The sequence below is a fragment of the Taudactylus pleione genome, unplaced genomic scaffold (assembly GCF_031769625.1).
Source record: "Taudactylus pleione unplaced genomic scaffold, aTauple2 ptg000607l, whole genome shotgun sequence".
NCBI classification, from domain to species: Eukaryota; Metazoa; Chordata; class Amphibia; order Anura; family Myobatrachidae; genus Taudactylus; species Taudactylus pleione.
The window spans coordinates 1,280,054-1,345,950 of NW_028285009.1; the positions used below are offsets into that span (position 1 = coordinate 1,280,054).

General features: G+C 45.3%; 1 protein-coding gene across 1 annotated transcript; it reads right to left on the reverse strand.

Annotated features, from left to right (window-relative positions):
* Positions 1-9,456: 9,456 nt before the first annotated feature.
* P4HTM (prolyl 4-hydroxylase, transmembrane) lies at positions 9,457-50,527 on the reverse strand. The gene is made up of 9 exons (XM_088453982.1): positions 50,128-50,527; positions 41,246-41,327; positions 25,390-25,580; positions 24,774-24,870; positions 22,468-22,630; positions 20,536-20,721; positions 14,533-14,623; positions 13,120-13,243; positions 9,457-10,429 (listed from the first exon to the last, which is right to left on the reverse strand). Exons 1-9 carry the CDS (start codon positions 50,461-50,463, stop codon positions 10,212-10,214), a joined length of 1,488 nt encoding a protein of 495 aa, XP_088310108.1. The 5' UTR covers positions 50,464-50,527; the 3' UTR covers positions 9,457-10,211.
* Between the last annotated feature and the right edge of the window lie 15,370 nt (positions 50,528-65,897).

The window sequence follows — 65,897 nt, forward strand, 5'->3', positions numbered from 1 at the left end:
TACCTTATTCTCCCCACACTAGCACACCCTCATATCTATCCTATCCTATTCTCCCCTATACTGCCCACACTAGCGGATCTCCACACCTACTTTATTCCCCCCCTATACTGTCCACACTATGCGGACCTCACACCTAACCTATTCTCCCCTATACTACCCACAGTAGCGCACCCTCACACCTACCCTATTCTCACCTATACTGCCCACACTAGCATATCACACCTACCCTATTCTCCCCTATACTGCCCACATTAGCATATCACACCTACCCTATTCTCCCCTATACTGTCCACACTAGTGAACCCCCCACACCTACCCTATTCTTCCCTAACTACCCACACTAGCGCACCCTCACACCTACCCTATTATCCCCTATACTACCCACAGTAGCGCTCCCTCACACCTACCCTATTCTCCCCTATACTGTCCACAGTAGCTCACCCTCACACCTACCCTATTCTCCCCTTTGACTGCCCACACCAGCGGACCTCCACACCTACTTTATTCTCCACACTATGCGGACCTTACACCTAACCTATTCTCCCCTATACTGCCCACACCCACCCTATTTTCCCCTATACTGCCCACACTAGCACACGCTCACACCGACCCTATACTACCCACACTAGCGCACTCATACCTATCCTATTCTCCCCTATACTGTCCACAGTAGCACACCCTCACAACTACCCTATTCTCCCCTATACTGTCCACAGTAGCGCACCCTCACACCTACCCTATTTTCCCCTATACTGCCCACAGTAGCGCACCCTCACACGCCTACCCTACTGTCCCCTATAGTGCCCACACTAGCACAACCTCATACCTATCCTATTCTCCCCTATACTGCCCACACTAGCGGACCTCCACACTTACTTTATTCTCCCCTATACTGTCCACAGTAGCACACCCTAACACCTAACCTATTCTCCCCTATACTACCCACAGTAGCGTACCCTCATACCTACCCTATTCTCCCCTATACTGTCCACAGAAGCGCACCCTCACACCTACCCTATTCTCCCCTATACTGTCCACAGTAGCGCACCCTCACACCTACCCTATTATCCCCTATACTGTCCACACTAGCACAACCTCATACCTATCCTATTCTTCCCTATACTGCCCACAGTAGCGGACCTCCACACCTACTTTATTCTCCCCTACTGTCCACACTAGCTCAACCTCACACCTACCCTATTCTCCCCTATACTGTCCACACCAGCTCATCCTCACACCTAACCTATTCTCCCCTATACTGCCCACACCAGCTCACCCTCACACCTAACCTATTCTCCCCTATACTAGCCACACTAGAACACCCTCACACCTAACCTATTCTCCCCGATACTGCCCACACCAGCGCACCCTCACACCAACCTATTCTTCCCTATACCACCCACACTAGTGCACCCTCACACCTACCCTATTCTTCCCTATACTGCCCACACCAGCACACCCTACCTACCCTATACTAACCACACTAGCGCACCCTCACGCCTACCCTATACTGCCCACACCAGCACACCCACACACATACCCTATTCTTCCCTATACAACCCACTACCACACCCTCACACCTACCTTATACTACCCACAGTAGCGCACCCACACCTACCCCATTCTCCCCTATACTGCGCAAACTAGCACACCCTCACACCTACTTTATTCTCCTCTATACAGGTTGAGTCTCCCACATCCAAATATTCCGAAATACGGAATAATTTTGGCATGACTGAGATAATGAATCCTTTGATTTTTGATGGTTCAGTGTACACAAACTTTGTCTAAGGCACAAATTATTAAAAATATTGTATAAAACTACCTTCAGGCTGTGTGTATAAAAAACACAAATGAATTTTATGTATGTACACAAACTTTGCTTGAGCCACAACATTTTTGAAAATATTGTATAAAATAACCTGCAGGCTGTATGTATAAGGTGTATATAACACAAATGCATTCTGTGTGTATATTGGGGTCCCATTCCCAAGATCTCATTATGATATGCAATTATTCCAAAATACGGAATATTCTGTTATCCAAAATACCCCTGGTCCCAAGCATTTTGGATATGGGAGACTCCTGTACTGCCTACACTAGTGCACCATCACACCTACATTATTCTGCCCACACCAGCACACCTAACCCCATCTCCCCTATACTGCCCACACCAGCGCACCATCACACCTAACCCCATCTCCCCTATACTGCCCACACCAGCGCACCATCACACCTACATTATTCTGCCCACACCAGCACACCTAACCCCATCTCCCCTATACTGCCCACACCAGCGCACCATCACACCTACATTATTCTACCCACACCAATGCACCATCACACCAAACCCCATCTCCCCTATACTGCCCACACCAGCGCACCGTCACACCTAACCCCATCTCCCCTATACTGCCCACACCAGCGCACCGTCACACCTAACCCCATCTCCCCTATACTGCCCACACCAGCGCACCGTCACACCTAACCCCATCTCCCCTATACTGCCCACACCAGCGCACCGTCACACCTAACCTCATCTCCCCTATACTGCCCACACCAGCGCACCGTCACACCTAACCCCATCTCCCCTATACTGCCCACACCAGCGCACCGTCACACCTAACCCCATCTCCCCTATACTGCCCACACCAGCGCACCGTCACACCTAACCCCATCTCCCCTATACTGCCCACACCAGCGCACCGTCACACCTAACCCCATCTCCCCTATACTGCCCACACCAGCGCACCGTCACACCTAACCCCATCTCCCCTATACTGCCTACACCAGCGCACCGTCACACCTAACCCCATCTCCCCTATACTGCCCACACCAGCGCACCGTCACACCTAACCCCATCTCCCCTATACTGCCCACACCAGCGCACCGTCACACCTAACCCCATCTCCCCTATACTGCCCACACCAGCGCACCGTCACACCTAACCCCATCTCCCCTATACTGCCCACACCAGCGCACCGTCACACCTAACCCCATCTCCCCTATACTGCCCACACCAGCGCACCGTCACACCTAACCCCATCTCCCCTATACTGCCCACACCAGCGCACCGTCACACCTAACCCCATCTCCCCTATACTGCCCACACCAGCGCACCGTCACACCTAACCCCATCTCCCCTATACTGCCCACACCAGCGCACCGTCACACCTAACCCCATCTCCCCTATACTGCCCACACCAGCGCACCGTCACACCTAACCCCATCTCCCCTATACTGCCCACACCAGCGCACCGTCACACCTAACCCCATCTCCCTTATACTGCCCACACCAGCGCACCGTCACACCTAACCCCATCTCCCTTATACTGCCCACACCAGCGCACCGTCACACCTAACCCCATCTCCCTTATACTGCCCACACCAGCGCACCATCACACCTAACCCCATCTCCCTTATACTGCCCACACCAGCGCACCATCACACCTAACCCCATCTCCCTTATACTGCCACACCAGCGCACCATCACACCTAACCCCATCTCCCTTATACTGCCCACACCAGCGCACCATCACACTTAACCCCATCTCCCTTATACTGCCCACACCAGCGCACCATCACAACTCTCCCAATCTCTCCCCTGAGCCACACTTGCTCCTTTTCTATCAGCTGCACCCTCCTCCAATTAGAGTGTAAGCTCTCACACAAGCAAGACCCTTATTACCCTGTGGGTCTCAGGATCAGACAGGCATGAGTGATGAGTGTCAGTTCAGGATTGTGATTTAGCTTTCGCCACTGCCTATGAATGAAGACACGGAACATACTGTAGATATGTAAACAATTGTTTATTTTTCTGTAATTTAACAGTGGAACAAATGACATGTACTAAATAAAAGACTATGTAAAGTGAAACAAGTGCACATAAATGACATAAGATTCACCTTTCAATATAATATTGTAGCACAAACAACCTGATCTGATATGTGTAAACAATATACATGAAATGCAAGTGAACACATGCAAAGTATTCATGGAGTTTGGCCTTCAAGCATCATAGCTAGATAACAATGCAGTTACAGGATCCATACAGATTGGGTTTCATGTCTCAGCACACAGGACCAGAAAGGGCGGTGTAAAACAATGTACCTGTGACCACCGAACAGGGTAGGCAGCCAATCTGTGGGCTGAACTAATGTAGCCCACCAATTTACTATGCACCAGTGACATCGCTAAGGTATGAGGCACCCTGCACCTTATGCCTCAGTGATGCAACTGTCTCCCAGTGAATTGATAGTCTGTATTATTATGAATATTTGTTCCGGACTCTCCTGAATAAAAGAGGACATATGACCACCGATCCCGAGCGTCATTCAGTCAGGTCTGGTCCAAGGCGAGCAACTTATTTATACTGATGGTTACATACACAGTTCATATGTAAGGACAATTCATAGAACTGATGCCAGTACAATGAAATTGGTCCTTAGAATAATATATAAATTGCTATGGTCGGATCAGTCCAAGCTTCATACAGCGAAGAGTACAGCACTGTAGTATATGGCAATAATTCTATTCCCATAAGCAGCTGCCACCTTCCGACAACTTAATTTATTGGCTTGTACATGGCCTCATGCAACAATTACCAATACACTTCTTCTCTTTATTGTTTATGCTTCTCAGTACGGTCTTTATATCATCAAGGAGGACTGTATAGTGATCAGAAGGTGGTTACATCGCTTGGGAAATAACATGGAGTCTACATAAAAGTATCACAGTAGGCTGCAGTCCTATTGTGCAATGTTCTTTTCTACCATGTTGCGCTCAGAATTGTGTCATTAGACACTGTAACCCTGCACAGTCTGTATGCACACAAGACATCAGAGATATGTAACCAGGCATCAGCCACCAGTGGTAGAACTATAAGTCCCAGCAAGCCCTGCCAGCCTCCAATAGAGTGCTGGTGAGCCACAGGTTGCCTAAACCTTGCTGCACCTATTCGGTGACATTACCTGGATTAATAATTGAAATTTATGAAGATGTAGAATTTTGGTTCAATTAAAACAATCTTTTTTTAACCCTCCTGATACCCAGCTCTGACCAGCAGCATTGGGCCTATGGTTCAAGTTTAAATAATTTAATTTACTAATAACTACTTAAATATTGGCTTAGAGTATTATATTTTTGTTAAAATGTAGTGTTTGGAGTTAAGGTACATGTATAACGTACAACTCAAACATAATAAATAATGTATTCATTTGTATTACACAGCAGCACTGAGCCAAGAAGGTCGAGATCCTCAGACCTAAAACACTTTACAAAATATAAATAAACAGATAAATAATGAAGCAGCACAATAATAATAATGATTGATAGATAAAACACATTTCACAAGCTTGAAACATTAGTTACACAATGTAACACAATTCGTCACCCAAATGATAAACATTCAGATGCGTTCATGCACTTATGTCACGGGCGCATGCAGATACAGCTTCTCTATTAAAAAGAGGATGACCATTAAAAAGGGCCCCAGTTACCTTCCCACAGTCCCTGGCGGGCCCCAGTAGGACAGCAATCGGGGACCCCCCATATTCCCCCCCCTCTGGATCCGCCACTGCCCACAATGGAAGCAGCCATATTGTGGTTGACCCAGTATAACCATGAGCCTGCATCCTATCCAGTGGCGGCTCCAGCATGGTCCAAAATTCAAATAGGGGAGCCACACCAGCTGCCTGTGAGTCCCGGATGCCGATGTTCGGCAGCATTTTGGGTGGCAGTTGGTGTGGCTCCCCTATTTGAATTTTGGACTGAGCCGCAACTGATCCTATCCATTCTCCATTAAAAAGTAACGTCACAAAGGGTCTCACACCTCAGTGATGTTCCGTGTGAATGGTTAGGCTGCAAATTGGTGTAGAACACAATATGGCTGCCTCCGCGTTGTTTAGGTGAGACACACACTTTAAAACGTAGCGATAGAGCTCATTTACTAACACAGTATGTTGGCGAAAAATGTGCATTGATTCACCTCAAATCAGACAATTGCTATCATTGGCTAACAAGCACCTGACAGAGAGAGAAGCTAATTGGTTGTTACAGTTCAGTGCACCAACCTACTCCATTAGTAAATAAGGCTTATGAACTCCCTGCAATGTAACAGAAACGTCTCTTGGATTTAGCAGCCTGCAGAGAAGATACACAGTTCCTACTAGAATTATCTAAAGCAGGATTAGGCCACCTGTCGCTTGCTGGCAACGGATCCTGGAGGCTGTAATTAAATTGGATTTTTTTTGTACTTTATTTTCTTGCAAATAGTTTGACCGTGGTCCCTCCCTGGGACTTAGGGGGAGATGTATCAAACTTTGGAGACAGATAAAGTACCAACCAATTAATCTGGTCCTGTCATGTTACAGACTGTTTGAAAAATTTACAGTTATGAGCTGATTGGTTGGTACTTTCTCTCGCCAAGCTTTGATACATCTGCGCCCTTATGTTGGGTACACACTACACAATGTGTACCCAGCACGACATCCCCAGCGACGGGACCCTGCCTGCGGCAAGTGCATACACACTTGCCATTGCCGGGTCCAACAGGGGCAGGTACGTGGCATGTATTCTGCAGCATGGCGTCGTTAGCGACATCCCCCGTTGGCCCTGCAGGAGGGGAGAGGGGCGATGTCACTTGCAACCCACGATAGCGAGCATATCACAGATACACACTAGACGATGTACCAGATATGTTGCTCCGATCCGCAGGGTCGGGTGACATCTAGTGTGTACCCAGCTTTAGACTCTATATTACAGGAGCTGAAATGAGGAAAATTGTTAAAGAGCCTCAGCCCCAGGGTATTAAAGAATGGTAACGAGGACGGTGCTCACCAGTAGGATCTGCCAGCTGCCGATTCATAGCACGCACAGGTTGCCTAAACCTAAGCCAACGCTATTGGTTATACAGCCATAAGTTCTAATACTCGTTATGGTTGTCCAGCGACAGAAATATTTTCGACTCCACAGCATAAAGTGCTTTACCTCTTCCTGTAAGTGGACAGTATCATTCCTGTGCATATTATAACGTGCAAGAGAATATATTATTTTCCTCAACACAGGTAAGCAAGACAATGCTCAATAAACAGCTAACCAATGACACCTATAGGGTAAGAACCACGACAAATAGTGATTATTTCACAAAGTGGCAACATATTGCATAATATTAGATTGAAGACTCTCATTTTGGTAGCCTCGTCCCTGTTCTAGCTAGGACAAAGACAGCGAGTAGTGAACAGGTCGACAGCATTATGTCAACAGGAGAACGCCGACGCAGTTGTACTGCGTTTTTTAGCCAAGTCGGCATTATAACAATAAACATGATAGCAAAGCATCATGCTTAAAGTAATTATGGTGATTTGGATAAAATGCTTTAAAATCACATTAGAACTGCGTCCACTTTTTGACTTGACAGATTGATGTGGACATATTGTATGTATCCCCACAGACAGGATCCTATGAGACAGCACCTATCTCCCGCACAGAGGGGAGGGCCTGCTGTCCTCGTCATGTCACCAATACCCACAGCATCTGATTGGGGCCTAATTCAGAAATGACCGCTAATGCGTTTGCAGCTGCGATTTCAAACCGTACGCAGCTTACCAAAACATAAAGACTCACAAATCCAATAAATACTATAAATAAGTTACTGACGCTCACAAGGGATAGAATTACCCCAGATATGGAAAATCAGGCCATAAAGTGACATTAAAAATACACCATGTGCTTCTGTAATGGATGATAGCGTCTTCTTTGGCATAATACGCAAATGTAATAAGTCTGCCCTAGATATCGAGGTCAGGCCAGCGGATTTTTCCATTGCAGGATTGTGGGGACAAGAGATATGTACACAAGGCTGGAAATGTGCTCGTCTGATCTATAAAATGCACATAACTGGGTACCTCTGCCCATACACTACAGTCAGTCTGCTTCCTACAAATCCCATCACCTGCTGTAACACGAATGCTTCAAATGGAGGATTGTGACTACACAAACACACCCGAAGATTTATTTAGGTGATAAGCTTATTGTCTAAATGAAACTACATGTTTAAGGTTAAAAATCAACCATGGATTCTGAGGCAAAAAACCTGAACTTGATGCACATTACTTTTTTTTTTTACTGCCCAATTCAATTTAATATATTCATAGGGTGACTTTAAGGACCTTAGAAGATAAAATGACCCCATTTCTAAAGGCGCTAGGAAATTGCATGTAAAGTGCGTTTGTTTCCATGCTTTTTACCCATCTTACCGGTCCAGGTGTGTGAATGGGCCCTAAAGCAGAACTTATGTGCACTTTCATAGATCAGGTAAATTCACTATAAGCTTCTAAACAACTATATAAATTAGACTCCTGAAAAGTTTAGCAGTAAAGCTGCACACACACACACACAACGATTTTGAAAATGAACGACTTTAGTAAACGATTTTCGTTTATTTTTTCAAGGGAACAATGAACGAAAATACTTTACTAAAATCGTTCATTTACAAAATGTAATGAACGATTTTTTTGAACTACAAACGATTTCTGTAACGTTCCCTTAATGAAAATCGTTAAGTTGTTCAGTCAGAATGGACGATGAACTACAAACGGGGACGCGCATGAACAATAATCGGTCATCGTTTAGGCTAAAAAATACAACGATTTATTAAACGATTGAACGATAACGACGTCGTTATAGTTAAATCGTTCAAAAAATCGTGTGTGTAGTGTACGCACCTTAACTGATGCATGTCTCCCAACATTTTTGGAACTGGAACTAGCTCATCATGGATGAGGGCCTGCCAGGCACCCCTCTGAAGTACTAGGTCACACCAAACTCCTACCTTACCCCGTATACACACCTGCTACTTGGTGCGTGCAGCATCCGCTTACCACTGCTCTGCTGACAATAGCTCCCAACACTCACAGCAGTTGGGACAAACTACTTAGCTGTCCCCCTTACGTTTCAAGAATTGGGACAGTTGGTAGGTATGGCTGACAAGTGCACTTATTACCACCAAGGCTGGGTTATTCCCACTCACCAGTAAAGCAAGCTATTTAGTAATTCAGATAATTATTCCTGCAGGCTCAAAGCAAAACTATTGCCGGAAAAGCTCTATGAAATAAAACGCTGTCTTATAGCTTGTGTGACAAATGCAGGAGAAATACCACAGACTTCTATGAAGCTTCAGCTAATTTCCTGCTGGCATGAACACTCCATGCAGCGTTTTACAAGCCGCCAGACCAATAAATCTGCTTGTGTGACACCATCTAGGCAAATCCAATTGATCACAATAGAAATAAAAAACTATATAAATGCTGGAGTGAAAAAAATGCACCACAAAAACCTTGTGTACGTCTGTCTTTATATAGAACTCTCTCTATATATATATATATTATATATAAATATACATATATATGTGTATGTATGTATATATCTATATATATTTATATTTATGAACCTCAATAAACATATAGGTGTGTAATTTTCCAGTATCTAACTATAATGGTACATATATTAAATCTATACTGTATATCGTCTTGCTCAGGAAACTTGCCTACTCGTTTGATTTGCAAATTTATCACGTTGCCATTGCATGTGAAGTATAAATATATAAATATGAAGGTAATCGTGGACAAAGCTTATTATAAATTAGATTCTCTGAGGATTATAAATAGATTATGGATATTTCCATACTTCCACAATCTGGGCCAGTATGTGCCTTAACCTGATGGAAGTTTCCTAACTACTTTCATAGTAGATTTGCTCTGATGTCATAAATAAATAAGGATAAATAATAAAGTGTCCTGTCTGTTGTTTATAAGCCTGAAGAATTGAGTGGCCGGATTTGGGGGTCTGGATAAATATCACTTTCCTGCCCCACTCGGTGAGAGCGGCAATGGAGGAGGGCACACTGCAGTAATACCCGTCAGATACGTTCCTCTGAGCACAAAGCCAGCGGATTGCCCTCTGTGCCGGGAGACTCTCACTGCTCTGCCTTACACCATACGTCGGGTCTCAGAGCCTGGCTCCTATATGCCATGTACACCAGATGTGCGGGCTACCTTCTTACCGACTGCTTAACGTGATGCCAACACATGAATGATCGCCCTATGAAATCCTCACAGCTCAGAAGCCTGGAAGAGGAGTACGAAACAGAGGGCATCTAAGTGACTGGACGAGCGATGGTGGCACTCTGCACCCCGAGCTGGGCTAATCTCCCGTTATAAATCCACATGCATGTCCTTGTAAGACTTGTCTACTGTCCACTCCTTCTGCATTTCACCTTCATCTTTGGCATACCGAGCCATTTCCTGCAGGAACCAGAGCTGACGTGTCTTGTTGGGATCCACATTAATCCAGTTGTTCGCAATCCATTTAGTGCCCTTGGTCACCAGGCAGCCTCCATGTAACGCAAACTCGTCCAGATCGCCAACCCAGCCTGAGGGAGCAGAGGGGAGGGAAACAATCATCATGGGAATAGGACTGGATTTGGGAGGGAAACAATCATCATGGGAATAGGACTGGATTTGGGAGGGAAACAATCATCATGGGAATAGGACTGGATTTGGGAGGGAAACAATCATCATGGGAATAGGATTGGATTTGGGAGGGAAACAATCATGGGCATAGGATTGGATTTGGGAGGGAAACAATCATGGGAATAGGATTGGATTTGGGAGGGGAACAATCATCATGGGAATAGGACTGGATTTGGGAGGGAAACAATCATGGGAATAGGACTGGATTTGGGAGGGGAACAATCATGGGAATAGGACTGGATTTGGGAGGGGAACAATCATGGGAATAGGACTGGATTTGGGAGGGGAACAATCATGGGAATAGGACTGGATTTGGGAGGGAAACAATCATCATGGGAATAGGACTGGATTTGGGAGGGGAACAATCATCATGAGAATAGGACTGGATTTGTGTATCTGCTGAAAGGAAACTAGAGAAGATAAACTATGAAAAGGACAAACCACTTGCCAGAATTTAAGGACCCTGGGCCGGATTCAGTAGGGATCGCAACTGCGAATGCAATAGTGATTACGCACGCAGTCTCGCTGTGAAGATTTGCTAATCTTCTGCGATCGTTATGCCGTCACAGCACAACATAAGGACGCCCACTTCATCTTACACACATCCGTAATACTTAGCAAGACTGCGAAACCATCGGTAAGCGAGTACAATCGCCGCCTCACGCACACTTGCACAAGCTCTGACCTTACTCAGAAATTGCTAACTTAGTTGCACGCAGTGAGTACACAAGCTGTGTATGGCATCGCAGTGGTGATAATTCATGAACGCCCATGCACCAGCGTTCAAACGCACTGGCACGCCTACGTTTCACCGATCACCCCCCCCAGTCACCACCTCCCAAACGGCATTTCCTGTCAATCACTCTTCGATTGGGTCTGCGTAGTCACTGCAATCGCAATCCCGATCGGATGTTCGCGCACACGCCCTGCGATGCATAAGCATACACAGAATGCAACTATCGGCCGACTGCGTGCGTGGTCGTGGTTGCGATCCTTGCTGTATCAGGCCCTCTGTCCTAAGTAGCATATGGACTAAAAGCTAAAATTGCAAAACGTAGCATGCCAGTGAGCTGGTAGTGACATCATCCACACAGAGCAGCACCACAATGCCAGTGAGCTGGTAGTGACATCACCCACACAGAGCAGCACCATAATACCAGTCAGCTGGTAGTGACATCACCCACACAGAGCAGCACCACAATGCCAGTGAGCTGGTAGTGACATCACCCACACAGAGCAGCAACACAATGCCAGTGAGCTGGTAGTGACATCACCCACACAGAGCAGCACCACAATGCCAGTGAGCTGGTAGTGACATCACCCACACAGAGCAGCAACACAATAGCATGTTAACAGGTGAAGAGACCCTGTTAGCTCATAGGTCCTGTGTTAACACCTTAATTTAACGGGCGTAAAAAGGGTCTTGGGCGAAAAAGGGACTGGAATTGAATAGCCCCGGGCATTAAAGCCTGAGGCTAGAACCAAATTTTTACCCTTGTTAAATTAACGGGGCTAATTGAATCCCTCCATTATCAGGCAGTGTATATTATTTACTTTCAAGTGCATTAGATTTTAAAGGAGTTATACAGCACTATGAAACCCCTGCAAGATAGGCACAACCACTACTAGCCCGCGGTTGGCTTCCACTGATCCAAACCATTTCCACACTGCAGGCAGGGCCGGATTAAGGCCCACATGGGCCTGGGGCTGAAAATGATCAAGGGAATATTGTGAGAAGCAGAGAGGTGCGGTCAGTGTTGCATGGGTGTGGCCAGTGTCACGTGGGTGTGGTCAGTGCCGTCTAGGCATGTACACTCCTACACTATCAGCCTCAATACCTCCCTAAGTAGATAAAAGGAGAAGGATTGCTTAATTTGAGGACAACAGAAATACAATATCATAAATTTATGACCGACCGTGTGGCTGGTCATTATCCTGCTGTCATTATGATGGGCCTATTTTTATATGGAGGACATCTGCCCCGTTGTTAATTTGTCCCTGACTGCAGGGGCGGATCACTGCCAGCACAGAGAGCTGGAGATGAGAGCATAGCCAGTGACGTTCAGAGTGCTGTTCATTCAGTATAAGCAGCTCTTATTTGTAGAGAGGCTGCAGCCGATCAATTTAGGAGCCGTATTCACTAAACATCTCCCGTCCTTCCTGCGTGCACACCCAGGGCGAGTTAGGTCCAACAGTTCTCCCCTCACTTGGCGATCTGAGCTACGGGGCCATCGGTTACATTACAGGAACGTCAGGGGTCTGGGAGTGGAGCCCACCCATAGTAAACGATACATAGGGTTAGGGGGTCGTATCGGACTAGCAGAAGTTGTAAAAACTCCCATAGGAGAATAGGATGCTGCATTTTATAGACTGGGTGAATGAATGTAAGGCCTAGTACTACATGACAACTGGAGCCATAAGAAAACAAATATTGTATTCAATGTACGTCTACCGTTGTCACTTAAGAGACCGTATACCTAAGCAAACAGAGCAGATACCAATATCGTCCAGCTTGGCTAGACTCGAGACCCAAGCAACCGTAAAACCTTGGGCTCCTGTGACTGATGAATGTAACATAACTCCTGTATACCTTTGCCATCGGACAGGTAATTGTACCAGAAGACAGCCGTTCCCTGCCGCGGTTTAATTCTCAAGTTCCCCTTGTCACAATGCTTCCGGGTGTCTCTCAGATCAATGTCATTCTGGATTAAGGACTGAAACAAGAAGCACAAAACAAGAAAGGAAAATGATAGCTTCATTATTACTACATAATATAATATATAAAACAGGACAAATACTGTAAAGCGATAACTTCTATTTGGGTGATCACCACATGTGATTACTACTAAGGTGCGCAGAGGTTATAAAGACAACAAGATCTGTGTTCATCCGACAGAACCTGGAGAGAAAGCGCTCTGTGATCGCTTGTGCATGCCTGTTCCTTACAGCTTATTCTGTATATTAAGCTGGCCACACACACGTACAGATCTTCTCTGGTAGATTGGTAAATTGGCAGACATTGCACCTTGTTTGGTCCCTAAATCCGTCTGAATACTGGGATCTAATTTGGCAGATTGGGAAAGCAGCTCAGCCAATGACTGTAATTGCTGAATATCTGTGGTCACAGAGGACCTGGAAGTGTACAACAGGCATTTTTACAATCTGGTTGCACAGATCAGTATCTGCAGAGTCAGACCTCTGGAATTTGGTCACAACCTTGCTTTGACCATACTGCTCACATATTGGGTTGTTTGCAAACTGGCTAAATAGCTGGATTGCACCACAGTATATTAAATAGCTATATTGCACCACATTATATTAAGTAGCTGGATTGTACCACAATATATTAAATAGCTGGATTGCACCACAGTATATTAAGTAGCTGGATTGCACCACAGTATATTAAGTAGCTGGATTGTACCACAGTATATTAAGTAGCTGGATTGTACCACAATATATTAAATAGCTATATTGCACCACATTATATTAAATAGCTGGATTGCACTACAGTATATTAAATAGCTATATTGCACCACATTATATTAAATAGCTGGATTGCACCACAGTATATTAAATAGCTGGATTGCACCACAGTATATTAAGTAGCTGGATTGCACTACAGTATATTAAATAGCTGGATCGCACCACAGTATATTAAATAGCTATATTGCACCACAGTATATTAAGTAGCTGGATTGCACTACAGTATATTAAATAGCTATATTGCACCACAGTATATTAAGTAGCTGGATTGCACTACAGTATATTAAATAGCTGGATTGCACCACAGTATATTAAATAGCTATATTGCACCACAGTATATTAAGTAGCTGGATTGCACTACAGTATATTAAATAGCTATATTGCACCACAGTATATTAAGTAGCTGGATTGCACTACAGTATATTAAATAGCTGTAAGCGCCACAGGATATTAAATGTTTAACAACATGAAGTCTGCCAACATGTTTTGCGGACTGAAAGTAGTAATGTATAGGACTCACCATCTCTTCATACGTCCGGTTATCAGCAATTGGAAATGTGGTTTCTCCGCCCTCCGTAACATTGTTCAGGTAAAACAGGACAGTGACGTACCTGGAAATCATATCAGTCGCATGGACACTATTGGTAAACCACATCCCATAGGCACACAATGATAGCAACTTCGCATGCTAGATAGCAGGCTTTAAATAAAAGCTTAACAATATTGACATTCATTGTGAATTTTGACATTCAGACGATATCGACATAGTGACTACATACCGATGACAATATCTCCGCAGGTTTAGAAAGCAACAACGACTTTCGGAGATTCAACTATATCTTATAGGAAACCATCCACAAACAAACAACAAAACACAACTTAGTATTTCACACAACCCTACGGATATCCTATATCTGCAATGTCATGTCATTGTCACTGTATAGATTGTGACATTATGGCTGGTCGTGTTCCTGTCCACATTCTCACTGTCCGTTACTGCAGACAGTTTGTGGCTACAGTAAAACGATCTGAATACGACCAGCCTGGTGTTTACCTTTTATATCTGTGCCGGGAACAATGAGAAATTGTCAGGGATAAGGTGTAAAACCTGGACTGTTTACCAAGAGATAAAGACACAGAGAGCACTGAGCTCATTTTGTCAAAGATAAATAAAAAAAAATGGACATGTTAAATAGACAGAAACTGTACAAGAAATTCTTTGTACCATGGGTAGTGTGAGGCTCTATCATGTCAGTAGCATGGAAACAGGGCCCCTGGGGCCAAACCAAAATTTGAAGCTCAGCTGGTTTTGGTGTTAATAATAAAAAAAAAAACTCACACAAAAACCGGAAAGCAAGAGGGTAGATGTAGCAGGTACCCAACGTGGTGCTAGCATGGCAAGTTCTATGCACGGACTGCTTACTGAATAATATACGTTTTCAGTCTATATATATATATATATATAATCTAGCACGCCAGTTGTAATTGAATGGCCAATGCACAGACAGCTCACAAACCTTAATGGCAGGTTTAGAGCGACTCTGTCCTGGATATATACTATTCCGGTTTGGATTTGCAGCAGTATACCAAGCGTACATCTGCTATACGATGATTCATATATACATGAACATGTAAAGGTTTATATGGTTTTAGTTCGTAGATTGCTTTTTATTGCATTCCATATATCTACATAACTGCAACGTAATAAGGTCATTGTATCCTTAACCGTGTATATATATATATATATATATATATATATATATATATACACCCCAACTGTACTGCCTAAACGGCAGAACACAAGACGGCACTGCAGTATGCTGAACAAGGAAGATTTTAGTTTTTCAACGTTTCTGGGCTATCAAGCCCCGTCGTCAGGAAAACATGTTTACCAGCATCAAAGCAGCCCCAGACCATCACATTACCTCCAGCATGCTTGACAGATGGCGTCAGGCACTCTTCCAGCATCTTTCACTTGTTCTGCGTCTCACAAATGTTCTTCTGCGTGATCCAAACACCTCAAACTTCAATTCGTCTGTCCATAACACTTTTTTTCCAATCTTCCTCTGTCCAACGTCTGTGTTCTTTTGCCCATATTAATCTTTTCCATTTATTGGCCAGTCTCAGATGTGGCTCTTTCTTTGCCACTCTGCCAAGAAGGCCAACATCCCGGAGTCGCCTTTTCACTGTAGACGTTGACACTGGCGTTTTGCGAGTACCATTTAATGAAGCTGCCAGTTGAGGACTTGTGAGGCATCTATTTCTCAAACTAGAGACTCTCTAATGTACTTGTCTTCTTGCACAGTTGTGCACCGGGCCGGCCTCCCACTTCTCATTCTACTCTGGTTAGAGCCTGTTTGTGCTGTTCTCTGAAGGGAGTAGTACACACCGTTGTAGGAAATGTTCAGTTTCTTGCCAATTTCTCGCATGGAATAGCCTTCATTTATAAGAACAAGAAGAGACTGTAGAGTTTCACATGAAAGTTCTCTTTTTCTGGCCATTTGCAGAGTATAATCGAACCCACAAATGTGATGCTCCAGATACTCTACTAGCTCAAAGGAAGGCCAGTTTTATAGCTTCTCTAATGAGCAAACCCGTTTTCAGCTGTGCTAACATAATTGCACAAGGGTTTTCTAATCATCCATTAGTCTTCTAACGCGCTTAGCAAACACAATGTACCGTTAGAACACTGGAGTGATGGTTGCTGGAAATGGGCCTCTATACACCTATGTAGATATTCATTTAAAAACCAGACGTTTGCAGCTAGTATAGTCATTTACCACATTAACAATTTATAGCAGTGGTCGGGGAACTGGGGTAAATTACCCCACATGGGGTAAAAATGTAATTCCCTGAGGGTAATGGATGCAGAGCTGGAGGTGCAATTCCTGGGGGTAATGGATGCAGGGCTAGAGGTGCACATGTACCGGGTGCGCCGCTGCACCCGGCGCCAGTGACCTCCAGCCCGGTGCCACAGGGAGGCTCTAAGCTGGACGCCCGCTGAGATGTTCTTACCAGCGGGCGCCCGGCTCCTTCCCTGCAGCACCGCGTTAGCCGGAGGCTGGAGTTTTCTTCTTAACTACAGCTTCCGCCTCTCTCCATGTGCACTATGGGAGAGATGTCATGACGTCTCTCCCATAGTTCCGAGGAGCAGCCAGGCGGACAGGACGGGGGCGGATGTAGTAGCGGGGATTAAGGTAAGTAGTTTCTTTTTGTACAAGCGGCACTACAGGGGCATCATATGGGAGCACTACTACAGGGGCATTATATGGGGGCACTACTACAGGGGCACTACTACAGGGGCATTATATGGGGACACTACTACAGGGGCATTATATGGGGGCACTACTACAGGGGCATTATATGGGGGCACTACTACAGGGGCATTATATGGGGGCACTACTATTTGATTTCCTTTCTTTCAAATCAAGGGGGTAACGTCAGCTTATCTAAATATATTTTGGGGTAAAAGGTAAAAAAGTTCCCTGACCCCTGATGTATAGTGTATTTCTGAGTAATTTAATGTTATCTTCATTGAAAAAGACAGTGCTTTTCTTTCAAAAATAAGGAAATTTCTAAGTGACCCCAAACTTTTGAATGGTAGTGTATACTTTCTTACAGTTGCTTCAGTTGCGACAAAAAGCCCCTCTCTGCACGCCAGATCCCACGCGGCCTGGCCGCGCGTCTTTTTCGCTTAACACATGCGCCTTCTGCGCATATTTTAAACACATAGAAGCAGCAAAACTACACGGCTGGCTTACACTGCGTGTGCAACATTTGTACGGCTGTACGCAAACAGTCTTAATCTGTGTAAGGAATGTGATAGATCTCTGCGCTTAATAATGACTTCAAGAGGATTGATATACTGTAAATTAATTGACAATCAACACAATGTATATAAATTTCTTTACCAATAATAGTTTAAATTGACCGGTCAAATATAAATAGAACACATTAAAAACATCTATATAATTAACTACACAATTGTTTGATTGTTAAATACAATATCCCCCTATTTAACTCCTGTTCGTTTGCTGAGATTTGGGGGGAGAGCATCTGACATATGCCCTAAGTGTAAAATTAGTAGCGGTACTTTCTGGCACCTTCTATGGGATTGTCCGGTGGTTAGCGCTTTTTGGAATAAGGTTCTGAGAGTTTTGTCCAATACAGGTATTGCTCCCACTTTAGCTACGCCATTGACGTGCTGTTTAGGCTCTATGGACGATGAGGTAGTGGACAGATATCTTAAACAATACATTGTCAATATGTGTACACTAGCTAAGGTATGTGTGGCTCCTACAGGACCAGATTATAATGCTTGGCTGTCCTTGGTCCGTACCACTGTTGAACATGAAAAACATGTGTTTATTTGTCGCAAAGCTGAGAAGAAGTATGAACGTATCTGGAGCAGTTGGCTTAAATCCTCTTATGCCCGTGCAATGCCTAATGATTGACCGGTATATTATTGTTAGGATAATTAGGTAGATTATTACTTTGTTGGAGGTAATGTGCTGTGTGATAAGTTGAGAATTTGTTGGGATCTAGTTGATTTTGCCAATTTTTCAGGTGTTATTTTTGACAATATTCCAATATTTGTATAGTGTGGTATTTATTTTTATTTTTTTTTATATATATATATGTTTTATGTGTATGTGTATATATATTTTGTTTGGTTATTTGTTAATGTATTTCTATAAACCAATAAAAATGTACTCAATTCAAAAAAAAAGAAAATATCCCGTTAAAAACGGAGAAAATTGCTGAAAGAGGTGGATCCCAAAAATTCAGTATAAATATAAAGATATAGAAATGGTGTGTATAAATCGCTCATGAGCGATATCAATACGAATAAATAAAAAAATCCAATACACAGGGGTGATGATCTTAATAAGTTCACACTGACGTGTGTTCCTGATGGATTATTCTCACCAATATTGGTTGCTTTTGTCCAATCAAAAAACCTGCTCCGTATGGCTGAATATCCTGAAGGACATCTGGTGCAAATTCCGTTAAATAGGGATGAATGTGACCATAACCAGGTAAAGTGGAAGGAGGAGGCTGTTGCCACAGAGACACAATATTGAAGCGGCTAACCTTGCGGTGCGATGGCGGTGTTCCAGCCACGTCTCAATCCCAGCCTCCACTCCGACTTCCGGCGAGTATCCTCCGGGGTCGCTGGTTGCACGTCTTAACAGCTATATAGCAGGTGAATATAAATAAGAAATGTCCCAATGTGTCCTGGATTAGTCCTCTGAAGCGTCTCGCTCCGCAAATCTGGGGCTTTATGAAAGAGTGTAAGGGCTCGGATGTGAGCTCTTGCGGTTTTTCCTTGCGCCAAGTTCCCTTGCGCTACCCCAGCAACTTTGTGTATGTGTTAAACCAATTTCTGTGCTGTTAATTTCGCAGCCCAGCGTCTCATGTACACGGTGTGCGGCTTTTCACTGCATCTGTCACGCAAATAAGACGCAAAATGTAAAGAAAGATATGGTACGCTACTCGTCTTGGAGCGTCACGGAAGCGTCTGGCATCTCGTGCCATATGGTGTACGGACATCAAGTGAGTGAGCCCACATCTGTAGATATAGCGAAACAGGGGGTCCTTGGCTATTTTGTAAATTAGCCAGAATTTGTCACTTACCTGATGTGACGATTGTGATGACAAGCAGACATGCCCACCACCATGACGCCCAGATGCCATGCCCATGATAGTCCCTGCTGCGCCTCGTGTGAGCACAGTCATTAGACCACATGGATAGTGCCCGTAATGAAAAGTGCTGCAGTGTCCACCCACAATGAATCCAGTCACTGTGCCATCTGTTATACAGGAGCTTATGGTGTTTTTACCAATATGTGGGCAAGGGGCCTGATTCAGACCCGCTCGCAATGCGTGTGCCCCGGAGCGAGTGAGAACTTCACTCGCTCCGGGGCTCACTACAAAACGGGGTGGCTGTCGATGTTGATCGACAGCTCGCCCCGTTTTGTAAGCGGGGAGGGGAGTGGCTGGACAAACAGAGGCGTTCCCGTTTGTGGGCGGCCCTACTGACATCATTCGTGATGTCAGTAGTGAACTTCCTGCTCTATTAGAGCAGGAAGTTCACTCGGGCTTGCAGGAACTGAGACCCTACCACAAGGGTCTCCCCGCAAGCCCGATGGTCGCGATAATCGCGACCATCACCAGGCCGCTCGCAAAAGCTGTGGGTGGTCACCCACAACTATGCGAGCGGCCTGGAGGCGGATTTTTTATTTTTTTTAAATCCGCCCTGATTCAGAGCGAGCGCTCGCAAATAGCGAGCGCCTCTGAATCAGGCCCAATGTTTTTGACCGGCTTATACGAGTTTGTGCAGTAACTTTTTGTTGATAGAAACATGTGGGGTCACTATTATATTTATGGAGGAGGAGGGGGGGGGGGGCACTACAGTGAAAGGCTTGCCCTTTGCGTAATATCACCCTTTTATTAATCTTACACATATTAATACTCTGCATATAGAAACACAAGTGACAGAAGATCTGGCTTTTCCCCTTACCGGCAGGAGGTTTCAAAAGCAGACGTTTCATTGGTTGTTAGCTTGGTGTGGGCACATGCTGTCTCGGGAAACACTGGGCCGCTGTCCATGTGGGCATGGTAATGCCCACCTGCATTGTACCTCACCACTTGTAGAGGCTCACTGTTCTCCACCACATCCGGGGGCAGATGGGTCAACTTGATGACTCTGGGGAGGGAAGGTAGAGATACTAGAGGTTATTTGGAGGAGATACTAGACAGGCTCAGTACAGTAACGGTATAATTTTCTGAAAAAATTTGATGTTTTTGGGGCTGGGTGGCCACAATAAATTCCTGCGGAATGGACAGCGATTTACGATGCTCTGAATAATCGCACATTTTCTTCTCGCCCCTGTGTAATACTCCAGATCATACAAGTGCAAACGCAACAATCAATTTCGGGGCCGCAGTTGAGAATTGTTTTATGCCATCAAAGACCCGAATTCACACAAATTTGCTAATACATTATTTTCCAGTAAAGAACACTTCTTCTGAAATCTGTAGCATAGGGAAAAAGAGTCACCATAAATCACTTTAAACACTTAATGTATGGCGCAAGCACATATTATATTAATTGGGCCTAACTAGGGGAAAATAAACAAAGGAGCCACAGTGTTTGCTGATTTGAATGTTTGCTAATAATTACAGACAGCCTTGATAATCGTTTCCTCTGGGTCACTCAATTAACACTACATTAGACACTGTAAATAAGCTCAGTGTGAGTGGCTTATGGAGATAGGACTTTTCACAGCAAGTCAAACAACTATTCTGGCGTTAGAATATACTTTATGCCTCAATAATACCATTTTATTACAGTCAGGTAATACATAGAGTCACAAAGAGGTTATATCTGAAGGTGTAAAGGCTCAGAGCCTATTTCGGCAAATGCAGCTAATTAATAGTAACCTTTATTTATGTAGTACCAGTATATTACGTAGAACTTTACAGAGTGTGTTTTAATCATTGATATCAGTCCCTGCCCCATGGAGCTTACAGTCTAAATGATCTACTAAACACACAATAAGGTCAATTACATGACAATTAACCTAGCAGTCTAAAGGTGCCTATCCATTAGGTGACCTGAAAGTCTGAACGTCTAGCGTTCAGACCTTCAGGTCGCCGAGGTGCGGTGCCCGCACTGAACGTCATTCAGTGCAGGAGCCCGACCTCCTATCTCTGAACATGCCGAACCTCACGAGCGTCGTCAGGTTGACGGGCATGTTCAGTAGATAGTCAGGGACGGCAAGGACCCAGCGTGCACGCGCATTGCTGTTCCTCAAACCACCCAATATTATGAAGACTGTCACTCTGAAAGGAGATTTAACTGTAAATGAACTCATACCAGATACATTCCAGAGTGATAGTTATACCATCACCTAATTCAGGTGTCCAGGTAGCTCTGAATATTTAAATTCGAATGAACTGGCTGAGTAATTATACAATGGGTTTTCTACCTGCGGAAACATCAACTGCCTGATAAACACACAAACATAAATCACCAACTTCCTCTCTGTAATCACACAATACAATACTACAGGACAAACGTTTCCTGGTAAGCACCATATAACTTGTAGTCACTATGACACTATCTATATGGGACGGTGTCCTTGCAAGAAACAACACGGAGGGAGAATGGAAGGTAAACTTCAAAAGACACTCTATAAACTAGTATACAACATAGAGATTGCTTTGTATAAGCCTCTTCTCTTTATAGTCAACACGATTTGCTGCTGGCACATCGCATCCATCATGCTGAAGTGAATCCCCCCATATTTTAAAACAAAGTGGGTGATTCAGCAGAGATCCTGGCCTCTCCACCCACGTTACACGGGGAAACGTCCATCGTCCAAATGGCCATACAGGCTGACTCAATGCATGGATGGTGTAAGACCTCAGAGCTCTATTAGACACCTACCTCTGACGTATGGAGCGCAGCACCTGGTGAGCGCCCTCTCCTTGGTACAGCCATGTGTGCTGACTGTTTCTCACCAAATCGTTCATGGTGATTTCTTGGTTGCCCAGGTATTTGTGAAAGTCCCTGAGGTTAAGCTTCTTGAATTCATCCAAGCTGAGAACACCTATCAAAACAAGCAGCAGATTCAGCGATGACAGGATTCACCTCCACTGCGCCATCGACCGATATGTAACATTCAGACACATCAGTATTTCATATTTCAGGATCTGCTTTAGCTTTTAGCTGGCAAGCAGTGTCTGGCTGGAGAGTGTCAAATATCTACCTCCCGAAAAGCCATGCAAATAGAGCGATGTGCAAAATGACAAAATCATTTTATTTAAATATCTGTACGCAACAGTAATAATCTGGTGCAGTATCCATAATATAGAAGAGAATTCTACTTCTATAAAAGAAAAATACTATAAATCAGGGAACTGGTCAGAAAATAACCCATGACACCAGCATGGGTTCTCCAGCCAGCTCATGGACAACAGCTTTTGATGTGAGGTGTGGTGAGCTAGAGCAGCCTGTAGTCAATCAGAATATCAGATGGTTTCCAGCAGCACAAAGTATTACAGGACATGAGAGCACAGATCTTTTGGGGGATAGCAATCTTCATATTTGTGTGATTATGAGGACGGGGCTGCATGTGACGGAATCGGTATGAATTAAATTCCCGGCAGCCCAACAGATGGACAGAGCCCCTCCTTAGGGGTGCCTAACCTCCCCTCCAAGTGCCTAATCCTAAGCCCCCCCCCCTTCCCAACCCTAAGTCCCCCCCGGGGGTGCTTAACCCTAACCCTCCCTCCCCCTAGCCTAACCCTAACCCTCCCGGGGGGGTGCCTAACCATAAGTCCCCCCCGGGTGCCATAAACCTAACCCTCCCCCCCCCCCCTGCGGCTGTCCGCTGGCGGCGCCCGGCAGCCCTTCGATCGGGATGCCGGGCGCCTGTCTCCCGGCGTCGGGAAAATTACAGGCGTCTAGATATAGATGCCTGTCATTTAACCCACGCCGGGATAAAGCAGTCGGGGAGCCGGCTGTCGGGATCTCGTCAGACGATTTCCCGATTGCATCCCGCATGTGACAGAGGCAGTGACATGATGTGAGGAGGGAAATGGAGGCAGCAGGAAGCCACAGACTGAGCGTTATATAGTGCAAGGAGCAGGGTCCCCCAGCAGCGCAGAGTATGTCAGGAGATGAGGATGATTGATGTGCTAGTGAGTGTAGGGCTGCATGTGACAGGGGCAGTAAACCACTGCCTGTGACATGATGTGAGGAGGGGATTGGAGGCAGCAGGAAGCCATAGACAGAGTTATATAGTGGAAGAAGCAGGATTCCCAGCAGCACAGAGTAGATCAGGAGATGAGTGATGTGTTAGTGAGGACAGAGCTGCATGTGACAGGGGGCAGTGACATGATGTGAGGAGAAGGAGAATGGAGGCAGCAGGAAGCCACAGACTGAGAGTTATATAGTATAAGGAGCAGGGCTCCCAGTAGCACAGAGTAGATCAGGAGATGAGTGATGTGTTAATAAGGACAAATGTGTGAGATGAGATATTGGGATGATAAAGAGGCCTCATTATTAAATTCAGTTCAGATTTTGCACTTGTTGATTTTATGACACTCACTGTTGTGGAAATCATCTTCTAACATACATTATAATTGTTTTAAGAGTCTACAATTCATAGACCTCATTTAAAATACTAAATGTATCTAAAAGACCATTTGAAATCGCTAAAGAGAATGACTGATATACTATGTAATACCTTAGTAAGCTTTCCTAACCAAATATAAAGGGCGCAGAAATGAACCCTTTACGTTAGATATGTCAGTATAGCGACATTGTATTGCATGGGTCAGATGTCGGCAATATGCGATGTATATAACTCTACCTGGTAAAAATCAGGGTTTCTGCAAAAGTGTTAATTCATTTACAGACAGTTTGGAGTCACACAACAGAATAATAAATGCCTGTATAGTGACTATATTTCCAATTTGTAAATTAATCCGGCACCTGGCGGGTCACCTCTGCCGCCCCCGCTCTGCGACGCCCCGTTGCTCAAGGACTGTGGGGGCAGGACTAGCAAGCAGCACTGCAGAGGGGTGGAGTCTAGCTGTGTGAGGACTGCCAGGTCACGGGTAGCATGGCAGCCAAACCACGCCCCCAACGTGATGACCTCATTCCTATCAGTGGTCACCTTTATTATATAGATGCACAGTGCTCTTTACCGACCAGCCCAATTATCTACACCTTTAATGCTGTCTCACCATTTCCATCTGGGTCAGCTTTTACAGCGGTGTACATCTCCCGGATATTCTCTGGGGTCATCCACCTGCCGTTTCCAAGCCGGGAATGGGTTAACACCTGTAAATAAAGAAATAAAATTAAAAAAGTGTAAACCCACTGCACAGCGCAACAATACTGAGCTGGACAACCCATGATTATTAAACAAGAAGTAAATTCTAACAAGATACCAGTTTTAATCAGAAATGTTTTTGCTTTCTCGCCAAAGAATGAGAAAAGAAGATGCCCTTCACCCTAAGTTCTCAATATATGGAAAAAATGCAGATATATTCTTCAAATAAAATATTTTCTTTCAATGTTTAAAGTTTTCAATATTTTTATATTTTTTAAATGTTTTTTTTTTTTAAATTACATTTATTAATATTTTATTTTAATTAGTAAAACTGTTAGCGGGCGTTACACTGTGCATGCTGACTAATGCGCTCATCTACATAGACTGGCATTGTGAAGTGGCAGGTTAAACATTACTATTCCAAGCCAATATAGATATTGCGGCGAGCCGTAATAATAAAAAAAAAAAAAAAAGAAGAAAATAAATCTTACCGCCGCAGACTGTTTAGTAGGCCGCTTGTTACTCACCTCTTTCACCTGCAATTGTCCATCTTGATTGTGGTCCAGCAGGTTAAAGATGTCGGCCTTGCTTATCTCTAGGTTCTCCATGGCTTCCTTATAGCCATCGACGGGCAATATCTGACTGGCCTGGAGTCCTTTTAGCTGGGCCAGGTGAATGAGGAGCTTGCACTCTTCTTCTGTCAGAAAGCTAGGGACCTCTGGTGGGAGAGAGCCGAAAAGGTAACAAGACTTCCAGCAGATGTTAATAAAATGAGATAAGAGTAACAAATCTTCCCTAACAAGTGTTATATAGGCAGCCGTGGCGGTATTACTTGGCAGTTAGGGGTGTATCTATAATGGGTGCAGGGTGTGCAGTGCACACAGGCTTGCACCGCACACTCTGCACCCATATTATCTAAAACTTACCTCTCCGAGGTCCCATGTCGGATCTCTCAGCGCTGCTCAAAATGTCGGAAAATGCCCGCCAAGACCACTTCTCCAGTGTTTCGTGCATGCGCTGTGAGGAATTCGCCGGGAAAATGGTGGCCGCGCCATTTCCCCGGTGATCTGCAAATGCGCAGTAGACTCTGGGCACACTCTAGTGCTTAGAGTCTACCAATTTTGCGGTGGCCGGCCAGCCGTGTCAGTCGGCCGCTGGGGTGAGAGGAGGGGGCCCATGACGGGGGTATGCGGATGGGCCCCCTCCTCTCTAAAGACTCCCCTGTTGGCAGTATTTGCTCTTTTGAGCAACATTTAAATATTATCCCTTTCTGGCTTTATTTATTTTCCATCTAACATAGACCTTTTTCCTGTTTTACTATTTGTCAGTGAAATCTTGTCCGTCAGGTTATGCATTCAGACACCCCTGCACCGATAGGGATGAAACCAATGCGAGGTGGTCCAGTTGGATCCTGGCCAGGTTTTAGGGGGGCTAGGGTGCCAACCGGACCTCCCGTTGGTGTACGCTGGGCAGAACTTTGACCCGGGGAGCCTGTTCTGGGACTTCCACTGGATGGATTTGGATGAAAACTTCACAGAGGGGTGGCAATTGCTCTGGGATGCCTGGCAATTGGTTTGGGATACCCAACTTAATAACATGAAGATTTAAACCCGGGCAAAGCCGGGTAATCCAGCTAGTAGACTAATAATTACAGCACACAGCCTGTAAATGTGTATTGCTGTAAGAGGTTACAGAACACAGATCAAAATAAAACCGCATACAAAGTAATGACCTTTTAATATAAACACATAAACCTCCAATTCAAAACAGCTAAAGTTATAATAAAAATGACAATGATCTTTAAAAGTACGGGAGCTAAAATAAACACCAGATTTATCGCTAAAAAGTGCAAAAAGTATTATTTTATTTATCGACATTTTTTGTCAATGTGACTAAAAAAACATTTATCGGAGTTTAAAACTTTCTAAAATGTGCAGAATGAGGTTTTTTCTTCAATTTTATTTTGCCTGAAACGAGGTCCTTCACTAATGACGTTCGAATTAATCCCCAGGTAAATAAGTCGAACTGCAAATGGATACTAAGCAGGGCACATTGTTTTAAAAAGGAAAACATTTAATGAAAACAGTGTCAAGTCAATGATTTGCTTGAGAATTCCCAGGGCTAGATAAACAGGGCTTACCTATACCCCCTGTTGGTAAATGATTGCTTCAACCTCACTATAAAAAAAATAGCATAAAAGTAATACGTAGAGTTTGACGTCATAGTTAGTGACCACAAGTTAGAGAAAGGGGGGGGAGCTGGGCCGACAAATGGCTTCCAGCAGAGATCCAATCATACGTACGATAATGGGCCTAGATAATACTATGTGCAACCTCCTCGCCTGCCCTCATTACAACACCTGCTGATTTAAGCAGGCCCCCCACAAGACTAAACAATCAGGCTTATTGGCAAACACAAACTGAGGTATTGTCTTGTCCAGTGGAACTCCAAGAGTGCTGGATCTTAATGAGAAAGGATTAGCAGGAAAGTGGCTCCAGCACTATAAAAAACCATTGTCCAAACCTAAGAGAATCTCAGTTGTGCTTCGGCGGAAGAGACAATGAGTGCCCAGCAAACCCAACGCCTGGGACCCTGGAGATTGGCATGGCTGCTGCTCTTCTTGGTGTCTTTCTTGACCTGTGGCTCTCATGCAATGTACGTGGACTTTGTGAGCAGTTCCTCCAGATGCATGACCATCCCAAGACATATGCCTCTCTGCCATGGCATTGGATATTCCGAGATGAGAATCCCCAACTTGCTGGGGCACGAGTCGATGGCGGAGGTGATCCAGCAGTCCTCCAGTTGGCTGCCACTGCTTGCGCGGGAATGCCACCCGGATGCCAGGATTTTCCTGTGCTCGCTGTTCGCACCAATTTGCTTGGAAGGGTAAGTTTCCCTAAACATATTCCCCTGCTAACACGGAAAGGCTATTTTCTGCTGTCCCCTTTGCCTGAAAGCTATTGGCTATGGCTTTAAAAGCTGGAACTGGTTAAATTGATCATTAATATCTAACTAGCCTCAGAGGAGACATCATTATCTTGCAAGGGGAAATATCCTCACGTGCGTCATTTTCACAGCAATTACCAGCCATGTTTTCCCATTAGTGGGTTTATTGTACGGGTGTCTCTTTGAATTACACATGGCTGACCCTTTACGTGCGTCACTCTGTCTCCCTGGTCAGCACTTAGTCTCCTGTTCATTGTTTCATTGATATATAGAAGTTGACAACAGAATTAGGGCAACCCACCTACTTATAGTCACATCTCAGCGGTAACTTGTTACAGATTATTACAGCCAGTATCTGCAGAAACGCCAGGGGACACACACGTGCCATTCACCTAGTCATCAGAAAATAACGGGCAAGGTTGTAAGCGGAGAGATTAATGGTAAAAAGTGTCTCTGAGGCAAATAACAATACACCTTCTGTAGTAAGAAAATGCCTCTATGGTATTGACATAATATTGATTTAAATCATTTATTCTGTCACGGAATCTCCTAGCAGCCCGAACTATTTAAATCAATTTTAATATCCCAGCATGTTTTATTTCAGATGACTCACTAACGATTTAATTCCAATTATTATTGGGATTATTTTGTTTAGATGATGGTAACTGATACACTAGATTAATATGTTAAAATGTCATAACTGTCTGTAGTAACGGCTTTCCTTTGTGATATGCTATTGTATGACTATTGTGAACTGTATATTTATATGTTTTTTTTTCTCTTTACTGTAATTTTATGATGTATGTTTGAAATTGAGAAAAATGTTATAAAAAAAGACTTTATCCGAAAAAAAAAAGTCTCTAAAGCAAAAAAACAATACACCTTCTATAGTAAGAAAATGCCTCTATGGTAATTTACATAATATTAAATCATTTATTCTGTCCTGGAATCTCCTAAGCAGTCCAATCTATTTAAATCAATTTTAATATCCCAACATGTCTTATTTCAGATGACTCACTAATGATTTATAAAACTTTTATGCCAGATACACACTTTTACGACCGGCAATCGGTCCGATGGAGGGGGTTATTTCTCTTTGACCCGCTCCAAAGGAGATTGCCGATAAACACTTAAAAGATTAATGAACGTCGGAACGATCACTGGGCCTGATTCAGAGCCGGACGCTGTGACCAGAGCGCTCACTTTGAATCAGGGCCGGGCTACCTAAAATTGGAGCGGCCTCTTGGACGCTCGCATAGCTGTGGGTTACCACCCACAGCTTATGCGAGCGTCCATGATGATGGTCGCGATGGTCAAGACCATCGCGACCATCGGGCTTGCGACGAGACCCTGCGGTAGGGTCTCGTTGCCACAAGCCCTGGAGTGATTTTGGCTCTATCAGAGCCAAAATCACTCCCACTGACATCACTAGATGTCAGTGGGGCCGGACCCAGACGGTAGGCGTTCCCATGGGAACGCCTCCGTCTGGCAGCCACGCCCCCGGCACACCCACCAAAGGGGGCCTGCTGTCACTCACCATCGACAGTACGCCCCCTTTGGTGCGAGACCCCGAGCGACGGCTTCCCCGTCGCTCGCCAGGTCTCGCAGACGCGCACGACGGAGCTCCCTCCGTCGTGTGCATGCGCACTTGGGCACCATCGACCCTCTTGCGAGCGTACAGCGCTCGCGAGCGGGTCTGAATGAGACCCACTGTTCCATCTTTCATTAATATGTGCGGCCTCGCAAGCGATACCGTGTGATTGACAGTACAGCACAACCAATCACATGACATCACAATCGACCCGCAGGAGCGCACAGTTGGACATACACACTGCACGATATACCCAATTTGTCCAAATTGGCCAAATCAGGCCGATTCCCGTGCAAGTGTGTACCAACCCTTATGTTGCGTACACACTGCAGCGATGTGTACCCGTACAATATGGCGGCCGACGGGCTGACATATCATATCCGCGGTACACATCAGAACGATGTGATGAAGGACGGAACAATCCCTCGTTCCGTCCTTCATTACCTTGCACGGCGCCGCATGCGATATCGTCTGGTTGGCCCGCAGCACGGCCGAGCGGAAGATATCGTTAATGACCACGGCAGCGCGCAGACTGGCCGTAAACATTGAGCGATCTGGCCTATATATCGTTCCGATTCAGCCGGAAACTACATATCGGGCCAGTATCGCTCCAGTGTGAACCAGTCTTGAGGGGAAGATGGGATACAGTATAGATTATAGATTCCTTCATTCCCCCCCTCCCCAAGACTATCGGTTATTTATAATACACGTCTTTTAAAAATGGATGGACATGATCAGGTGGTTGGGACTGACGAGGAGATCTTCATAACTACTGCTCATTTCCTTAGTGACAGAATCATAAAGCCATGTCGCAGCCTGTGTGAGGCGGTGAGGAACAGCTGCGCCCCGATCATGGCGTGCTATGGTTATCCGTGGCCGGAGATACTGAAATGTGACCACTTCCCTATGGATCATGGGATGTGCATCGCGAGAATCACTAATGGCACAAGCGCCAGTCGCAGAAGTAAGTAACAGTGTTACCCGACATAAGTAGTTCTGCTAATACTGCTGCTAACACAGACATAACATCTGCTCTCACTGGGCCCAAGGCTCATGTTCTGTCATCTGTCACTTAGGCTTCATCTCAGATCAACTGCTTATTGTAACATCGTCTTTTACATGTTCTGGGATAGGAGACCACTTTCAGACAGTTACTGAAGGGTTGGGGGGGGGAGAGGGAGAGAAAATTATTATATTTATATATATATATATATATATATATATATATATATATATACACACACACACACACACACATATATACACACACATATACATACATACACGCGCGCGCGCGCGCATATACATACATAAATACACTTGTACATACATACATACATACATACATACACACACATGGCCAAGGGGCTAAACTCTGCTACTATTTTGAACTAAGCACACATTTTGGATGTTTGCAATTAACATTTTTTTTCTAATTATGAAAGGGGGGTTTTCTAATTATGAAAGGGGGGGAGGGGTAAAACAAGACATTATATATGCATGCAGATATATACAATGTAGATCAAAGTGGCTGGGATTTAAATTGTAACAGACATACTACATTTAATCCCACTACAATAACCCAGGATAGAAGGTCAGGTCACGCTATGCCCAGTGTTACAGCGCTGTGTATGAGATACAGGAATACTACAAGCGCTTCTCTCATTTGTTACAGCAGTGCCCCGAGCCAGCTGCAGGGACTGTGAACTGGACGAGGCCAGCTCTGCCAAGGAGATCCTGGATACGTTCTGTGATAATGATTTCAGTAAGTACTGAGCCTGGTACACCTCGCTACTCACAGCTGTCTGCCGGAGGAATTACCACTTATTGGGCTTATGTAACGTTAAAGGGGACGTGCAGTTTACTAAGGAATAAATACCGAGTTATGTGGCCGCATGTTCGGAAGAAAGATGGAGTCATCTGAAAGCAAAATAAATATTTATAACGTTTGGTAAGATATTGGTGGTAAATAAAAATATCTTGGGGTAAAATTCCACAAGAATGAATAATGCCTTTATACGCAGAGACAGAATACAAAAGTGCTTCTTCTTCTGTGACAAAAACAATTACACAGTATTTTTGTTTAACCATTCGGTGTTGTGCTAGGGCAGGGGTCAGGGAACTTTTTTACCTTGTACCCCAAAATATATTTAGATACGCCGACATTACTCCCTTGATTTGAAAGGAAAGAAATCATATAGTAGTGCCCCCATATAATGCCCCTGTAGTAGTGCCCCCTTATAATGCCCCCATAGTTATGCCCCTGTAGTAGTGCCCCCATAGTTATGCCCCTGTAGTAGTGCCCCCATAGTTATGCCCCTGTAGTAGTGCCCCCATATAATGCCCCTGTAGTAGTGCCCCCATATAATGCTCCTGTAGAAGTGCCCTCATAGTTATGTCCCTGTAGAAGTGCCCCCATAGTTATGCCCCTGTAGTAGTGCCCCCATAGTTATGCCCCTGTAGTAGTGCCCCCATAGTTATGCCCCCAGTACAAAAAAACAAAAACACACCTTAATCCCCGCTCCTGCATCCACCGCCGTCCTGTCCGCCCGGCTGCTCCTCGGAACTATGGGAGAGACGTCATGACGTTTCTCCCATAGAGCGCATGGAGAGAGCCGGAGGCTGGAGTTCAGAAGAGAACTCCAGCCTCCGGCTAACGCGGCGCTGCAGGGAAGGAGCCGGGCGCCCGCTGGTAATAACATCTCAGGGGGCGTCCGGCCTAGAGCCTCCCTGCGGCACTGCCGGGCATGCATATGAATCATTCTATATTATGGAATGATTCATATGCATGCCCGGCTGTCCGTCCATTACCCCCAGAAATTTCATTTTTACACCATGTGGGGTAATTTACCCGTTCCCCGACCACTGTGCTAGGGTTAATTTACACTAGAGACAGTACTCTCCTCTTCTATTACTGCTGTGGGACCGGCTACACTGGATGATGACTGTCTTAAGCTGGGTGCCCACTGCCAATCGCCCATACATATGCTGCAGCGACCCAGCGGTGAGTGATAGCTCAACTGGGCGGGCAAGTTTAAATGCCTGCCCAGTTGTTGACCTCAGGCCCAACACATTGGGCGGACGATTGGTAAGTGTATATGGACTTACCAATCGTCTGATAGGTCGACCAAACAGCCGACCCAGCATTAGATGTAGTGATTGTCAGAGGTCAAGGGGGGAGATGTAGAAGTTGACCATAGCAACCAATCAGCTTCAGCTCGCAATTATCAAGTACATTCCATAAAATAATAGGAAGAAGCAGATTGGTCTAAGGGCAGCTTCTCTACCTGTCCACACTTTAGAAGACTTGATACATCTCCCCCAAAGCATCCATCAGGTACACAATGTCATCGGTCCCATGTGTTGAACACCAGTAGCTAGCGAGTGCTTGCAGGGTGCCGCTCTTTTGTAGCTCTGCCCTTAGGCAGGAAAAACACGTTCTCAATGCATTATAAAGTTATATGCACACCCCCAGTATGTAACAGCAATCCTCCTCCTGCCAGGTAGCAGAATGGCTCTTGTGTGATGAGTGGTACTCATGTGTTCCCTGAGATACCCGCTCCCCTACCTCCTCTGTACCAGATCATGCTCCAGAATGGTGGGGAAATGGTAGGACTGCAGGCAGCTGCCGCAGGGGGCGTCTCCTCTCACCTTGGCAGAAGATCAGTTACAGAGATGCCAGGTCAGTGAGTATCTCAGGCATCAGACTCAGCTAGTTGGGGGGGGAGGGGGATGTACTATTAATTATTTAAAATAGGCAGACAACACTGCGGGTTACTTCTCATTTTTTCATCTAGTCTCAGGCACCATGAAGGACATTTATAAAGACTAGCACTAGGGAAAAGGGATACTAATACCCCTTTTACACTAAGGTCCCGGATCTGATCTGGGATTTGGAACACGTTTCCAATCCGGATCAGACCTTTTTCACACTGCGGCGCCTACCCAGCTTATGCCCGGGTTGGCACCGTTCACACCGGACTCGAGTCTGCAGTGACCCGGGTCTTCCGGCGCTGCAGTGGACGCTTGGAGATGATGTAATCTACAAGTGCTACTAAAGCCGGCCAATCAGGCAGCATGCGGCACGACCCGGGTCATCAAGACCCGGAATGCGCGGTTTACACTGCAGGGTGACACGGGAACAATCCGTGCCCAACCCTGCAAACTAACCGTGTTGGATCCCCGGGTCACTGGACCCAGGTTGAGTCGTTTCCACTGACAAAAATCCTGGGTTGATGCGCGTTCAAGTGCAAAAACCCGGGATTTCCTGGTCAGTGTAAAAGGGGTATAAGTAGGTATGACCATCGACGGTTAACAACCAATTATAGTTTTTCAATCGACAGTGGTGAACCGATGGTTTTGGTATCATTCTGAACGTGCAGAGTGTACGGACCTCTGCCCGATGTCTGCTGATAGAGTATGGTAAGCACGGCTCGCATGTGGGCATCTGTATTTAAACCAGCAATGATGCGACTTCCCTCGACTTGTCAGCAGACAAATATTATGGTCAGCAGCACAGGGGAAGGTAGTGTTTAGCACCCCATTTGCCGTGGAACTACACATCACAGCATGCCTTTCCCAGCAACAGATACCATGGCAGGCAGGGCATGCTTACATGTGTAATTCCACAGCGAAAGCAGTGCGGCATATGGTCAACCCTTGATATAGCCCTTGCAGGTGGCAGAAGCTATAATAATGTGCCATCTGCATCACCTAAAGTAAGTGCACACACCTGTGCCCAGGTATACCTGTCATTTGCTTCACCAAGCACCTCTAGTGTCCCCTACACTTCTTCCCTTTAGTATGGCCTGTGACACCTTGCCTACTTCACCCCCCATGCGAGGACAGACACCTGTACCCAAATATTGCTGTCATGTGCTTCTTCATCAGGCAGCTGTAGCATCCCCTGTAGTATGCCTGTCATTAGTACCCCCCGTCACTGTACTTCTCCCCTTTAGGATGGCCTGTGACATCATTTACATTAATTAGCATTTTTCAGGCTGAAAGCACAATTATCTGACCGTGTGTATGGAGACACCGTATAGGCGAGACGATCTAAAACGCAAGGATGGTTCAGAACTAAATGATTATTGGGCAGTGTGTATTCTGTGTAACGCCGTTTTGGGGATCGTTTAGGTTGGTCTGAATAGGTCTAGTCGTTAGCATAGCTGGGCAAAGTCTTATAGTGTGTACCCAACTTGACACATTCTTAAAATCAGATCCGGACTTGACCAATTTGGTGCCCAAGTTTGTGTGACTATACCACTGATTTATGTCCTCTGTCTCCTCACTGGTGGCTGTGCTATTGTGGTCACACTGCAGGAAAAGGCCATGTGGTCTTCTGGCAGCTCCTTCATCCATCTCATCACTGGTGCTTATGTGGTGGACAGACACATGGAGGCACCTCCAGCAGACGTGACCTCTCTCAGCAGTGACAAAACAATCCGTGTTTTCTTTGGTCTGGTCGCTGTAGCAACGCTGCTGAGAGGTCACGTCTGCTGGCGTCTGCGTCTCTAAATGTGTGCTGGGTGACTTGAGGGTGGGATTCCGTGCTTACTTGGTGCCCCCTCTGGAGCAATGGCAACTTTGCTTTTATGGCCTATGCACAGGGGTGACACTGCTTAAAATTTTGAAACATACATAAACATTCCCCTTATTAATGTGGCTCTAGGTTCCTTTACTGGTTTCCTTATTAAGTTTTTATCTTAAACAGAAAAGACCAAAAGGATATAATTTAATTTCCATTGTTCTATACACAGCACAGTACTGCACACTGTGAGATACATCAGTATTAACACATATAAAGGTATACATAGTTCTATATACATCGCAGTTATGCATAACAACACTTCTAACCTCTCATGTGGAAAAATTGCTGAAACAAGGCTGTGTAATTCGCAGGAGCCAGGCAGCCGATGTGCCTAAATAAATGACAGCTGGAACCTATCTTTTGGGAGCCATTATTATAGATGTCAGTGGTCACGTGTCTTTCCTGGCTTATGGATTCTACATTATTTCTCCACGCCTGGGCTAAGATAAGCAGTTAAAGGCCTGTTCCACTTCAACATCCAACCAGGGGTCATTTATCATTCTATAAATAATCACGAAAGACCAGCATATCTGGGTCACTTTGTTTTAGATTAGTTCCGAGTATTTGCCTCGCCTGTCCCCGTAATGACTGAAAGCAAATAAAAACACGCAACGCAAACTAGCGAGCACAAATTAGAGGAGTGTCGGATGAGTATTTTAGAACGCCAAGAAACCACAGTGTTCTAAATCGATGATACACTCAGTCAGCGTAACATAATAGCAGTGACTGGGGAAGGCTGTTTCTCGTCACATCAGAGCGTGGCATGTTGACAGCAGAATCGCTTTGGTGTGAAGGGGGAACGGTGTACTCCTGAAAACCACGATACCGAGCCAATGATTTTTTTAATGTAAGGACAATTATAGATGGTTTTGCTACAAGCGACAAAGTGTGTTTAATAGTCTCGAAGAACAAGTAAAACACTAAAAATTTTAATATATATATATATATATATATACACACACACACATATTATATATATATATATAATAAAAAAAAAAATTTAAACAAGGACTTGTTGCTGAATTTTTCATAACCAATTTTGCCAATAAAAATGTTTAAGATGAGTTTCATGAGAAATTTCAAGGGTAATCTAAGTTTTTTTTTCTAACGCAGAGTCCCCCAAACTCTGCCACTGCAGTACTGGTTTTAAGGATATCCATGTTTGAGTCCAGATGGTTAAAATCAAATTGACTGAGGTACTACTTAAGTCACCTTTGGTCAAGCACGGATATCCTTAAAACCTGCACTATAATGGCAGAGTTTGGGACACTCTGGGCTAATGGAAGAGGGGCACTTCACAAACTTTCAATAACCATGTTTGGAAGACAAATACTTAATCAAAAAAACTCTGTAGCTTTAATTTTGGTGCTTTGGTGATGATTTGCTTGCAAGTTACAGCCCATTTTTCATGATGAATTGCCCAGAGGATGGCGCTGTTTTATTACAGAATAGAGAGGATTTTATTTAGGGGGGCAATATATGTTAGATCCCTCCCACATTATTAAATATATTAGATAACACTGTTAAATCATAATTTATGCTCTACCAAGCAGTATGTATGCTCCTGGATTAAATGTAGCTCTATTGGAAATTAATTTTGATAAAACAATTGTGTTCTCCTGGCCCCGGGGCAGGTTTAGATGTAAAGCGAGGAGGCTCTTAGCCATTCTGGTTTCTTTCAGATTACTGGAAGCATCTACAATCTGAAGAGCAGGTGAACTGATCTCAAAACATTTCTGAGATGTTTAAAGTCAGCTTTTTAAAACTGTTTGCTCGAAGTGTAGCTCCTTAAAAGGTATGGCGAGCTGTGGATTCACTTGCCTTGGGAAGACGCGAGAAGCAGCGGCTGCATAGACAGTAACAGCGAAAGCACGACTATAGCTAGAATGAATTATATATAGTCTGTTGTACAAGTATTGTGGTGCAAGTTACAAGACACTGCAACAGGATCAGTATCTACATAAAAGGCAGAAGGCTGAAGCAGACTGCGTTTATCTAGATCAGGCTTCTGTCGCTCTCCAGGCGTTGTAGAACTACTGGCACAAGCATGCACAGACGGTGCAGTGGTTAGCGTTACTGCCTCACAGCCCTGAGGTCATGGGTTCAATTCCCACTATGGCTCTAACTGTGTGGAGTTTGTATATTCTCCCTGTGCTTGCGTGGGTTTCCTCCGGGTACTCCGGTTTCCTCCCACACTCCAAAAATATACTGGTAGGTTAATTGGCTCCCAACAAAATTGACCATAGTGTGTATGTTTGTGAGCATGTGGTAGGGAATATAGATTGTAATCTCCACTGGGGCAGGGACTGATGTGAATGGTTAGATACTCTATGTAAAGCGCTGCGGAATATGTGTGCGCTATATAAATAACTGGTAATAAATAATGCACTGCAAGCCAGCCTGTTGGTACTTGCAGAGCCACGAATTGCCACACCCTAAATAAATCGCATGGAAGCCTAAAGTTGGGTACACACTGGAGCGATATCGACCCAACATGTAGTTTCCGGCCGAATCGGATCGTCATACCGTTCGGTGTGTACGGCCAATCTCCTCGCTCCCGTGGTCGTTAACGATATCTTCTGGTCGGCCATGTTGCATGGCCAACTGGACGATATCGCATACGGCACCATGCAAGGTAATGAAGGACAGAATAAGGGGTCATTCCATCCTTTATTACATTGCTCTGACGTGCACCGCAGATACGATATGTCGATATCCTCCTGGTACACATTGCTCCAGTGTGGACCCAGCTTAAAGGACATGCCAATTACACAAGTGGATACATTATTGTCTATCACTAGCTAGGCTGGGTACCCAATACACAATGTGGTACCCAGCCATCAGGATGACACAATGTTTAGTTTTCATTCTAGCACCCTGCACCTATGACAAACCTTGCAGTTCTTCTTTCCTGCCTGGGGTGTCACACGCTCTGTTGTGGTGCTTCTAGCACACTCAGCTGATGTGACAAACTGCTGAGATATAAACCAAAGTGTGCAAGAGGCATCAGAGCATAGTGACACCCCAGGCAGGAAAGAGGAACTGCAAGGGTTGCGATAAATGCAGGGTGCTAGAATGAAGACTAGATGTAACGATATACATCACACCGTCCATACACACTGCACAAAGCTGTGTCCGATGGCCCAATGTATTGCTCCACGGTACATTTAGCAGCATGGCGTAAATCATCACCCATCTGCTGTGCTGCCCAGCAGATGGGACGATGCACTGGATGCCCGATTGAATAATGTGTACCCAGCTTGTGTTTGTAAATTGCAGCAACTATAAACAAATAATTTACTTATAGGAAGTACAGTAGTGTTCATTCTAGCACCCTGCAACTGTCAGTTCCCATTTCCTACCTGGGGTGCCGCTCTCAGCTCTGGTGCTTCTAATACACTCTGGTCTGTATCGCTGTTACATTAGCAGAGTGTGCTAGAAGCACCAGAGCAGAGAGCGACACCCCAGGCAGAAAAGATGAACTGCACGGGTTGTGACAGGTGCAGGGTGCTAGAATGAACACTAGTACAGGTAATAAATACTGTATTAACTGTGCTTTTATTTTATTTCTGTAGTTGCTAAAGTCCGTATCACAAAGAAAAACACGACTTCGTCTTCCGTTTCGGACTTTGACATGGATTCCAAGGTGGACGTTTTAAAACACGGCCCGCTGCCCAAGGTGGACATCTTTCCCCGGCTTCAGCAGTGGCTGGACTTGGACGCCACGTGTGTGCAGAACATCATGCGTGGGACCCGCACGGGCACTTATGTCATCGGCGGAGACGTACGGGACGACAAGATGGTGGTGAATAACGCCTACGCCTGGCAGAAAAGGAACAAGAACCTGCACTTCGCTGTAAAGAAATGGAAGCATCACAGATGCCGATCATAGATGGAACAGGGGCTATGGAACAGAAGGAACCAACTAAGCCTGCAATGAAGGGCAAAAGGGCTCCTAGGAAGACTGTACATAGTACTGTATATAGTTGGGATCTCTGTAAAAGGTAAAAGGATAGCAATACAACAAGCCATAAATGACTGGTAGAACATTTTTAGAGAACTATCCATTCATTACTCAGGTCAACCTATAGAGGGCGTAGTTAGCACGGCCAGACAGTGACCAAATGCAGGATGAGAGGCCATCGATGTCCGACTGGAATTTGCCAGTAGTCCTAAACTAGAATATCAATTGGATACATTATTGGGCCCATACACATTGCAGTTTGCAGACATCTACACTTAAAAACAACCTAACTGGCTAGGAATATGTGTGCAGTGTGTATGGGCACTGTCATGGAAGTGGGTCAATGGCAATCCTGAATTCCATGTATTTCCAATTCAACGTGCTGTAACTGCATATCACCTTACGTTGGAAATTTTATTTCCCTCTTGCACACGGCTGTCCATAAATTCAACATATTTTCAACTTTATAGCATTGGATACATTTTCAATTACAGTACATACACACCCAAATAAATTTTTTTTTTTTTTCTAAAACAAGTTTCTGAATGATCACTTCATACATTAGAACATTGTTACTAGATCCAGAGGTGAGGTTTTCATTTCTGTGGCCGTCTTTAAATGCAGTATCGCACTGAATTGTGCTAATATTTGGTTTTCTCAGAGCTGCACTGATTTAAAAAAAAATCTATTACAAACCTATTGCTTGGCAAAAAAAAAAAGAAGTCATTATAACGTCAAATTATATTTAAGGCACGTCTACCAAGGAGCCAGAAAAGAATAGAATATACAAGGTTTCAATATTTTATGCTATATAATCTCCATGAATGACTTGTTGGTAATTAGTGGCTTGCACAATAGTGACCTATATTGACAGGATTAAGTCACAGGGCCTGATTCAGCACCGATCACAAGTGCAACCACGGACGCACATCGAGCGATTGGTAGCCATCGCGCATGTGAATAAGCCGCACTGTGCGTACGCAGTGATCGCACAGTGCGATTACGGACACACAGAGGAATCCATCGAGGAGTGAGTGAGCGAGCAGTGGACGTCTTTACGCCGGCTGAGTTTTGGCAAGCATTAGCATATTTTCGCCGGTGCGTTCCGTATGAATTCACAGCTGCGATCTGTACTGAATCAGACCCACAGGGCAAAAAAACACTAAGGTCCGTTTTCCTCCGTATTCAATTTGAAAGACTTACCGCGTAGGCAGAAAGTCAATGCAATGTAATAGGCGGTAAAGTATCGCCTATGAATAGCAGGCGGAGAAATGCACAGAATTGGGCTTTTGGGGTGCAACGTTTGGGTAACCCCCCTGAAACCTTCAGACAGCCCCCCAAAGGTAATCTGTGTTAAAAAAAATCTTAAAAAACACTTAAGGACACCCCAAACATTTACTCTGAAAAAGGGGGCGAAAAAAAAAATGTTGGGGTACAAAGTTAAAAACTAGCGAACTTGACTCTCGGGGGGGTCCCCAAGTATGACCCAGGTGTTTATTTCATTGCAGGGGCTTGCGACAGGTGGATGTTTCATGATTTTTCAACTTCACTTTAGCAACTTTAAAATATGCTGACCCCCATTTTCAAGTATCCCAAATTTGCTAGGATAAGTTATTGTGCCCATTTAAAAACACCAAATACCTTCAGCAAGCCAAATCGGGGGGTACCATAGTGAACCTCCATGTCAGAGCATCATTTGGGGGGGTGACAGGCTGATTTCCCCAAAAATTACAGTACTTTCCGCTTGTTAAAGTATCACCGGATCCCGTTAATGCGTACTTTCAAATTGAATACGGGGTAAAGCGGGCACGCGCGCGATACTTTAACGCCTACAAAACACGCGATGTCGGCGTTAACGCGGCTCTGCTCAAATTGAATACGGGCCTAAATGGGACACTTGTCGTGGAGAAGTATTCGGGGAAACCCCTACTTTTTATATGTGCAAATAAATATTTAACTATTATAGAAGACGTGTTGCAGGGTTACTTCATGCACAGAAAATGTAAGGACGTGAATAGGATCTGCTATGTGGCAAAGACCACGCAGGGAGGCAGAGTGATATTAGTAAAAGCACAAGGTTACGGCTGATCTGTTTCCTGTGACCCCTTTCCCATATATAAACAGGATTATACAGCATCTGGTTTGCTGACCAATTAGATGATCAGTCCACCCTTTCTATGTTCCATTTTAATAAAAGTGCAGAGGCTGGCTGAGGCATTAAGACGATTACGTTCCCTAACGCCAGCTTTTTAACACTGAAAATACCCTGGGCGCAGGGAGCAAATCTCTTACCGAACAGAAGAGGCTTTAGACTTAGAGTTTTCATATCGTGCATTTTGTTGTGAACCAGCTCTATCTTCTGCCTGTGCCCGACCTGAAAGAAGGATAGATTAGTACATATAGGGTTACGTACATACAGAACACATCACAAGATGCTGCCATACAGATTTGGAAACTCCTTTATATGCCTGAATTAACACCGAATATCTGTTTCCAAAATCTATGCCATCCTTGTTATATTGCAAACTTTGGTCGGAAATACAGACTGTCCATGTTATAATTATGACTAAAAAGCTAGCTCTGTATCTGTTTTACAAATAAGTTTATGAGAACCTGCGCTCACATTAGTGATGATCAGCTGCTGGTATCCAGGGGTCTATCCCAGTTACCCTATTTTACACTAAGGATAACATAAATCACAAATACCTGCGCTTGATGTAATGGTTTTGTAAAGAATGTTCACGTGAACAAAACCTTGCCCATAATGAATTATAGACTAGTACCCAATGTTGGCTTAAGGGGGCTGTGACAGATTATACGACTGGTATTTGAAACACAGAAGTCACAGAAGGTTAAGCCACATTCTTCCAGGGGAATTAGAAAACGGTGCAGAATGCGAAGATTAAGGCAAGATCAGAATAAGGATGTAAATTCCCCGTTGTGTGAAAGTCATGCTAACAGTAATAATAGTTTAACCAGGAGAAACTCAGATCATAATACACTTATATGTGAGGCTGCAGGAAAGTCACATTGTTGATACTTGTTCATAACGACTGAAAGGCAACGATAAAATGTGAGATTTCATAAATAATTGGGTATTGGGACACTGGCCCTCATTCAGAGGCGCTCGCAAAATGCGAGCGGTCGCTCTGTATGAGGGCGGCCACTTGGCTTTTGAAGTGCGGCCTCCTGGTCGCTAGCTAAGCTGTGGGTTTCCACCCACAGCTTTAGCGACCGACCAGGTTGATGGTTGCGATGGTCAAGACCATCGCAACCATCGGGGCTTGCGATGAGACCCTAAGGTTGGGTCTCACCGCAAGCCCCAGGGAGCTTCCTGATCTGATCAAGCAGGAAGCTCCCCACTGACATCACTGCTGATGTCAGTGCGGCCGCCCACAAAACGGCAGGTGTTCCTTAAGGAACGCCTCTGTTTGTGAAACCACCCCCCCCCCGCCACGCCTACAAAACGGGTCGAGCTGTCGATCACCATCGACAGCCGCCCCTTTTGTAGTGAGCTGCGGAGCAAGAGAATTTCTCTCGCTCCGGGCTTGCGCACGCGCAGTGCGGCGGCTACTCGTGCGCAGGGCCTAAACATCGACCCGCTTGTGAGCGCTCAGCGCTTGCGAGCGGGTTTGAATGAGGTCCACTATGTGCAGCCTGCTGAGATTGCTGGAGGATAAGCCTATCACTCAGGTGTGTTACACATACAATGCTGGTATCTTATGTATCATGGTATAGGAAATCACTAATGAGGGACACTGGCCCTAATTCAGACCCGGTCGCAAGCGCTGAGCACTCGCAACCGGGTCGATGTTAAGGCCCTGCGGACGCACTGCGCATGCGCAAGCCCCGGAGCGAGAGAGAAATTCTCTCGCTCCGGAGCCCACTACAAAAGGGGCGGCTGTCGATGTTGATCGACAGCTCGCCCCGTTTTGTAGGCGGAGCGGGGGGGGTGGCTACACAAACGGAGGCGTTCCGTGACGTTTTGTGGGCGGCCGCTCTGACATCAGCAGTGATGTCAGTGGGGAGCTTCCTGCTCGATCAGAGCAGGAAGTTCCCTGGGGCTTGCGGTTGCCGAAACCCAACCTTAGGGTCTCGTCACAAGACCATCGCGACCATCAACCTGGTCAGTTACTAAAGCTGTGGGTGGTAACCTACAGCTTAGCTACGGACCAGGAGGCCGCACTAAAACATACAAGCGGCCGCCCTCATTCAGAACGAGCGCCTCTGAATGAGGGCCACTATGTGTAGCCTGCTGAGATTGCTGGAGGATAAGCCTATCACTCAGGTGTATTACACATACAATGCTGGTATCTTATGTATCATGGTATAAGACATCACTAATGAGGACACTATGTGCAGCCTGCTGAGATTGCTGGAGGATAAGCCTATCACTCAGGTGTATTACACATACAATGCTGGTATCTTATGTATCATGGTATAAGACATCACTAATGAGGGACACTATGTGCAGCCTGCTGAGATTGCTGGAGGATAAGCCTATCACTCAGGTGTATTACACATACAATGCTGGTATCTTATGTATCATGGTATAAGACATCACTAATGAGGACACTATGTGCAGCCTGCTGAGATTGCTGGAGGATAAGCCTATCACTCAGGTGTATTACACATACAATGCTGGTATCTTATGTATCATGGTATAAGACATCACTAATGAGGACACTATGTGCAGCCTGCTGAGATTGCTGGAGGATAAGCCTATCACTCAGGTGTATTACACATACAATGCTGGTATCTTATGTATCATGGTATAAGACATCACTAATGAGGACACTATGTGCAGCCTGCTGAGATTGCTGGAGGATAAGCCTATCACTCAGGTGTATTACACATACAATGCTGGTATCTTATGTATCATGGTATAAGACATCACTAATGAGGGACACTATGTGCAGCCTGCTGAGATTGCTGGAGGATAAGCCTATCACTCAGGTGTATTACACATACAATGCTGGCATCTTATGTATCATGGTATAAGACATCACTAATGAGGACACTATGTGCAGCCTGCTGAGATTGCTGGAGGATAAGCCTATCACTCAGGTGTATTACACATACAATGCTGGTATCTTATGTATCATGGTATAGGAAATCACTAATGAGGACACTATGTGCAGCCTGCTGAGATTGCTGGAGGATAAGCCTATCACTCAGGTGTATTACACATACAATGCTGGTATCTTATGTATCATGGTATAAGACATCACTAATGAGGGACACTATGTGCAGCCTGCTGAGATTGCTGGAGGATAAGCCTATCACTCAGGTGTATTACACATACAATGCTGGTATCTTATGTATCATGGTATAAGACATCACTAATGAGGACACTATGTGCAGCCTGCTGAGATTGCTGGAGGATAAGCCTATCACTCAGGTGTATTACACATACAATGCTGGTATCTTATGTATCATGGTATAAGACATCACTAATGAGGACACTATGTGCAGCCTGCTGAGATTGCTGGAGGATAAGCCCATTACTCAGGTGTGTTACACATACAATGCTGGTATCTTATGTATCATGGTGTAAGAAATCACTGAGGGACACTGGGTCTCATTCAGACCCGGTCGCAAGCGCCGATGCGCTCGCAACCGGGTCAATGGTCCCCACAGAGCATGCACACGACTGATCCGGCTCCGTCGTGCGCATGCGCGAGACCCGGTCAGCGCTACACACGCGGTGCAGTCTGTGTCACAGTGACACAGACGGCCTGCATGACGCTGCGGCCCGGGGGGCACATGGCACCCTGCCCCCCGGCCCAGCCCGCCACTGCCCCCTATACTCTCCTAGTCCTCATCGCAGACAGACAGACACACACACTTCCCAGACCCTGTGTCACGCACCACTCTTCCCACAGACCCTGTGTCACGCACCACTCTTCCCCAGTGCGTCACACACAGCCCCAGCCCCTGGCACATGTGCCCCTCTTCCCCTGCCCCTGGCACATCTCCCCTAGCCCCTGTGTCTGCCACCCCCTTCATCTGTAGCTGCCTGACCCGTGACTCTCTAGCCGAGCCCGGCCTATACCAACACTTACCTGCTGCGCTTGCCTGTATTTTTCTGTCTTCTCTGGCAGCTCTCATACCTGGCGGCTCTTTGGTCTGATTCAGCTGTGCGACGTCATGACAAAACACTCGCTGCGCTGTTCCGGCCTTCCTGTGTTTGCCGGGGCCTGGGACTAACTGCAATCGTCATGACTACTGGGCCGTGCAGGTAGCTGTCTGCAGAGGCAAGGGGGACACATGATCTGGGCTCCCAAAATGTCTGTGGGTTCAGGGCCCCTCAAAATCTCGGGGCCCTGTACAAGTGTCCCCCTTGTCGCCGAGCCAGTCTCTAATGGTGAGTGGTATCTGGGCAGCGGTTTTACAGAGAATATCTGTCCATTCACATCAGTCCCTGCCCCAGTGGAGCTTACGATCTATGATTATGATATATATATATCTCTCTCATTTTTGAAGTGTGGGAGGAAACCAAAGCAAAGAAAGAAAGAAACCCACGCAAGCACAGGGAGAATATACAAACTCCACACAGTTAAGGCCATAGTGGGAATCTAACCCACGACCTAAGTGCTGTGAGGCAGTAATGCTAACCATTACACCATCTGTGCTGCCTGTATGTGTAGGATCCTGTCTCTAGTGGCGAGTGGCACCTGGGTACGTGTAGGAGCCTGTCTCTAGTGGCGAGTGGCACCTGGGTACGTGTAGGAGCCTGTCTCTAGTGGCGAGTGGCACCTGGGTACATGTAGGAGCCTGTCTACTGGTGAGTGGCACCTGGGTATGTGTAGGAGCCTGTCTAGTGGTGAGTGGCACCTGGGTACGTGTAGGAGCCTGTCTAGTGGTGAGTGGCACCTATGGACCCTGAAGAAGAAATGTGTAGGAGTCTGTCTAGTGGTGAATGGCACCTGGGTATGTGTAGGAGCCTGCCTCCAGTAGTGCCAAGAGTACGTTGAAGAGCCTGCTGGCAATGGTAGGAATTAAATAAGGGAATGTTTATGAGCCTGTCTTTAGTGGTGAGTGATACCTGGGTAGATGGATGTAGTAAGAGGATCCGGATATTTGTAGGAACCTGCCTCCAGGCTCTAGGGCTACCTGGTTATGTGGACTAGGATGCCTCTAGTGGTGCGTGGATATGTGGAGGAGCCGTGGTCTAGTGATAAGGGGTATCAGGGTATGTAGAGGAGCCTGTCACTAGGGGTAAGTGGTACCAGAGTATGTGAATGAGCCTGTCTCCAGAGGAAAGTGTTAGGTGGAGCCTGCCTTCAGTGGTACCTGGGTATGCCGGTTAGTTAATGTCCAGTGGTAAGGGGTATTATCGTATGTGGATAAGCTTGTCTCTAGTGGTGAGTGGTAAGTGGATTAGGCTACCTCCAGTAGTAAGGGGTACCTGTGTAATTGTAGGAGCCTGCCTCCAGTGTTGAGTAGTACTTGGGTATATGGAGGAGCCCGACTCCAGTGGTTAGTGTACCTGGGTATATGGAGGAGCCCGACTCCAATGGTAAGGGGTACCGTAGCCTGTCTCCAGAGGTAAGGGGCACCTGGGTATGTTGAGTTGCTTGCGTCCAGTGGTAAGGGGTATTAATTAGTATGTGGTTGAGCCTGTCTTTAGTGGCAAGAGATACCTGGGTATATGGATGAGACCGTCTCCAGTACTCAGTGGTACACGTGTATTTCTAATGCTGGGTACACACTAAACCAAGGATAGCCAACCTTGGTCCTCGTGAGCTACCAACAGGTCACGTTTTCCAGACCACCTAGCAGGTGCACAGGTGTATTCATTACTAACTAACACATTTGAAAAGATTCACAGGTGGAGCTAATTGTAGCTCTTGAGGACCAGGGTTGGCTACCACTGCACTAAACGAGGTGTACCCAGCACGATGCATTCAGCAGAATGGCCCCCGCTGACGATATCGCCCATCGGACCTGCATGCAGGTGATGACACACAGGAGCACGCATCGCGGGTTACACACTGGCTGATGTGGATCGGACGACATATCGTCTAGTGTGTACCCGGCTTAAGACCAAGCCTCCAATGGTACAGATGTGTCCTACTACAATGCGAGGCATGTGCCCGCGAGCAGACACACGCGCTGCCTTTGCACCCGCGCCACCGTAGGAATGCATGGTGCGATCGCAGTGTGAACCGCAGCGTATGCTGCTGCTGGTAATCGCATTGCGTTCGCACATTTGTAACACTATCGGCAAAGATGTAGCAGGACACATCTGTAAGTAGTTCCTATTTTTTTTGGTAGTAGCCTGTCCAGTGACAAGTAGTATCTAGGTATTTGTAGGAGTCTTCAGTAGTCAGTGTCAGGCTTTAGTGGTGAGTGGTACCGGGGAATGTGAGAGAGCCTGCCTCTAATGGTGAGTGGTACTTGGGAATGTGAGTGAGCCTGCCTCTAATGGTGAGTGGTACCTGGGAATGAGAGAGAGCCTGCCTCTAATGGTGAGTGGTGCCTGGGAATGTGAGAGAGCCTGCCTCTAATGGTGAGTGGTGCCTGGGAATGTGAGAGAGCCTGCCTCTAATGGTGAGTGGTACCTGGGAATGTGAGAGAGCCTGCCTCTAATGGTGAGTGGTGCCTGGGAATGTGAGAGAGCCTGCCTCTAATGGTGAGTGGTGCCTGGGAATGTGAGAGAGCCTGCCTCTAATGGTGAGTGGTACCTGGGAATGTGAGAGAGCCTGCCTCTAATGGTGAGTGGTGCCTGGGAATGTGAGAGAGCCTGCCTCTAATGGTGAGTGGTGCCTGGGAATGTGAGAGAGCCTGCCTCTAATGGTGAGTGGTGCCTGGGAATGTGAGAGAGCCTGCCTCTAATGGTGAGTGGTGCCTGGGAATGTGAGAGAGCCTGCCTCTAATGGTAAGTGGTACCTGGGAATGTGAGAGAGCCTGCCTCTAATGGTGAGTGGTACCCGGGTATGAGGAGGAGTCTGGGCCATATGCAATTAGAGGTGAAAAGCCTTTTTCGCCTGCTTGTTGAAAAAAATGTCGCCAAATTCAATTCCAGGATGACTTCGCCTAAGCAGAAACTCGATGCATTGAATTCTCAAAAAAAAAGATTCTCCAATTAATAGCAGGTGAAAAGAAGTGCAAAATCTTTATTTTGGGGTGCAAATGTGGGGAAACGACTCAGAACCCTTGGGACAGCCCCCCCAAAAGACAAATCTGCAAAACAAAAAAAAATAAAAATCTAAGAACACCCCAAAAAAAGACATGTCATTTTTGGGGTAAAAATTTAAAAAGTGGGGAGACAAGCATAAAAACTAGCAAAATAGGCTTCTTGGGGGGCTGCAAGTATGGGTCAGGTGTTTTGGGGATTGCAGGTGCATGTAGCAGGTGGATTTTTCAAGTTTTTTAAAAGTTCACATTGGAGACATAAAAATATGCTAACACCTATATTCAAGCACCCCAAATTTGACTGGACTACTTATTTTCACCAAAAAATACTGCTTAATGCTATTCTTCACAAAGATGTTACTAGCAAGCAATTTACACAACTTAAATACACAAAATTGTTTTATTAGGGCTATTAGTACACATCTATATTGATTCCCTATGTTAGTGCATTTTTTCTGGGGTGTAGTCTGATTTCCCCAATTCTTTCAGTACTTTTCGCATGTTCCTCATTCGCCTAATTCCGTTTTCGCCTGTTTTGCAATTGAATTAGGCGAAATGCGGGGACGCGCATGGAATGATTTCGCCTCTGAAACAGGCGAATGAGGCAAAAAGTCGGACAGGCGAAAATGTTTTGACTTTTCGTATCTAATTGAGTACCCTTCTTTGTTTCTAATGGTGAATGGTACCCGGGAATGTGAGAGAACCTGTCTCTAGTGGGGAGTGTTACCTGGGTATGAGGTGTCTGCCTCCAGCAGAAAAGGGTATAGAGGTATGTGGCAAAGCCTGCCCGCAGTGGTCAGTGGTACCAGGGTATGTGGATGAGCCTTCTGTCTCAGTGGTAAGAGCTACAGGATTATGTGGATGAGCCTGCTGCCTCAGTGGGTAAGGGATACCTGGGAATATTACTGAGCCTGCCTCCATAAGCAAGTGGTACCTGTGTGTGTGGATGAGCCTGCTGCCTCAGTGGGTAAGGGATACCTGGGAATATTACTGAGCCTGCCTCCATAAGCAAGTGGTACCTGTGTATGTGGATGGGCCTGCTGCCTCAGTGGGTAAGGGATACCTGGGAATATTACTGAGCCTGCCTCCATAAGCAAGTGGTACCTGTGTATGTGGATGAGCCTGCTGCCTCAGTGGTAAGGAATACCTAGGAATATTACTGAGCCTGCCTCTATAAGCAAGTGGTACCTGTGTATGTGGATGAGCCTGCTGCCTCAGTGGGTAAGGGATACCTGGGAATGTTGCTGAGCCTGCCTCTATAAGCAAGTGGTACCTGTGTATGTGGATGGGTCTGCTGCCTCAGTGGGTAAGGGATACCTGGGAATATTACTGAGCCTGCCTCCATCCATAAGCAAGTGGTACCTGTGTATGTGGATGAGCCTGCTGTCTCAGTGGGTAAGGGATACCTGGGAATATTACTGAGCCTGCCTCCATCCATAAGCAAGTGGTACCTGTGTATGTGGATGAGCCTGCTGCCTCAGTGGGTAAGGGATACCTGGGAATATTACTGAGCCTGCCTCCATAAGCAAGTGGTACCTGTGTATGTGGATGAGCCTGCTGCCTCAGTGGGTAAGGGATACCTGGGAATATTACTGAGCCTGCCTCCATCCATAAGCAAGTGGTACCTGTGTATGTGGATGAGCCTGCTGCCTCAGTGGGTAAGGGATACCTGGGAATATTACTGAGCCTGCCTCCATAAGCAAGTGGTACCTGTGTATGTGGATGAGCCTGCTGCCTCAGTGGGTAAGGGATACCTGGGAATGTTGCTGAGCCTGCCTCCATAAGCAAGTGGTACCTGTGTATGTGGATGAGCCTGCTGCCTCAGTGGGTAAGGGATACCTGGGAATATTACTGAGCCTGCCTCCATAAGCAAGTGGTACCTGTGTATGTGGATGAGCCTGCTGCCTCAGTGGGTAAGGGATACCTGGGAATGTTGCTGAGCCTGCCTCCATCCATAAGAAGTGGTACCTGTGTATGTGAGGAGCCTGCCTCTGATGAGAAGGGGTATTGGGGCCGCCCGCAGTACTACTTGCCTTGATGCCCTCCAGCCGGGGCAGGTAGGTGTAGGGTCCGGCGGTGTCATCGTGCCTGAGCCGCGGTCGGTGCTGCAGGGCCGGTGCGGGGGCCGGGCCGCCGGGAGTGTCGGTCTCGGGCTGGCCGCCGTTGGTGTAGTACACGTAGAGCAGCAGCGCGATGACATTAAGGATGTAGACATGCACGAACACCATCACCACCACGAAGTACGAGCGGGAGCACACGCTGTTCCCCTTCTGTATGCCGGCCAGCCTGTCCCGGACCGGCGGGGGCTCCTCCTCGGGCGGCGGGGTGTCCCTCCCGTTCATCGAACCTGCGCTCCCCGGGGCCTCCATCCCATCCCCGGCCTGACAGGAGCCGGTTACCCGGGAGACCGCGAGTGCCACTGCTACCTGCTGCTGCCGGCGGCACCTGGGGGCGGTGCCATGACGTCACGGGAGGGGGAGGGACCGGCCGCAGAAGGGTGGTTACTAGGAGACCGGGCTGCAGCCTCTGAGATTGAAGCCTATTACACTACAGGAGTATAGTAATACAGTATATTATACCTCCCTGCTCTGTGTCTGCAGCATGGAGACTTCCCTGTGTCACTCACATACACTATGCATTGTGCTCATTCAGAGACAGGCCAGCTGTTGTAGAACCACAAGTCCAAGCATGCCCTGGCTGACTATGGCCCATATTCAATTAGTCGCGAAAAGTTGGAATCCGCAAAAAAGTATTGTGGATGATGTCATTTCGCCAGGCGGGAACAATTTTCGCCGTAATTCAATTGCAAACACTTTTCGCGTACGTGAAAACGCTGTGCAATGTAATAGGTGAAAAAGATTTGCCTATGAATAGGTGGTGAAAAAAAGTCCAGAATTGCGTTTTTGGGGTGCAAACATCAGGAAACCACTCAGCACCCTTGGGACAGCCCCCCCAAAGCATAACTGCGTAAAAAAAATCCCTAAAAAAATGGATGAACACGCCAAAAATAACTTTGAAAATGGGGGTGAAAAAGTGCAAAGTGGAGGTACAAACCTTTAAACTGGCAAAATAGACTTTTGGGGGTCTGCAAGTACAGGTGAGGTGGTTTTTTGGATTGCAGGCGCTTGCTTAAGGTGCGTTTTTTACGTTGATTAAAACTTCACTTGAACGACTTTAAACCATGCTTGCACCCATTTTCATGTACCCCAAATTTAACAGGACTACTTATTTTCACCAAAATTACTGCTTAATGCTATGCTTCACCACTTGTGTAAAGACGCTAATTACTACCTATTGACACAACTTAAGTACCCCAAATAGCTTTATTAGGGCTAATCAGGGGCATGTACATTGATCCCCAATGTTAGTGCATCTTTTGGGGGGTGTCAGGCTGACTTCCCCAATTCTGTCAGCACTTTTAGCCTGGTTCTCTTTCGCCGGGTTGCGTTTTTGCGTCTTTTGGAATTGAATACGGCGATAGCTGGGGCGGGCACAAAAACTTTCCGCAGCCAAAACACGCGAATTCGGCGAAAAGTACGGCATGCGAAAAAGTATTGCGGGTGCGAAACTAATTGAATACGGGCCTATATGTCCCTCAGCAACCACAAACTGCCTTCTCTGGTGCATCCTACTCCTGGGCATGAGGGATAATTGGCATGGTGCATGCTTCTCTTCAATAAACTATTCATTTATAAAGGCCAGGGAATGAAAGTAGTTGGAATAGAGGCTAATAGGTAAATAATAATAATACTGTTCAGTTTTGTTTCATGGAAAAAAAAAAAATGGACATTCTCAATTTTGCAATTATTCTTTGAAAACTACAATCCATTGCAATGATATTGTGTATCATGGCTGCTGAATGTCATCTGGCACCTTCTGGCATGGGGGCAATTTCAATGGAATACCCATCAAGTTTACCCATTCACTTGCTGACAGACATTCCGTTAGTCCAAAAATGAAAAAGGGAAGAAACAAAATAAATAATTTTAGCAATTTCCGAGAAGGGGATAAAACATTCCAGAGTCTAAACTCATATTTTTACCTCAATAAAGAGTTTTTCTTTCATTGCGTCAGGGGATGGCATCTAATCAGCAGGGCTTTGTAGTTTTCTGGCATAATCCAACATTAATCAGCTTTTCTCTCATATTGATGATAGCACATCCATCTCTACAGATGCGGCTGGACACTACAAAATCCTCTTTACAATTTGCATATGCCACTAGCATAAGGAAAGTCTGCCATTATGAAAGTATAGTCACATAAAGAGGAATGCAAAATATGTTCATTATTCAGACAATGATCATTGTGTCCATATTTCTGTAAAGTCCATCATATCTTTACTGACGTTAATAACTTTCTTTAATTACTATTACCTGTGTAAATATCCATATATACTGAATACAATAATACACCCCACAATACCAGTGCTTTCATTTATGAGTTTATATAGGACAGATTAAATTTCTCTTCCATTAAACCAGTGATAGACAACATAATACACTTTGGCGTCCGCATTGGGCGGCCCTCTAACCTTGAAAAGTGCCAGACTTCATTCTTAATCTCAATAGTAATTTAATTGAATACATTCAATCAATGTAATGCTGGGTACACACTAGGTCGACGGGTCGGCCGTTTGGCCAACCTGACGACCTATCTGACGATTGGTAAGTGCATATACACTTAACAATCGCCTGACCGATATGTTGACCCTGATGTCACATCTGGGCAGACATTCAAATTTGCCCACCCAGTTGAGCGGTCGCTCACGGCCGGGTCCATGCAACATGTGTATAGGCGTTTTACTGGTCATCCATACACACCAGCAGATGCACCTATATATCTGCAGATATATTGGCCATCTGCTATGCTGCACACATATGCGATATGTCTGTGAACCAGGGCCGGCTCTAGGGGTGTTCGACCAGTGCGGTCGAACAGGGGCGCCACTCAAAGGGCGCACCCCTCCCCAACATCCCGATTTCAGCGGTACAGTACTGACCCGCTGTTCCACCCGTGGGCCGAAGTGGCCTGAGGGTGGTCAAATCGGGAGGTTTAGGACCCGCTGCGGCGGTGCCGGACAACGCAGTCTGAATGGATGCTGCGCGCATGCCCAGAGAGCTGGGGGAAGCCCAGTTAGTGAGGCTCCCCCCAGCTTGACATTATTTGGAGGCGTGCCATGCGGGCACGCCTACAAATAATGTCACATAGGGGGCATGGCCTCTGGTAATTAGGTCACGCCCCCATTTTCGGTCACGCGCAGCAAAGCCGTGCGCGATGTTGGGACGCACTGTAGAGAGACGGCACAGGGTGCTCCGACCCCTGGAGCCGGCCCTGCTGTGAACAATGTCATTCACAGACATAATGGGGGGTACACACCCACTGACGTGCTTGCGATAAATCGGCCAGTGTGTACATAGGCAAACGCAGGGGGGGGGGGGTTCCGTCTGCTTGGAAACCCCCCTCCCCAGCCCACACCATTACCACAATAGAAATAGTAATATAGTAGAATATTACTAGTGCTGCATGTTCTTGGAATGGTGCCCACATCTAAAATAAAAACATTCAGCTCAGGCAGGATGGACCTACTGCTGCATCTAATGGCTTACTGTGATAACTGGTCCTGTATATGCTGGAATTATGACACACAATACACTATGTATGACACATTTTAAAGCTGGTTAAGTGCTAATTCTACCCTCTTCATGGACTGGCCACACTCACTGTAAAATCAAGCATTTGGAAACCCCCCTCTAGAAATCCTGCGTTTGCCACTGGTGTACCCAGCTTTAGAAAACCCTATCTGTAATAAGCTATCAGCAGGCCTTTTAAATAAGCATTACATGTTATTACAAGCAGGTAGGAGCTGGGGGATGCAAGTGAGGGCTCGAAGGGCCGCCTGCTGCCCATTACTGCATTCAACTTTTAGTTTTCCTCCTAAGCCAGAAGCTCCTGATCTGCTCAGGAGAGTGAGAGTTTATAGCAGTGATGTTGCCCATAGCAACCAATCAGATTCTAGCTATTATATTCTATAAGGTGCTAGTTAAATGTTAAGTAGAATCTGATTGGTTGCTCCGGGCAACATCTCCACTTCTAAAAACTCTCAATTTAGTAAATATTCTCCTAGGTATGGAAGGGTGAATTAGGCACTTTAGGTAGAGTATTATTATGTCACAGTATGAAGACAGATAGTGGAAATTGTCCCAGGAGAGATATACATACACATGTTCTCTCTAAAAATAACTGCAATCTTGGACTTATCAAAACAAAGTTGAGAGCCAGCGTGCCCAGGTCCCAGAAACATTCCCTCCGAGATAACAGCCCCGGGCGCTGGTCTTTGTCAAATCTCACAGTGTTTTTTATTTTAAAGATACACACTCAGACTGCTGCTGATCTGTGTTATATACATCCTGGTGTACATGTGACTCTGAAAATGGTAAAGATAGCAGTATGTCCATCAAGGGATACCGTAACTTCTCATGAGGGTGCAAGAGAACTGCGTAAACTGAGGGGTACCCAGACCCTAAGGCTAAACTGTGAAATAAGAAAGATTTTGCCTAGACACTACCCCCTTATTCTGGGTGTGTGACTGTTTGAGATGTTCTAAAACTTGACAAGTGTAGAAGACTCTGATTATGGACCTGATTCAGACCCACTGGCAAGCGGCCGCTCGCTCGTTCAGAGCCGATATTTCCAATCTGTGCATGCGTATGCATCCCAGTGCCCGTGCGTGAACCACTCCGAGTGGTCTGGAAGGGCTCGCTCGACCAGCATAGACAGCCCATCTGAATAAGTGACAGGAGAGGCAGTTTGTGGGTGGTAACAGGGGGAAGACACTACAAACGGGGGAGTGGAGGTGCGGACGCAGGCGTGCCTGAGTGTTGGAATGGCGTTTCAGAGGCGTGCATAATTAACAGGCAGCGTCATAGTTCACGTCACTTGGTGGAATTTCACACTGAAGTGCTCGCAGTGCTTGCGGCAGGGTATAGTCAACCTTAAACACTGCGATCGCATTCGATGGTGCTCGATGTACCAGTGTTTTTAGGGACTTCCAGGAGATGACGTACACAAGTGGGCGTTCTAAGAATTGATTGGGGGTCGTCTACAAACACGAAGCGATCGCACGGCAAGACATAGTGAGCGTGCTTATGTCTTGCCTTGCGATCGCTTGCCTTGCTGGGTGTGTGCCAGATTTGCATAAGCTGGAAGCGAGCGACCGTATCTAGCGAGTGGGTCTGAATCAGGTCCTATGGCTCTTCAGGTACATGGTTTGGGATATATGTGTATACATGTCACTGACTTGCATCAATGGCACTAATGTGAAAACATCACTAAAGTCACTGGCCAACAATAGTTACATGGACACCGGGTCAAAGAATGCATGTGGCTGATCTTAAAAGTGCTGCGTAAAGGAATTATAATAGTGGGTGGATAGGTCGCATTACTGCCTTACAGCACTGAGGTTTGGGGTTGGATAACTACCACCAGGGCCGGTTCCAGGGGGAGCCGCACCCTGTGCCGGCTCGGTGTAAAGCGCCTCTAGTCACGCGCGGATTAAAAATGGAGGCATGGCCAAATTACTATAGGCCACGCCCCTAACTGTCGTTATTTGGAGGCCTCCTGTGTTACTTCAGGCTGGGGGCTTCCCCCAGCACTGAATGGATGCCTTGCACATGCGTGCAGCATCCATTCAGCTACTCCGGGGTCCGGCTCCGCCGCAGCGGTACCCAATCTCCCGATTTGACCACCCGCGGGACACTTCGGCCCACAGGTGGAACAGCGGGATAGTGCTGTCCTGCTGAAATCGGGATGTTGGGATGGCACCCCTGTTCGACCGCACTGGTCGAACACCCCAAGAGCCGGCCCTGACTACCGCAGCAGTAGCTCTGGAGTTTTTATCTGGGTTCTACCCGTGCTTGCAGAAGAACTTAGTAAAGTGCAACACTGACCATTTATAAATGCTAGCAGAGCCGGCCCTAACTGATTTGATGCCCTAGGCAAGAGTATGGCTGGTGCCCCCTAGCACTACCGCTAGTTCTGCCTCTGACCCAGCACCCCTATCCTAGCACAGCACACATCACCCAGCAACACCCATCACCCTTCAGCCATAGCAATCTTCACCCACAGAGCTGTACCTAGACATTTTGTTGGCCAGTGCCAGCAAGTGCATTGGCGCCCACACTACCCATATTTTAAACAGGGACAGTGTGCGCCGAAGGGGAGTAGCCACACAATAGTACCCCCAATTAAAATAAGCCACATAGTAGTGCTACCTTATTCACATTATGCCACACACCTTCAGCAGCACTCCAGGCAGCACCTCTCAGGTACAGATCTATCCAGCCGGCAGCACCCCTCTGCCCAGTGTCCATCAGCACCCGGTCCCCAGGCAGCACCCTTCTATTCCTTGTGCCCGTCCCTCTTCCAGCTGAGCTAACTTGCTAAGAGACAGACTCTGGTCTGACAGGCTGTCAGGCCTCTGCTGCAGTGGATTCTCTTGATACCTGGATGATGGGTGCTGGCAACTAATGGAGGTGGAGCCAAGAGTTGTTACCATACTTTCCTACCCTCCCGATTCAGCTGGGAGCCTCCTGAAATTCGGGTGCCACTCCCGGTCCCCGACGACCTGTCTGCCCCTGCGAATACAGTATAAACCCCGACAGCATGGGATGGGGATTTTGTGACGTGATTCACGCCGAATTGCGTCAACGGGGCCCCGCCCCCTACTTCATAATGCCATTAATCTCAGCAATGTATGAATATAAACATAAAATAATTAGGGATGTGCGCCGACTACCGTGTTTTGGATCTGTATCTCCTTCATGTTTAGGATCTGGTTCTGGCAAAACCGCCCTTGCGTGTTTTGGTTTTGGATCTGTATTTTTCTCAAATAAATCATAAAAACACGTAATTTGGGACTGTTTTTGCTCCTACAGTATTGTTAACCTCAGTAACATTTATTTACACTCATTTCCAGTCAATTTTGACCACCTAATAAAATATGTGAAGGAACCCCTGCGCTAATTAATATGCTTAAGGGTTGATAAGGATGAACTGACAATCACCAAACTGCTATAATTATTTATAAATCTTTACTAATAATAAAATATAATGTAACAATATCAAATTGACCGGTCAATATACAATATAAAAGTCACCATAATATAGTGATTCAATTCTTAGATACACTATCACAAAAATGTAATGCTGAGAGGTGAATCCAAAACATAAACAAGCATATAATATGCAATAGGTGTCTTATATTAAATGACTCTCATAGATAGTCTCAATATAAGAGATAAAAAACAAAAAGCAATAATCCAGTTCACAGGGAAAATATTGGAAGTTTCACACTCAACGTGTGATCCCGCTGCAATGCTCTCGATCCACCAGTGTGATCCCGCTGGAATCTGCCATTACAGCCTCAAGTGCCTCTGTAATTTTTAGATGTAATAGGCAGTAAAGGTCTTCCTTGTGAAATTTGTAGTTCATTTTAATGAACATAATCTCTTCCACATTTTGAGGAAGTAGCAACCTACGCCAATCACTGACAAGGCTGTGCTGAAAACTCTTTCTGAGTACACACTGGATGGTGGACAGCTCAAGTAAAGAAAAGCCAGTTTATGCAAGGGCCTTCAAATTGCCTTTTTGCCCTGCCAGTAGGGAAAAGGACTGTTTGATATGCCTATTTGGACACCATCATTAAAATAGTCCTCAACCATTCTTTGAATGGTGACCGTATCAGATGGAGTCACGATAGAGGTCTCATTGATTGTAGACAATTCTTTTAGACCTGACCAGATGTCAAAACTTGATTGTGTTGAGTCATCTGCATCACCAGGGGGGTCTGTTTTTTGGGAATGTTTAGTTTTTTCCAGGTAGTCGCACTTGCTGGAGAAACTGAAGGAGCCATCAAGTGCCACTTGAGCTGACAATTTGCTTACCAACAGCTCTTTGTATCTCTTCAGATCTGTGTCTGTCCGAAGACACAACGTATGACTTAAACCTAGGAGCGAGCACGGTCGCCAAAATGCATTCTCAGATTGGAGGATTCTGACAACCCTTGGATCCTGGCGAAGCGAATAAAAGACTTGATCTACAAGTCCAACATACTTAGCGGAACTTTGTTTCAGCTCCTCCTTCAGTTTCTCAAGCTGCATTTCCAACAGTCTAATGAGGGGAATTCCCTGACTCAAGCTGGCGGTGTCTGAACTCACTTCACAGGTGACTACTTCGAAGGGTTTCAGCACTCTGCACAACACGGAAAGTATTTTCCACTGAGCTTGAGTAAGGTAGAGTCCCCCTCCTCTTCCTATGTCATACTTTGTTGTGTAGCTTTGGATGGCTTTTTGCTGTTCCTCCATCCTCTCAAGCATATAAAGGGTGGTGTTCCACCTCAAAACTACCTCTTGCTTCAAATGGTGACAGGGCAAATTCTAAATTTCTTGCAGTAGCTGCAATCTTCTACATGCATCTGCTGAATGGCGAAAATGCCCAGAAATTTTGCAAGCCACGGAGAGCATCTCGTGCAGGGCCCTGTCATTTAGAAAAAAAATAATAATTTTGCACCACCAGGTTAATAGTGTAAGCAAAACATGGGACATGTTGGAATTCACCCAGCTGTAATGCTCTCACAATATTGGTGGCGGTGTGAGAAATCACAAATCCAGAGGAGTCTCCAATCAGGGTAAGCCATTTTGCAATGACTTCCCTGAGTTCTTCTAAGAAATTGTCAGCAGTATGCCTCTTAGTGAAACCAGTTACACACAGAGTACCCTGCCTCTGAATAAGCAGCCTTTTCTTAGATGCTGCTGCTGAAGGCAATACACCCACCCAGTGGGCTGTTACAGTCATGTAATCTTGAATTTGCCCTGTTCCACATATCTGTGGTTAAGTGGACAATAGGTACAACGGCATTTTGGAGGACACTGTTTTTCTTTTTAATGTCCCTGTACAAGCTGGGCATTGCATTTCTAGTGAAGTGGAACCTAGATGGGATTTGGTAGCGGGGACAGAGGACCTCAATTAACTGTCTAAAACCAACTGCACTAATGGCGGATATTGGACACATCTAATACCAGCAAAGATGTTACGGCGTCAGTGATCCGCCGTGTAATTGGGTGACTGCTGTCATACTTGCTCCCCCTTGCAAAGGATTGTTTAAGTGTCAATTGTTTTTTTAGAACTACTACTAGTAATCTTCCTGGTCCCCTTCTTGGATGAAGATCCACTCCTAGCAGAAGCAGCAGCAGGCATAGCGCTCAAGGATTCTTCTGAGGAATCCTGGATAGGGGAGGACTGAGTCAAGCTGGGCATCCACTATACAATTATCTGTCAGATATCTGTCTGGTTGGCATGAAAACCTGGTAATGTATGGGAGCAAATGACAGTCGATCATATGGTTTTAAACACTGAAAAAATTGACAAAATTTTGTTTTAAAATTGGTTAAATTTGTGCGTTTTAACCATTTTGTCTGAACAACCATTTTTGGCTCTTTTCCAGTATTTGTGAGCAAATGGACAATTGTCATTTGCTCCCATACATTACCAGATTTTCATTCCAACCAGCCAGATTGGACAGATATATGACAGAAAATTGTATAGTGGATGCCCAGCTTTAGCCTTATCAAATTGGATGCAGGACAACTTCCGATCATGATTGAGGATGTTGTTAATGAAGGTGTTGGTGGTAAAGATGCCACGGCTTGGATCTAGCAGAGAGAAGGGGGCTAGCCGACGCTGGACCGCCTGTTAATTTTTTCAACAGTTTCTGAATTTTGCAAACACTTTTGATGGATGCGCTTTATATGACGTAACAGGGAGGAGGTTCCTAGATGGTTAGGGTCCCTACCTCTACTTACTCTGGCATGACAAGGGGTACAGATGGCTTGACAATTGTTGTCCGGATTTGGGTAGAAACGATTCCAAACATAAGTGGATTTTTTTTGTATTATGCCCAGGCATGACAATGAGCTTTTCCTTATCATGGGCAACAACTGTGTCCACTGGGGCCTGATTTACGCAAACAACATCCTCATCATCAGCTACACAAATATCCTCCTCATCCTGGTGCACTTTCACAGAAGCATCCTCAATTTCTATGTCAGCATACTGACTTGTGCTGCTCATCCCCACATTTGCAGAAGATGCAAAAGTGGTGGAAGGAGGCTCCTCTATGAGTACAGTATTGGAAAGGTCTGGCTCACACATGGCACCCACCAACCCACTTAAGACTCTCCTCAGGGACTTGTGACATTTCTGAGCGCACAGTTGGTTCCTGTGCCTTAACGATTTTCTTTTTTTTTTTTTTAAACATCTGCAGGGAGAAGGGCTTTCATCATCATAAGAGGCAGAACCACCAGTCATAAATAAAGGCCAAGGCCTTAGCCTTTCCTTGCCCCTTCGCGTGGTGAAAGGCATATTGCCAATTTTATGCAGCGAACTTTCCCTTTGATGTTTTTTTTTCTTTACCACTAAAAGATTGCTTCTTTGATTTTAGATGTCCTGACTTAAGCCCTTGGGCATCGGCTTTAGTAGATGATGTAGACGGACTAGTATCATCACGACTGGTGGCACTGGCAGCAGCTCCAGCACTAGTTTGTGGTTCCTGCTCTCCTCTCAACTGATTATTCTCCATATCAACAAACACGAATGAAGCGGGGTACAGCACACATCAATTTGTACCAATTTTAAATATTACACTGCGGTGTCAATGACCTACAGTGTGACAATGTTTTATGAATAAAAGTGTCTATTTTATATGAATAAGAACACCACACTGCGCTACAACTTATAGTGTCACAATACGTGGATGATAAACTGCGGTCTGGCCAGCAGCGTAGCTAGCACACACCCAAAAAAAAACCTGAAGATTTTTTTGAGAGATGCTAATTTTATTTAATTTATTTTTATTTTACACTGGGGGAAGAGCACCCCTGGACGAGGCAGCAGGCCCTTGACGAACACAGCACCCCTGTGGAGTGCAGACGGACCACCTGCAGAATCACAAATACATGGATGATAAACTGCGGTCTGGCCGGCAGTGTCACCGAACAATAATTTGTTTTACACAGGGAAAGAGCACCCCTGGACGAGACAGCGCCCCTTTCCACCTGCAGAGTAACAAATACATGGATGATAAACTGCGGTCAGGTTGGCAGTGTCACTGAACGATAATAGCGTAGCTATAGCACACACAAAAAAAATAAAAAAAATTTTGTAGTTAAAAAAAAATAAAAAAAATTATATATATATATTTTTTTTTTTTTACACTGGGACATAGTACCCCTGGATTGAAAGAGCAGTCCTTTATGAACTGCAGCCCTAGCCCCTTGCTTGACAGGACAACAGTGACACAGCAGCATCCCCCAATTTATGTACTGCAGCCCGAGCCAGACAACACTGCACCCTTAATCAACAGGGAAGAACAGAGCACGTCTATTCTGTACACTCTCCACAGCCGGAGTGAAAATGGTGCAGATTACCAGGACCTTTGTAGAATCCAAAACCTGTGAGAATCAGACAGCAGGAGGATGATGTTCTGCCTCGTTTTTGGATCAGAGTGAGGCAGGAATACTCAAGTGGAACTTGGAATTGCAATGTTCAGGTGGGTCCGGTTCTCGGAGAACCTGACCCACTCATCCCTATAAAAAAAAAAATTCCAACAACAGTCTAAAATGACTGGTCCAGTCTTGGATGGCAGAGGCGAGTGTGTAATTATAATGTGCTCCATTTATTTATCCAAAAAGATAGAATTGATATCCAAGGCCAATGGAGGTGATGTATAAAGCAGTGAAAGAAAAGTGGAGACGTTGCCCATAGCAACCGATCAGTTTTGAAGTAACATTTATAAAGTACAGTCTGTAAAATAATAAGATGGGCACCGATTGGTTGCTATAGGCAACTTTTGTACACTTTTCACTGCTTGGTACATAAACCCCAATGTATTTTGCTGGTGTTCATAGACTGCTGCTTCTTGTGTAGTCACAGAATAGTCTCCTTTTCACAACTTGCACTACATGTCTAAGATGTTCTGGTCCTTGCTTTAAATTTTTTATTAACCATCTAAAACAAAACACAAATCAAAAGGGGTGGCTCAATAGTGCATTAAAGACATTGGGCCAGATGTATGAAGCTCTGGGAAGTGATAAAGTGCAGTGTGATAAACGACCAGCCAATCCGCTCCCAACTGTCATTTTTTAAACACAGCCTGTAACATCAGAGTTGGGAGCGGATTGGTTGGTCGTTTATCACTCGGCACTTTATCACTTTCCAGAGCTACATACATCTGCCCCATTCTTTATTAAACTGCATTTACAAGTGTACCACCACTAAGTTAAAAAAGTTTAGCAAGTCTCCAATGCTGATTTCATGCTCCACAGGGGAAAAAGATAAAACTGCAATGCAGGTCATACGATATACCCAGTCAAAACAAGGTTAGAATGCCTCCTGTAATGCGCCAGTCAATAATGTATAATATATAGCTGTAAATAAATAGTATGCAGACAGGAAAACCAGCCCTCAGACTAAATACTTGCCAATATAACATACGGGGACACAGCCTAGCATACTGCAAGTGGCAACCTAAGCTTGTTTGTGTTTTTTGTTTTCTCTTCGTGTATCGTACGTCCTGCATATAAGTTTCATCCTTTTGCCTTAATGGCATGTATTTAGAATTATTTATTAATGGCCATTAATAAATGGTTTGTTTGTTAAATACATTATGCAGTACCCCCTTTGTTTAATGATACAAACCTTAACCAGACAATTCATGAAAAGTGTGCGGTGTGTAAAACTACTTCTAATAAGCAGCAGTAAACAGTGACTTCAGTTTACCAGTCATCCCCAGCACAAACCAACAGTCCAGGGTTTAAAGATATCCAATGCTTGCGCACAATATTCTTAAAACCTGTACTGTCGGCGTGCCTTGAGTACCACAGCTCTAATGCCAGGCAGACATTGCTTACAATGTCAATGTGTCCTAAAATTGCAGATAACTAGTTTATAAACTAATAAGTGTTTTCACTTTCATTAATACATTTCCTTTAACAGTCATTGCCACCTCCAGATGATTTTGAACGTACACTTACATACAATATTAGGTAGCATGGATGGCTTAGTGGTTAACATTATAATTCGTAGACATGGCCCATCTGTGTGGAATTTGTATATGTTTACTGTTTACTATGACAAAGACAGACAAAAATAACCCTTGTGTGTCTCCATGTGATAGGGAATATAGAGTGTAAGTTCCACTGGGCAGGGAGTGGTGTGAACGTCCGAAATATCCTCTGTAAAACACTGCAGAATGTGCACACTATATAAAGATTAATTATATATTGGACTATATATCATATAGCATGATCGCAAATCCTACATTAATCCAGGAGGGCTAGTTGCTTCTGACGAAACGGCATCTGGCCAAGAAAAGCATTAAGCCACGCCCCCTGATGTCACATCAGGAAGTAACCGGCTTAGTTGCCAAGTCCGCTTATAACAAGCGGAATTGGGCTTGTTTTTTTTCCCAGTTGCTTGTTTTTGGGCTTTTTTATTTTTCGGTAGCTTGTTTTTGGCCTTGATAGCCAGGTCCCACTACTAAGGAGGTGAGCAAATGTTATATAGCTCCTTCACCAATCCATTGATGTTTAGCTGTCTGTCTGTCTGTATGTATATCTGTATATGAAGTTATATAGATTTGGTTAACTAGAATGACTTGTTTAAACGATGAATAGAAGTGACATTTTCCCATATGTCAGTTATTTTGTTTTGCCGTGTTTGTGTAAATGACTCTTTTGTCCTGTACTTTACCACGCAGAGGGCCTGACTCACCAGTGCACACTAGTTGCTTGGGAATCTGCACAGGACCCATTCTGTGCATGTGCAGAACGGGTCCTGCTATAGCGCACAGGCACCTGTATGCATTTGCCGGATTTACAGGCAGAGGAGTTTGCGGGGCGGAGACGGCCTATGTTCCTGGAAACGGGGGCATGTTGCCCGTTTTCTGCATCCCCAGAAACGAGGGCATGTAGCCCCCGTTTTCCGGGAGTGGCAAGGCTAGGATCTGCATCCGTGGATGCAGACTTCCTGGCCTTGCAGGATGACAGAACACGGCCAGCTTCAGCTACCGTAGCCTGACCAAAGGTGCAACCATCACAATCGTTGGTTGCAATGGTGGTCGCAGCCTGGGATCGCAGATGCAGCAAGGAGATTTCAGGCACCTTCTGCTGCATTTGCATTTTTAGCAAGGATGGAATTACAAAGCTGCTTGTATACGGCTTTGCAATTCCGTCCTATGCCGAATCAGGCCCCGAGAGCCCTGCGCTTTACTTCTTACGGTGGAGTTTATTCGTAGAGCAGGGAAAAGCCATGCTTTGCAAATATTTATATGTATTTTAATAAAATGAACAATAACGTTTGTGGTTTTCATTAAATTACCCCCACACCAGTACCACCATATTACATTGGTCTTATGTTTTGGGCTTTATCAGATTGGGTTGGGCTTGTTTTTCATTCAAGAGTTGCTTGTTTCTCATTTCAGAGTTGGCAACAGTGGTAGCCAGTGGTTACACACTGAAGCCACGAGCAGCAAGGTTACAAGCCGGCACAAGGAGACTACAAGACCGCGATCTACAGCACCAGGCGCAGCTTACTACAAATCAGCGGTTAGCGTAACATCTATTGGGGCACTGTGCACAGTGAGTAATCGCTCTGCCAAAGTGGAGATAATACAACTTTACCGCCGGAGGTTTGTGATAACGGTGACATCTCTCTTGCTTGGCAATAGTTGAACATACAGCATAAGGAATTCTGGGTAAAAAATGCGATTTATGGTATTATATCAATTTAATCCCTCTGATCAACACTGGAGGTTCTCACTAATATTCAGTACAATACAAGAAATACCATATTAACACTGCCAGCCATGCTTGCTGCAGTGCTAACTAAAGACTTACTAACAGTTTGGCTGCTGAATTCACATGCTTTGCCTGCTAAATAAGCTTGACAGTGCATAACAGACTTGCATTACTAATCCTGGTTGACATTTATTAACACTTAATTTTTTTTATTATACTAATTGTTCCGTATTGGATGTTGTGAATATTTAAAGGTATTTTATTCAAATGACTTTTATCTGTATATTTATGGTTGAGATTTGAAATGAATTTATAGCTATATGTAGCTTTTTAATTGGTATATGAATTAAAAATTATATATATATATATATATATATATATATATATATATATATATATATATATATATATATATATATATAGTTACTTTTGGTCAGTTATAGTCAGCGCTCCACTACCTCTTTACAGGTCCATACATCAGTATTTCTTGTATGATTTCAGCCAGGTTTTGCAGATAGGACGGTTTGTATTTCAAATGCTGTCTTTTCTGTGCACTGGAAAGAATTAAATCCAAACGGCACCTCAAGCTCAAATTCCAGAAGAGATAATTGCGCTTTAACTGGAAATGCCAAACCAGAATAGGTTTTAATTTTTTTTTTTTTTAACCCAAAAAGGCTTTCCTGAAATCTTTGGTCAAAAGTGATGCAATAAAAAAAAAAAAAAAAAAAAATAAGTTAAGTCACAAAACCTGAAAAACACAGAATATTGAGCTGGGTTAGGGTCTCTTTTCTTGGAATCCTATCCACGCATTGATTTGGTACCTTGTACTATGTGCCATAAACACAGCTCCTAGGCCCCTATTTACCAACGAAGGCAAATACCAGCAAAGTTTTTTGTTTAGCATCACTGAGATACTAAATGAAACATTCACTGGTATATACTTATCCCTCCGG

Excerpts from the sequence above, each read along its gene's own strand:
- P4HTM (XM_088453982.1), bottom strand. The coding sequence starts at position 50,463 with ATGGAGGCCCCGGGGAGCGCAGGTTCGATGAACGGGAGGGACACCCCG. Across the intron at positions 14,624-20,535 it reads GCTTTTGAAACCTCCTGCCG|GTACGTCACTGTCCTGTTTT; the intron begins GTAAGGGGAAAA and ends TATGATTTCCAG. Across the intron at positions 10,430-13,119 it reads TTACCTGTCCGATGGCAAAG|GCTGGGTTGGCGATCTGGAC; the intron begins GTATACAGGAGT and ends CTGCTCCCTCAG.